The following is a 72,089-nucleotide window of genomic DNA, read 5'->3' as shown; positions in this document are numbered from 1 at the left end:
CTAAAAGTTGATGTAGGTCTTCTCTCATAAAACATTTAATTACCACTTGGTTTCAAAAACTTTCCTGTTTTGTTCTCCATAAGAGCATTTCACCAACACTAGATAGAAGTTCACAGGAGAAGACAAACTGACATCCCACTTCGAGTATTAAGAAAATTACTTGAGACGCTACAATGTCATTTCAAAACAACAATAGTAAGAACAATACAACAACAACCAAGCTTGAATCCCACTGTTGGAGTTGGTTACATGGAACGAACGGCGTCATGATATTTTATCATAAATCATGTTCATTGACAGAATAATAATAATACTAAACTCTTAGAGCTTCTGAAAGATAAAAAAAAAATATCCCAAGGATTGAATGCCAATCCTCCTCCCTAAAAAAATTAAATCCAGTATTAATAAGCAATCTTGTTAATTCCACAAACTGGTCCAAGCATCTAATGAGGCTAAATGCTTCAATTCATCATAAACATAAATCACAAAAGAACAGCAATGTAAGACACACCTCATGGACACAATGTTCAACTGCTAATCGTGATAGCAATTCCTTGGAAGTAGCAGTGGCAGAATCCCAGAGGCCATCATGAGCCGGTAATGCTCCATAATAAGAACCAAGATCCTCAAGCCGTGCAGCAAGAAGAGTGAAGTGTCGCCCTTCATCCTGTGCAACCTTCACAAAATCTGTAAAGAATTCTCTAGGCATTGCCTCTTGCTTACCAAAACGAGCTATTATATCCTGCAAGGATGTATTTTGTACATAAATATTTATAATAAATATTTGTAGCAGCATTATGAACTGGATGAGGAAAACTAATTGTCTTCCAAATACACAATGGCAAATGCATAGCAAGGAAGTCCAAAAAATGAAAAACATGGCACTAAAAGGGAAGTTAAAGCCTATAATTAGCAATCCACATATTGTCTTACAAGCTACAACTCTTAATTTCCATAACATAATTTTACTAGTATTTCATATAATGATGACCTTTCACAATGTAATGAATGTTTCATATCTATTCCACATGATTGTTAGAGGTTCCAAAAAAAACAGTACATGCAAAAGCATGCACATTGAGGACATTCTTCTATGAGAAGATTCTGAACTATTAAAATGGAGTAACTACAGCCACATACAATTCTACTCACATCTACACAGTTTTTACCATTTTCTACAACTGAATGTTTTCACCACTTTACATTTGCCATTATCTCATTTTCTATACATGTTCACTCGGAATCTCTGATCCTGCTACATATGCTTACATAAGTGAGGTGTGTCTAGCTTTTTCATTGAAATAGGTGTAATAGCTTTTTCATTGAAATAGGTGTAATAGCTTTTTCATTGAAAGAGGGATGAATGAATACCCAAGATAAATCAATGGCCCAGCTTTCAGTATGAGCAAGGCTATGCACAATGGCTATCCTGCTCTGCAAGCTTCCTGCTTTCCCCAGCTTCGGCATCAAACCCGGCGCCACCAACTTCACCTGCATGCATTTCACTCATAAAAAAACAAAGAAACAAACTTGTACATGTCACTGAGACATTTCATCAAACACATGGCACCCCAATTGAAAATAAACAAGAATAAACGAATATATACGTTGGAGAGCCTTGCGGGGCGGTCAGGGATGACAAGGTGGTGGTCAGGGTGGTAGGGATGAGTAATGACCCCATTGAGCCACCGAGTTGCGACTGAGTCGCCGAGTCGGGACTTCTCGAACGGATCGGCGGTGTTGAGAACACGGAGCGCTAATTCCACTAAGCTTTCTTCGCTTTCAATTTCATCTGGTCCCATCATTGTCCTTGGATATAAAATTTGGGACTTTGCTAAATTGCTACTTTTACGAGTGAACAAACCATTAGGAGAAATTGAGAGTTTGTTTGCCTGTCACAAATTATATTTATACATATGCCAACCTTACTTATGTCTACACCTGTGGAAACGGTTGCGTCACCGTATCGGGCTGGACCGCTTTGGGTCACAGACTCACATGTCCACTTTAGATCCGTTTCAGGCTTATTCGCCTGCTCTCATAATTTGTTATGTTTGTAATGATTATTATTGGCAATTTAGACCTCTTATTCGTGTTCGTATAATATTTACCTAAAATAATATATATATATATATATATATATATTTTGACATGTCCATTTATGAAAAGAGTGTAAAATATGTATACTGACAATGTAAAAATGTATTTGTTCATTTTACACCCTAATAGAGAGAATGGGTCTCTGGGTTGTCCGTTACACAAATAAAAAAATTAGAAAACAATAACAAGTACATAAATAATGTTATGTATTATTGCTTTAAAATTATACATAATAATAATAATAATAATAATGTGGTATTTCAAACAATTTAACATTATATTTTGTAGAATCTAATATTTATGTATTGAGAGTGTATAAATATACAACACTCGATATATCATACATCATTCATTTGTACTACATTTATTTAATAGTAAATAATGATTAAAAATGAATGATATATGACATGATGACAATATAAAAAACTTTATTATCGATGCATACATCTTTTTATCTTCTTTTTAAATATGATACAAAATCAAAACATAACATTTGATAATTAATATTATAATATACGCGAGTAAGCTGGCCTACTTGTTAGAAAGGCTCATGGGCGAAGTGAACATTTTAGGGTAATGGAAAGGTTTATCATGCTTTGTCTGCCAAATAAATGCAAGGAAACCCAATGACATAGCCCGAATTGCCATTGAAAGTAATAAGTGAGGGTAGAGAGGATCCTAAGTAGGGGCGAAAATAGGTTAAACTACCTATGAGGACCCCTATTACCTAGCTCATAACAGACTAGGTCTTACCGTTATGAATAGGTAAGACTCATACTTTTGAAAAACATATTTAGTTTAATAAGTCAAGTTTAAGTTATCCAAAAGGTCAATTAAGTCTAATAGACCGATCTATTATATTATGTAATAATGTTGATATTATATAATTTTAATATAAATAATGTTATTACATACATAATTTTAATATAAAAATATATACAAAAATATGATTTAATTGTTAGGATTAGAAAAGTCTAGTTAATAGTACACCTATTAGCCTATTTAAATATAGATATGATGTCATATTTCAAGATTATAGAGTATAATAAGTCTCTACACATATTAATATTCCAAATCAGACTTTTAAACAAGCTAAACATAGGTTTTCAATTTTTTTAAACATACTACTAGGCTATGAAGCACGAATTCGCCAAATACCCTCGTGTGTCGGTATCCGACACGGATACGCTTAGATTCGCGAAGGATACGTGTCCATAGAGTATCCAAAAATAAAAAAAATAAAAATAAATATCAAGACACGTATCAGATTCGTTTTCAATAAAATATAGGATATATAGATTCGTTTTCAATAAAATATAAGATATATAGATTCATTTTTATGATAAGATAGATTTGTTTTCAATAAACACTCACTTTCACATCATACCAACTTACCATCACACCACATTGACCCTTGAATAGCTGGTATTTTCCGATCCATAACGTCGCCGACAGGTGCTTAGTGTTACTGCCTCTACCGCCATAGGTATGTTGTGAAGAGCAAACGGAAAAAGGACACTAAGATGTGGGAAATTGCTGGAGATGCGTGTGAAGACTTTAATAGTGCTGGAACTCTTCAAGTGGCCACACTATCTCTAGATGAACCAGAAATAGAAGTTGTCCTCTTTACAGATGATGGTCACGGAGGAGATGAAATTGATACCATTTCTGTCTCTAGGGTTAGACAATAAGCAATTTTATGAATAATTCTACTATATTTTCTAGTTTTTGTACTTTGAATTTTGGAGGACAATGATTTTCAATTTCCATTATATTTTTTACTTTGAATATTTTGATTTACACTTGTAATTTTATCATATTTTTTTATTAATTTATACACGTATATCTGAACGTATCGTATCCTACATTTTATAAAAAATGTGTGTCGATGTATCGGATACGTATCGTATCCAATACACGTATCCGTATCTGTGCTTCATAGCTAATAGGTCAGACCTAAGTTCTTATATGTTATATATGTTCGACATGTTTAAGACAAAATCTAACATATTTTAACTCTTAATATTAGAATCATCTCCAGTATTAGAGACTCCGAACTAGATTTTCTAGTCTTGAAATTTGAAAAGGATCTCAACTCAAAAGAATGACTTATTGATATAAAAAAACTTTTATATCATGAAATAAGTATATTTTTAAAAAAATAAAAAATGATTACTTATATATCATCAATTAAGCACTTAATGAATTATGGTCCTTCAATTTAATCCCACAGTAATAATAAATAAAAAATGATGGGACGAAAGTCTGATTAAGGAAAGGGTTAAGCCGAAGCTGAAGAAAAAGTGACAGTTTGTAGTTTGGTATACACATATTGACGCCAACAGGACGATGAGTCAAACGGGAAGCCTTAAGCAACCTCGTGTCTACGATTTTGCCACGATGGCTCTAATCAATATTTTCTCTCATCCTTACGCCACCGTCTGCGACTTATATTGCGGCGGAGGCACTGATTCCGATAAGTGGTTTGACGCCAAAATAGGTCATTATATCGGAATCGATTCTCATTCCTCTTCTATTCACCAACTCCGGCAAGCCTGGGAGGAGATTCTTCGCAAATCTTACACTGCTGACTTCTTTGACCTTGATCCTTGCATGGTCATATTCCTATTTTTTTTTGTTGAATAGGAGTGATTAGAATTATTGTTTATTGTTTTTTTTCTTCAATTTTTTTGTGTTTTGTTTTTCACAGGAGAATATTGAATTGCATTTGAAGGAGAAGCTTAATACTGCTGATTGTGTTTGTTGCTTGCACCATTTGCAGGTTTCTCTTTCGCTTTTAAATCATGTTTTTTAAGCATTGCATGTTTTTTTGCCTATTTACGTGAAGTTGTAGTTGATGTTTGTTTATTTATTGGAAGATATCTTTTTTTGTCTGACATTTCCTTCAGTTTTGAGACACAATTGAAATTTAAGAAAGGGAATTTGATTGGACATTTTTTATGAAGCAAAAATTCAACGAGTAATTTTTCTTCTTACAACGGTAAGGTTGTTTGCCTTATGAGTCGGAGGTCATGTCGTGGTTTCAAATCCTAAAAACAACCGATATGTTTGAGAGAGTAAGTTTGTGTAAGGCTGCGTACATCTACCCTCCTTAGACCCCACTGGGTGGCCCAGTGTTGGTGGTACACGAGGCTCCCACCTAATGAGGTTTGTAGAGGGTAGATGTATGTAGTCTTATCCTAAGCAAAGAAGCCATTTCTAGGATTTCAATTCATGATCTCCAAGTCACAAGATAAACAACTTTATCATTGTGCCGAGACACCTCTTCTCTGGTCCTATTGATACATACTATTTTGTTCTTGCTATGTTTATAGTTGCTATCTCTTCTAACAGTTATTTTTTTAATTTATCCACTAAGATTTGCCTGCTGATCCTCCTCTGATGCAGCTGTGCTTTGAAACCGAAGAGAAAGCACAAAGGCTGCTACATAATGTGTCATCTCTGCTGAAGCCAGGGGGTTATTTTGTTGGTATTACTCCTGACTCATCTACCATATGGTATGAGGCTTAATTGTCAGATCCCTGTTCTTCATAGATTTTGTTGCATGTGCTCTTATGTTTTTTATTTAGTCCATGGGTCGAATCGTGGAAGAAGATTATGTGTCCAAATTAACTTTGGGGAATTTGATTAAGGTTTACACATTTGATGCAACTTATGTTGAACAAAACTTGCCATTATACAATCAAGTTTGAATGAATCATTTTCATGTTATCATGTAGTTATGCTTCAAAGTTCAAACTAAAAAAACTAAGAAATCTTCCCCAATTTATGTGCTCTGAGATTTACTGCAAGCACAGAATGCTTGTGTTGTTCTGGAAGCAGTCTCTGCGCCATCTAAAAGGTGTACATTTACATTGTCCCTCTTATTCAGTTTCATCTCTTAAACTTGAAATTAAATTGGATAATGATGCATTTGCTACCCATTTTCCACTGGAATTGGGGTAGATGATGCTGTATTAGAACACCTCATTTTACCAGTGACATTTCGTGTAGTCCTTCTTAGGTGTGAGTCACGAGCTACATCTTTTAATTAAACTATGTCCAATAGAAGAGAAAAAAGAAAAGGCAAAGAATTGTCTAGCGGTTTCAGATGAAATCTACATAAAAAGTCCAGGTTTATGTATTGGATGGTCTTATTTTGATTCAATAATTTTGGTGCTTCTGCTTGCAGTTTTTTTCTATCTATTTTCTATATATGGATTTCATCCATCACAATACTTTTGAACTTGGGCTGTTATTAGCTTGTCTTCGTTGCTGTCTTTCTGAGCATCAAATCAACATCTGCATGACAACTTTGTACACAAAGATACAGATTATGTTAAAATTGTAGCCATGTAGGGCCAAGTATCAGAAGAATGTTGAAGCCTATCACAACAAAAGTAGCAGCATGAAGCCAAACATTGTCCCCAACTGCATCCGGACAGAGAATTACATGATTACTTTTGAAGTTGAAGAAGAAAAGTATAGATCTCCACAATTGATCAACTGCATGTTGCTTATTTTTCTCTTTGATTGTTTTAATTACAATTGTTTTTCCATTTGAATCTGTTTGATATTTCCAGGTTTCCATTCTTTGGAAAGAAATACCAGCTGAAGTTTGCTAATGATGCGTCTTCTGAAACCCAATGCTTGGTTCATTTCCCAAGCCTCATCAGGTCTTTTCTTACTTCATAACCCAAGATTGACAACTGTAAGCTGTTGATTTGGTTGGTGGTGCCAATGTGTCATGTTGATTCTGATGATATTGAACAGATCTTATTCCAAAACGAAAAGTGTGGTTGCCAATCTTTAAATCTTCTTTGTTTATGTTCCACACATAAACAAAATCCTGTCATGCTGAAACTGCCTTTGTTCCATGTGGAATGTAAAATTTAAGCTTTGGAAGGAAATGCAATTGCTTTGTAACTTCAATTTAAATTCCACACATGTTAGGTTCATAGCTTAAATTTTGACTTTCAAAGAATCTGATATGACTTATGCTTGATGAAACACAGGTTGGCCAGAGAAGCAGGCCTTGAGTATGTGGAGATTCAAAACTTAACTGATTTTTATGAAGACAACAGGTTAGTTTTGCCTTCTCTGGAGGACAATGATAATGATCCTTTTCCTTCAATTATAATGTTTTGCTTTAGCATTTTGGACTTTGCAAGACTATTTTATTCAATTTGTCTTTTGTGGTTGTTGCTCAAAGATCACAGTTAGCAGGCTTGGTAATGAACTATGCTCCAAATCTTTTGGATCCTAGGGGGAGACTTCTTCCTCGATCATATGATGCGCTAGGTGATGCATTAACCCTTTCCTTTTTACCATGTTATTAATAGCCCATCAGTTTCTTGGTTTCACTTTCACCTATTATTTATAGGGTTACTGGGTCCACCCCAATGCAGGTCTCTATACAACATTTATATTTCAAAAACCTAACCCAGATATCGCACCCCCAATTACAACTCCAAGATACAGGATGATAGATGCAAGTTATAATTATGAAGAGGTAATTATTATAGGCTATTTTTTCTTCATGTATCACTTTTGAAAGAAATTTCCCACTCTAAACTAGTTTAGACAGACAAGGATGTACCAATTATCTTTTTCTTAGGGATTTTAGCTGGGGGTTGACCTCTATCGTAGTATCAGTTAATTGGGGGCTTGGGAAGTGGTGATTTACCTTGTGGTAGATGTCAATGGTTTGAAACTGCTTATCTGTCTTGAGATTATTGATGCAAATAGAAGATTGTTGATATAATTAGAAGATTCTATATCCGATTAGGATTACATATACGATTATTAAATCATATCATGTATTTATCTATCTGATTTTATTATTGTTGGACCAAACTGCGACCGGGGAGCCTCCAACCACCGGGGAGTTCCATTGTTACATGGGTATGGGAAGAGTGAAGAGTCACAAGACACCACGTCTTAACCAAAACCTTAAGGCATTAGTTCCATGGGCCTTTCCTTCTTATAAACTCTTTTATTCCTCCCCGCATATCCAATGTGGGACTTCACACTTGAATAAACCCAACAATCTCCCCCTCAAGTGTGGATACCACACACTTTTCGGTCCGCTCCCCTTGAGTTCACCATGTCCCAGCCGAATCATCGGCCCTGATACCACTTGTTGGACCAGACTGCGACCGGGGAGCCTCCAACCACCGGGGAGTTCCATTGTTACATGGGTACGTCTTGAACCAAAACCTTAAGGCATTAGTTTCATGGGCCTTTCCTTATAAACTCTTTCATTTCTCCCCGCATATCCAATGTGAGACTTCACACTTGAATGAACCCAACAATTATATAGACTCTTCTACTATAATTAGAAAAGGCTTAGTGCATACAAATCACCGAAGCAATTCAGATATTTAATTCATCCCTTTCAAGCTGGTATCAGCGTCAGAGTTGTCATGGGCCAAAAACTGCTATTTATTCTTCTGACAGGCTTTTGTTGATGAGCGTGTTGGGAATTAGGTCTCACATTGCTTACTAAATTCTCTTGGACATGGTTTAAATACTTATTGAGTTACTCCTCTCATTGCCAATTGGTTTTGAGATGGAACCTTAACAATCCTCAACTTGTGAATTTAGTCGATACAAAGCTATATTATAGCACCCAAATTTTCCACTTATTAGTTTGATTTGTTTTATGATTTATCATTCATGGACGTTGATGAGATCCTTCCATCTAGCAGCATCTTCTGATGGCATAGTCTTCAAACTTAAGTTAAGAATGAGTTTCAAACAGGGAAAGGTTTATGGTGGAATCAGCTCCACTTCCTTACATCTTATGATCCCTCCACTTCATCTCATTTGATTTGCTAAAACAATGCTTTTTATTCATTTTATAATAAAAAACATTGTTTTGCACCCTTTTTTAGATCCATGTATTTACTATCTTTGGTATTTCTTTTAACAGGGAATCAGCTGGCAAGATGATGAAATAAACGGATATATAGATCCTCTTTCTCTCGCTGGGCTGGGCAAGATAAGCGAACAAAAAGGGATCTTAGGTCCTGGCCCCGCAGATTTACGTTTTGCTGAGGCCATCTGACTATTCTAGCAAAGTTAGAGGTTCAGCCAATTTGGCTTTTACTAATGCGGTTAGTATTTTATAGGAAAAATGCAGTTAATATTTGCTTCTCTGATAAAAATTAGGTGTTTACTTTGACATGTAGTCATTGTGCAGTGTTTATCCTGTGTAAGAATATTGCACTTGTTAGCTTCTCTGTGTCTTCTGCCTGGTGTCACAAACAGCAGAGTATGCATATATAAGTCACAGTAGGAATAACAATGGGTATTATTCGTTTTCCTTCTAATAAGAAATGAAATGAATAGTGCAATTTTGGTTTGGATTTCACTAGAGCAGAATCCTGAAACCACCTTTTCCTCTTAAACCATAAAACCAATGTGAATCAATTCAATAAAGTGGTTCTTTCCTATTGTTCATAAAATGACCAGAGAAGGCGCAAAGCCATTTTAGTTCACTCGACAACCTGAAGAGTTCGGATTACATGTCTCGATCTCCAAAAATGATTGGAACTACCTTAACAATATACATTTTATGTGTTGTTCCATTGTTGTCGCATGCAACAGAAACTGCAAAAATGAAAGCTACTAAGTTGCTCAATTTGTTCTAGCTGGCTGAAGTTGTTCTAACTCACTTAGGTACCAGAGTTGCTGAGTAGTGACTCACACATATTATCGCTTCATCCCCATTTGTAAGGCATGATACACATGTTCCCTTGTAGAGGTCACTCTTGGGGCATAAGGCTTCATCCCTTCGCCCTAGCTGACCTGAATGTTGCAAGAAACATGTTAAATAATGTTTCAAGATTAAATATCTACCCAAAGGAGCTCCATCTATACTACCCGAGAAACCTCCCATCTCCCACCACTCCAATCTCACCAACACCTCCTCATCCAACCTTGCCACCACGGTGGCACCACTCGTTACAATCATCTACTGCTGCTACCTGAGCCACCAAACATATCTTCACCATGGTCACATTTGTGCACGTTACCATTGTTGTACACTTCTGACTCCTCAGTCCTCACCAAAAAGGGGGATCAAGCAACACCAAAGAGGAACTCCACAATAACTTTGATCTTTTTCCACCTCCAACTTTGACTATTGTTTTGGTGACACAACTTCCACTCCCTCTTATTAAGTGTTTTCACTTCACCAGATTCTTTAAAGCAAATATGCAGTGTTTGGTTGATGGCAAGGGTAATTTTTTGAAAAAAATTATTATCTATCTTATACAAGGTCATATAAAAAAACTGTATGGTATCTTATTCAATCAAACTGGTCCTAAGAGTTCAAAACTACGATTTTTAATGTATTGTTTTTGTTTTCCTTAACTAGTGTGTCGAGGGCCATTTTTAGCGTGATCCTTCATATGGGGAATGCTAACTAATACTCTAGGAGTATTAGTTAAAGAACTCAAGGTAGAAATCTTACATTACAAAATGGTATATTCAAATACATTACAAGTTTGATAGTGGTGATTTCCAATGTATTGTTTTTTATTTGTTGATTTTTTAACCACGTGCCTTTAGGGCACCAATTAGCATGATACTTTCCATATTTCCAGGATACAAAACAATTTTTTTAGAGATTGAAAGCAAAATCCACCTAAGAAATAGATGGATAATGCATTTTCTGTTTGGATTTTACAAGAGAAAAACCCATAGTCTTCAACAGTGTACAATTTCCAAGGTTCTCCCTGGAACAATCAAAATCAACATGAACCAAAATTCAGCAAAATAACTATTTCTCATTGTTCATAAAATGATTAGAGAAGGTGCAAAGTTTGATTGTTCACTCAACCAACAGAATTCAGATTACATGTCTCAATCATCAAAATGATTGTAGCTACATTGTTAATATATATACCTCTCATGTGTTGTTGTTATATTATTACTATTACATGCAACTGAAGCTGTTAAAATGAAAGGTACAAAATTAATCTTATTATGCATGCAACCTTGAAAATTATGCAAAGTCTATTCTTCAAGCTCTATAATCTTGACAACTGAGGAGTCACCAACTTTCTGGCAAACAACAACTCTGTCATGTGACTTTATGATACCAAAAGCCTTGCCATGGTCTAAAGCAACCTTCAAAATTGATTCATTTGTTGCACTTGTAGACTCAGCCTGCACCCATGAAACAAACTTACTAGTTAACAACAAGGTACAACAGCATAAAGGATTATTATTCAAACTGTTTTACTTGAATAAGAGTCCTACATCAGAATAATCCTAGGAGCTTTTGTGATAAAAATATAATGCCAAAGGCAGGAAGAATGGTAGCTTAAAACATAATGAACTGAGATATAATGCAAAAGGAAATTGATTTCATATCATGTTTCAATTTCGGAATTAGGAGTTTTAATGTTAATTGAAATTTATTGTGTAGTATTAGTAATTTGGAAATTTAAAAAAGTCTAGTTTTGTGGACCATGGAATATTATTTTAGTTGGATTACTATTTTACTCCGGAGAGGTCATGAGTTCAAATCTTGGAAATAATCTCTCTGTTTGCGAGGAGTAACACTGCATACTTTTACTCTCCCGGACCCCACTAGGTGGGAGTCTCATATACCATGTTGTCTCCCTTTTTGTATTTTATTTCCTAGTTTGAACCTGTATTTCTTGAGTCATGAGTTAAGCTTCCTAGTAGGAGGTTTTACTTGATTTCCATTATATAAGATACATTATGTTTTAATATTTTAGACATTGAATATGTGCATTATAATTTCATGGTTTTGAGATCATTCATTGGTTCTCATTCCCTAATTTACATTCTTATATCAAATGACATAAAAAGAGAATCTTACTGGATGTCTTGGATCAGCCAGATTAGGGAAAAGACCTCTCACTATAAGTGATTGCCTTGCCTGCCAAAGGGATTATAGAAGGAAACAGAAAGAACTGATTAGTTTCTTTGCTTAATTTTATAATGCAAAGTTAAGACAAGAGTACAGACAAACATTCAATTTAAACCTCTAGTATTCATTAAATACCTCAAAAGCACCGGTGAATGTCCATCGGAGTTGATTTGTCTTCAGTTGAGGAATGACAACAGATATCACTGGCATGGTCGGTCGGTACTTTGCAATCAACCTGCACATGATTTGTTAGCAAGATAGCAAAGTTGCAACACAATGGCATGCAAATTGTCAATAAGTTAACTCAACAAGAATTGCCAAAGTATCCACATGGTAATTAATCTAATATTAATAAACAAGAAATGCATAAGCATTTGCATCCATGACCTGAAACTGAGAAAAATCTTTTAATAAAGGAAAGTGATAAGAAAGGGATGGAATTCAAACCTTGCAGCCCTTCCAGATGAAGTGAAGCAAATAATGACAGAGGCCTTAACCTTGACAGCTGCTCGAACCTGCATGTTTCAACACATTTATTTCCAGTTATATTCTTTTCTTGACACATTCCTTTAAGAATTTGAATTGAAGGTGAAAAAACAATGCTAAAAATGAGTAGTGCGAAAGAGAATCGTACAGCAGAGGAAGCTATTGATTCCAAATGACTCATTGGCTCTCCCGCATATTTAACAGCCTTCTTGAAATACAGATCTTGATTATAAACTTTCTCAGCCTACAAAGAGAAACTGATTAAGAGTTAGAATTGTGATAGGAATGTCGTTTATAACTAAGGCACAAACCTACCTCAGCACAAATTTTCCCAACAATGGAAATAGTCTCAACGGGGTATAATCCTCGCAGGGTCTCTGCCCCGAGAACAATTGCATCACTGCCTAAACCAAGGAAAAGGAGAAAACATTTAGATATGAAGAGTTTCACCAGAGAAAATAAAACAATACCTGCCAAATACAATAAAACAGAACGTAAGTCAGGAACTAAAAGTTACCATCCAGCACTGCATTGGCGACATCAGTTGCTTCAGCACGAGTGGGTCTTAGATTGTCGGTCATAGTGTCCACAACACGTGTAACAACAGCTGGCTTTCCAGCCATGTTACACTTGTAAATAGCAGCTTTTTGGAATAAAAACACCTGTCAAATCCATACGGGCATATGAAAGATTCTTGTGATTTTTATATTATAGATTAAAAACTGCTACAAAAGCCATATGCAGGCACACAAACCATGATGCTAAAAATACAACTAAACAGACGGAAACATATCATAACAACTACGAGATAGGAATATGTCACATTTGATATTTTGTTTAGTAAGTAAAGCTAACCTTCTCTGGTGGAAGATCTATCCCCAAATTTCCACGAGATAGGATGATACCGTCAGCTTCTCTCAATATCTCATCAAAATGTGTCAACCCCTATGAAAATTTGCAAAATGTATTTCAAAATCACAATCAAGAAATACATTAAAGGATGTTGAACTACTGTTTTTGATTGTTATAGGCACGGAAAGTATAGAATTTGAAGGATCTTGAAGCTTCTCACCTCTGTATTTTCAATCTTTGCAAAAATCTGTGTCTGTTTGAGGTCGCCTAACTTAGAGAGAAACTCGCGGGCCTGCAAAAATAAAAATGCTGGCATTTTTCTAATTGATATGACGAAAAATACGATAAAGAAAATGTTTCATTTAATCTAGAGTCTTTAGAACTAAGGAAATGTAGTAGTGAAATCAGAAAGGGGAAATACATCTAACAGAAACAAAATAAGTAAAGAATAAATAAGCAATAAGATAAAACACGTCAGGAATATCCCTTACATGACGAACATCTTCAGCGTGCCGGGTGTAGGATAGTGAAAGGAAGTCTATATTGTTTTGAACACCCCATGTGCTTATCACCTGAATTAGTCAGTGAAATATCAAAAGGTTAACACAACTACAAGAAACCAAGATACTTTAGTCTTACGACCGATGCAGATAAAATAATTTACCACATCTGTTGTGTATAGACTATAGAGTTTATACACATCAAATCTTTTGGATTGCCAAATAAATAACCATGTTCGCATAACAATGTAAATATAAGTCATTTTTAGGATAAAAACATGTAATAAGTTTAAAGTTTACCAAAATATAATTTGATTCCACCACCATAACCTCTGCATGAATATAAATAAAAATTGACACACACATTCACAAGCAGCAAAAGTAGAATGGAAATTTGTGATCACATGATGTGATTCTCGCTAATTTATGCATACAAATTTCTCAGGTACCTCTTTATCCTTATCAGTGAGGGTGGGAAGATCAATATGAATCTGAGACACATTTAAAGTATACAATGATCCAGGAAGTGTAGCAGAATTTTTTATGACACAAGTGACATCCTCACCATCCACCTCATCGACCTGCATTGTGAAATAAAACCAATTCAGTGACAGTAATACATAGACGAACTTGATAATGTGTATCAGAAGCTAACTGCAAAAGGCCGTGGGCATGTGGCAACTATTATCGGATACCAAACAGATCTTGTCCTGTACAGCATGATTATCTAAGTAACGTTTGTTCATGCAATACCTACTAGAAATGATGAATCATGCAAAACTGGAACCTGAATATATCAATTTCAATATCATGTACATGTAACATCTCAGTAACTTTTGATATTTCAAGAACAAAATACTGAATGCTACCTCAGAAAATGGATGTAGTTCATTCTTAAATTTTGTGCCTAAAGAAAATATTTTCTCATTGATATGCACCATGTGGTCATTTACCAAAAATGTAAGGACTGCATAACAACAATATATACTTCAAAAAATAAGAATAATTCATTTAGATAAACATTTCTGTTTATCAGGAAAAATATGCAATGGAAATGGTTAAAATAGTCAATCTAAACCATTCCCTCAAGAATTGAAGATTGAACCACTCCACCCTCTATTGCATTACCTCTAGCCATACAGAAGTTGTTTCACTTCCTGTAAACAGGTATTGACCAATAAAAATAGTATCACCCTTCTTCACAGCCTACAAAATTAAATTACACCTTATTAGGAATAAACCACATGATATACACAATTGAAGTACAATATGAGGAATAAAAAAAGGTAACTTTCAAACCCACAAACTTACATAACAAACCTGTATGAAGAACAAAAGACAGAAAATGAATAACATTTGTAGAGGAATAAAAATTCTTATAGGTCTAACAATCTTATACAGACAAAGTTAGAGCTAATGTTAATGTGAGAATCCCTTAATTACTATATTATAGAAAATTATGATTAGTGTATTTTAAAAGCAAAACTGGTTGTCAGTATGTCTCTTTCTAATGCCGAAAATACTACAAATTAATTCATTAGCTATGCTTATCTGTGAGTTGAAAGAAATCTGACGTCCATAAATTATGATGAAAATTTATTAATTTTTGAACTATTATCTTCTACAAAGAATGGAGAACAAGATTTTACTTATTCTCCTTGCTAGAAATGTAATAAAGCCACTCACGAGCCTTCACCTAACATCTTAAACTTGCCGAAAGTTGGTCCTTGATATCATATCAGAGCTTCTATGGCGATGTGATCATGCCTGTGATCCTTGCCATTCCCGTTCTTCAACACATGCTAAAAATGGGTCTGTACATGTCCACAACTCAAGCCTACACCCATTGGCTTAAGCTTTTAGGAGACAGGGAGAGTTTGCCCATGACAATCTTTTTCAAAATTAAGGGTATATACAGAAATCAAAAATAACAATTGGTACAGAAAGAAATTTTAAACGAAGGCATTGCAAATTTAGAAATTCGAGGTCATGAACTACTCAAAGGAATGAAAAATATGGAATTATCAATAAAAGAATGTCATTGCAAAATTTCATCAATCCGGGAAAAATCATCTATCAATTCCAATATTCCTCACAACTTCTACATTGACATTTTAATGAGTATGATGAACTTTTGAAGACTGCCACACGCCACAACACAACAGTCAGATTCATAAGTGTCAAAAAACTAAACATGCCAGTGATATTTAACTTAGACTCAAAAAAACAGTGGCCAAGTGCACAACACTCCCACCTAGTGGAATCTGGGGAGGGTTACAGTTAAGTTGGCAAACCTCTAAAGACGCATTCGGCATAATATATTACAAACCCCCAAAAAATGAGTTAAAAACAAAAGGTATACTGACCTTTGATAGTCCACTAAAATTTACTGGTAAGAGATTTGATGTAGCTTCTTTGTTTTGATCAGGAGTTAAGACGACCAATGTGTCAGCTTCAAGTGAAATTGGGTGCTCAGTTTTGTTGACAACTTGTAGTTCTGGACCAACAGTGTCTAGCATAACCTGGAGTTGGACAAAAAAGAAGCATATTCGTTTTTACATTAATTAACCTTCATATGATTATTTTCACATATGAATGAAGCTAAACTATTAAAATCAGTTACTTTTGACGATATGCTACGATTCGTTATATCATATGCATGTCTGTAAGGAGTAAGAGTCACTACAAGGCTTGAGATTCAATACGACAAGTCAACTGAAGTAGTATCAGTTGATGACAATTAAAAGTAGAAAAGAGTACTCATTTAAGCAGAACACACACATAGGTCGACGCAAATTATGACAAGAGTACTACTCATTTGATAAATCTCAATTAACTTCATATGTTTGATCATGCATTGAACTGAAATAGAATGCTAGCTAAGATAAAAACAAGACAGATAGAAATTATGACAAGAGTATTTATTCATTTGAAAGATCTCCATTAATTTGATATGTTTGAATTTAGATCATGAATTGAACAGAAATAGGATGCTAGCTAAAATAGGCTAAAGTCGAAAACAAATAAATAGTCACAAAAAACAAGAGAAGTTTACCGCGCAGAGTTTCTTGGTACTTTTGATAGCAGCCCTTAAATTCTCCAATGTCTCTTGGTGATATTCTGGATCACCCCATGAGAAATCAAACCTTGCCACTAATAAATGGTAAGAACAAAGAATAAGATCATCAATAGATAACTCAAACTAACAAAAAACTGAAGTAAAAGAATAAAAACAGAAATTGTTCATGATATGTACTTGGCCTTCTAATTCTGTCTTGAACAAATAGTTGATTCTAATAAACTGAGCTATTCTAGTTTAGTAACAACCTATCAATAAGGAAACAAAAACAACCAAATGGTCCCCATCTAAGTGATCTTTGCTAAAAATGGAGAAATAGTGAGGTTAATGTGACAAAAAAAACAAAACTGCAATGAATTGTTAAGCATGAATACCAGACATTCCAGCTTCGAGACAACGGGAAATGACTTCAACTGATCGTGACTTTGGACCAAGCGTGCCAACAATCTTTGTCATAGCTGGAAAGAAACTCTGCAGGGTGCATTTTAACCACTTCAATCAAAATCCAAATTAACAAAATCTTCAAATAAAAAAGACCCATGAATTCTCTAGAAAAGGCTAATGTTTTCATTTTTCCACATACACAACAATAAAGGCGAAAACAATTAAACAAAGAGAAAACAAAAAACAGTTATTCACTTTGTGAAGTTTTCAGCAAACTCTCCTCAAATACTTGAAGAATTAGCAGCATAAAAGAAAGGTCATAAGTCAAATTATCGACAAGGCACGGTTGAAAGAGCTTGAAATCACATTGACAAGGAAATTCGAACCCAACCCAGATCATCAAGGACATCAAAAACACCATTTTACAGTTTAAGAATGGAAAGAAAAAAAAGAAATCTCATTACATTCAAAATCAGTGTTCTAAATCTTATCCACGACCACTATAGACGCGGATATGTTAAGATTTTGAGAGAAGTCTCACTATCACAATTGCGGTCCGATGCATCAGTTTGTTAGCAAACAAAAGCAGCATGAATGAATAAACAAGGCACAGATATAGTAATCGGATTATATATCATAAAAATGAAAGAGCTTGAAAGTACTACAAGTAAAAAAACAAACATTAGTTATAAAAAGAGAGAAAAAATAAGGTGTGGACTTAACAGGCTTTGATGGCTCAAGGATGGAGGACATCCTAATGGGTTCTTCAAGAAGTAAAGGACTTGACTGCATTTTTTGAATCAAAAACTAAACTTGTGAGATTGGTTGAAAAGTTATAGAGAGGAGAATATGAAGATGATGAAGAAGTAGAAAGGAAGAAAAGGAATATGGTGTGAGTAAGACTAAGAAGGAAAGAGAATCAAGTGAAAAAAATGCGCATTTGTATGCAGAAAGTGGAGTCCACGTGCCATGTTCTTTTTCACTTTCCCTTTTTAACTCTATGAACATTGTTTTCACTTAAAGTCTGTGGGCATGGTTAAGGATAATGTCCTAACAGTATCAAAAGAGTTTCCTTGGATTATATAGAAGTTGTTAGTCTAGTGGTTTAGTCACACTCAATTTCCACAAACACTACAATATTAAAGATGTTTAATTTCTAGAGTGATATGCAGAGATGGCAAATGGATCGTCCAAAAAGTTAAGCGGGTATGGGTATACCATATTTGTTTAATGGACAAAATTCAATATTTTGTCCGCGGAAATTGTTGAGTAATTAAAAAAATAAAAATCATATAATAAATAAAATAAAGTAGTTGAAGATAAAAAGTTAACAAATTTTTTGATATTTTGTATGAAATTTAACAAATCACAATTTTTTCAGAGATTAAAAATTACATTATATCATAACTTATTTAAAATTTTCTTACATTTTTTCTTAAATTATGTTTATGGACCGCCCGCATTGCCCAATGGATATACCCATGAATTTGACGGACAAAACGGGCAAATAGTCAAAATTTGTATGTCATGCTCGCAAAAAATGCAAGCTATGCGTGCGCGCCCACAGACAATACTTGTTTTGCCATCTATAGTGATATGGACAATCACACCCTAAAATAATTCATTCTTTAACTATATGATGAGAATACTCTTTGTTAAGAGTAATCGTATCTCTTCACATGTTTTGCATATGGTCTTTCGTGTCACTCATAAATGAGCATTTGACAAAATTTAGTATGATATTTAATACTTTAATTGTTATGTGATGCATTTGTGTGTATAAAAAGTTTGAGATAAGCTGGTTGAAATGGTTGGTAGAATTATAAGCAAACAAATACATACAATCCAAATAAAAACAAGTTATTGTAAGGACAACAAGCAAAATAATAATAATAATGTTACATTGCATAGGATGAACGTAGAATACTCTACGAGTATAAGAGAAAATAAGATAAAAGTTTAAAGTGTTTTTAAAAATGACAAGTTAAAATATTAAAAAAAAATTGAGGTATTGATCTCATTGAAAGTAAGAGTTGCTATAATAATTTAAAACAACCGACAAATTCAGACATGTTTGCACACTCCTAATCATATTCCAAATATTTTATATTTCTTTTGTTTTATTCCAATGTCGGTGTCGCATATTGTGTATATAATTTTTTGGTTACAAGAGACATGAAATAAGTATTCAAATTTAACCACTCAAAAGCTTGTTCTAACCATTTTTCATTATCTTATCCTCCTCCCCTTGTAAGTCATTTTTATGCACTGAAAATTTGTGAATAATTGTGATACCCAAAACCAAAGAGATATAAGTGATGAAGATCAAGACTTTTATAGTTTTGTTTAGTTTGTGAACAATTGTGATACCATTACATAATTTTTCATATTCCAAAATTATTAGTATGCAACTCTTCCATTAATAACCATTATAAACTTCCAAATATTATTTTTCACAATATATCATTATTCTTCTACATGATTTCAAATTTATATTTTTTTCTTCATTTCTATATTTGATTAATCTTCTTACATCTTTGTTTTTATTGAGTTTTTATGTAACATTTCTTATACTAAATTATTTTTCTTTAATGAATATAACACGAAAATGATACATATAAAAAAACAAAAATACAAGTTGATAATCACGAAGTATCAATCGATAAGAATAAAATATATATTTAATGGTTTTTTAAAGTGGTATTGGGGGATGCCCATAGAGATTAGAGAGTGGGGGAGCAGCTCCCCAACAAATTAAGAAATTTTTTAATGAGAAAAAATGTTTGCACTAACAGTGTAAGAATTATATATATTGTCAGTTTACTACCTGTAATTCATTTTCAATTATCATTAACTCTTCAGGAAAATAATACAAATGAATGATAAATAATATATTGATCGTATATATATCTTTAAACTAACACACTCATGTAAGATTTGTTTATGCATCTCAAAAGTCAAAACTGTGTTCTGATTATCAATAGTGTTTGATAGGACTGGAAATGCACAAAGGCTCGTTCGGTCTAAGCAAAGACCCTTATGGCTATCTGATTATGTGGTGAGAAAGTAATGGTGCAATATCTATTTTAATTCATATCGGGCCTTATGTTGTTAGCCCATATCTAATAGTGGAAACCCTAAAGTCTCTAGCTCATGTATTTAATCTTACTCCAGCTGATACATGGAGGCTATGAATGTTATGAATTATCTTTTTCTGCACTTCATTTTCTTATTATTCCTTATCTTAGCTCACTGTTTTCTTCTTCCCTAATCAAGACCCTATCATTTGGTGAGTTCATTCTTGTACTATGCCTCCTAAAACTACTACCAAGGATATTAATGAGTCATTGTTACAACTCTTTGCTGATAAACTTCATGAACAACAAGAACAGCAAGATTCCAGACATGCAACTATTACAGAAGCTCTTCACACCATCACTGAAAAACTGGCCAATATTTCTACCTTACCACCTCAACCACCAGATCCACCACAACTATCCTCAAACCAGCCCTTATACCCCCCATTCCACCTCAACAGCCATCACCTACCCATTTTCCCAACTATACACAATCTCCTGTTTCCCCGTTTTTCACTCATAATAACCCTTACATTCGCCCCAACTTTCCCTATATGCCCCCACCCACAACCCAACCAAGACCCCCCAAACTACAACTTACTCCTTTTGACGGATCAGAACCCCTAGACTGGCTATTCCAAGCTGAGCAATTTTTTCAACTTTACCAAGTCCCTCCAGATCATCGTCTCCATATCATTTCATTTTATATGAAAGGAGAAGCTTTAAGTTGGTTCAAGTGAGCTTTCCATAACTCTACTTTTACTGATTGGGAGAGTTTCACTAGATGCTTGGAGACAAGGTTTGGCCCCACTTGCTATGAAAATCATCAAGCAGAACTCTTCAAGCTGCGCCAAATGGGCACAGTAGTTGAATATCAACGACAGTTTGAAACACTCTGCAACAGAATTTGGGGTCTGTCCCCAGAGGTAATTCTAAACTGTTTTATTTCTGGGCTTACGACAGAGATTAGGCGTGAGCTGGCTGTTCTCCGCCCCTCAAATATTGTTGAAGCTTTGGGCCTTGCTAAACTTATTGAATCAAAAATCAAAGACTCAAAACCCACACCACACAAACCTTTTCGTTACCCAACTGCCCCAAACCAACCTCACCACTTCATCACACCCCGACCCAATACACTGCCTAACCCCCCTCCAACTACACAATCAACTTCACCATCTTTTCCTATACGTCTTCTCACTATGGCCCAAATGCAAGAAAGACGTGCCCAAGGTCTTTGTTATAACTGCGATGAAAAGTTTCACAACGGGCACAAATGTCAACACAGACGTGTTTTGTTGCTGCTGGATGATGACTTCCAGCCAACAGATGACACTCACATTTCCTCTCTCAAACCTGCAGAGGAGGATCTAGTAGCAATAAATGACCTTATACACTTTCAATTATCTGAACAAGCTCTTGAGGGACAACCCTCTCCTAAGACATTGCGATTTCAAGGATCCATCGCAGGCCATCCAGTCATAATTTTGGTGGACACCGGAAGTTCTCACAATGTCATTCAGCCTCGATTGGCAAGCTATCTGCAATTGGAGATTGACCCAACTCCAACATTTCCAGTTATGGTGGGAAATAGTGCTCACATTTATTGTACAGGCGTGTGTTCTAATACACCGGTCAGGATGCAAAACCAGTTGTTTCACATACCACTCTATCTACTGCCAATTAAAGGAGCCGATGTTGTTCTCGACATTGAATGGTTGCGCACTCTAGGTCCAGTCACTTCGGACTTTGCAATTCCATCCATGACTTTTAAAGTGGGGAATGACACCATAACCCTCCAAGGAGACAATGCCAGCCCCATTTTGCCTTCATCACTTCATCAACTCACCTACTTCCTAAGCACAGATTCTATCGCTTCTCTTCACACAATAACCTTCCTACCCATACTACCCACCCCACACTTACCACAACAAACACACCACAAAATTAACCCACAAATACAAACTCTTCTTCACAAATATGAGGACATTTTTCAAACCCCACATAGCCTACCCCCAGACCGCCCTCATAACCACTCAATTCCATTACTACCGAATTCTGCCCCCATTTCCATTAAACCTTACTGTTATCCTCATTCCCAGAAAGACACTATGACCTCTATGATTCCTGAAATGCTCAAAGATGGCATTATCACACCCAACAATAGTCCATTTTCATCCCCAGTTTTACTGGTCAAAAAGAAGGACGGGACTTGGCGTTTTTGCATCGATTATCGAGCTTTAAATGCAATCACAATCCGTGATCGCTTTCCCATTCCAACTATTGAGGAATTGTTGGATGAATTAGGTGGAACTACCATTTTTTCCAAGATTGATCTCCGTTCTGGTTATCATCAAATTAAAGTGCAAGAACATGATACGCACAAAACTGCATTCAGAACTTTTGATGGTCATTACGAGTTTCTGGTTATACCGTTTGGGCTAACCAATGCTCCTGCCACTTTTCAAGCAGCAATGAACGACCTATTGAGACCTCATTTGCGAAGGTTTGTTTTGGTGTTCTTTGATGATATTCTAATTTACAGTTCTAATTTGACTGATCATTTAGTGCATCTGAGAATCATTTTGGACCTATTAGTTACTCACCAGTTTTATGCCAAGTTATCCAAATGTCAATTTGGGGTTTCTACAGTTGGTTACCTAGGTCACATCATTTCAACCGGGGTTGTTACCCCTGATCCGGATAAAATTCAAGCAATGCTGGAATGGTCAAGGCCACGTTCACTCACGATACTCAAGGGATTTTTGGGCCTCACCGGATTCTATCGGAAGTTTGTTAAGCACTACGCCACACTCGCCGCTCCCCTCACCGAGTTGTTAAAATTACAGACATTTACATGGACAAATGAGGCACAGGTCACCTTCACAGAATTAAAAACAGCTATGGCTACCACCCCGGTCCTACAACTACCCAACTTTTCCAAGCCTTTTGTTGTGGAAACGGACGCTTCCGCCGTTGCGATTAGGGCTGTTCTCTCCCAGGAAGGACATCCAATCGCGTTTTTCAGCAAGAAAATGATTTCTCGGATGCAGCACTCTTCCACGTATGTCCGTGAGATGTTTGCGGTTACCGAATCTGTAAAAAAAATGGCGTCAATACCTCATCGGTAGAAAATTTCATATTTATACAGATCAACAAAGCTTGAAACACTTAATGACCCAAGGTCTACACACACCAAAACAGCAAAAGTGGGCAACAAAACTCATAGGATTTGACTATGAAATTAAATACAGGACCGGTACCTTTAATAGAGTCGTTGACGCCTTGTCCAGATGCCACAATGAAGATTCAGCCACATGCCACTCCATGTCATCATCTTTTCCACAGATACTGGATCGGGTCCGCTCATATTACAATATCTCGGTGGGTCAACAATTTATCACCAAATTAGAATCAGAAACACCAGGCAGATCAAAATTTCATATATCACAAGGACTGGTTTTTTTTCAAAACCGTATCTTCATACCTGGTACAATGGACCTGCGAACGATTTTGTTGAAGGAATTCCACGAAACACCAATTGGGGGCCACTCTGGATGGAAACCGACTTTGGCTCGTCTTACAGCTTCATGCTACTGGTCGGGCATCACCAAAGATGTTAAGTTGTTTGTTCAACAGTGTGCTATATGTCAATATAACAAGTACCTACCACAAAAATATCAAGGATTATTACAACCATTAACAGTTCCCGACAGGGTATGGGAAGAAATATCTATGGACTTTATAACACATTTACCTTCTTCTCAGGGCCATACGATCATCTGGGTTATCGTGGACCGGCTCACCAAGTACACCCATTACACTGCTCTACCGACTCGGTTCTCCGCTGAAACCCTTGCTCGACGTTTTCTGAATGACATTTGCAGGTTACATGGTGTTCCAAAAAGCATCGTTTCTGATCGTGACCCTTTGTTTCTCAGTGGGTTCTGGAAAGAGCTCTTTAAGCTCCTTGGTACTTCCTTATGCTACAGCACCGCCTACCACCCTCAATCCAACGGTCAAACAGAAGTTGTGAACCATGGTCTACAGACTTACCTTCGGTGCTTCACAGGGTCTCAACCGAACCGGTTGTTTGCTCACCTCCCTCTTGTCGAGTATTGGTACAGCACCAACCATCATTCGACTATTAAAATGACTCCTTTTGAAGCTCTTTATGGAAGAACCCCACCAACAATTCGGGACTACCTTCCTGGATTGGGTTCTCCTCCGTCTTCAAGCATATCGGTAACAAACAGTAGCTCAACGCCGCTCCCAAAAATTGTCCCGGCGTTTCTTTGGACCATACCAAGTTGTTAAGAGGGTGGGGACGATGGCTTATGAACTGGAACTTCCACCGGCGTCTCGAATCCACCCCGTGTTCCACGTCTCTCTCCTAAGACGTTTCCACGGTGACCCTCACGTGCACGGAAGAGATACATCCCTAATCGGATTCCGGCGAGACTCCATAGACCAACCAACCGTGGCACCACCAGACCAACCACGGCGCTCCAGCGGTGTTCAAAACACCTCCCTGTTGGAACCTTCGGTGGACGATCAGGGTGTGAGCCATATAGCTCAGAGAGAGACGGCAGTGAAGAAGGCCCACGGTGGGGTTGGAGATGAGGAAGGGAACCCTTTGGGAGAACCAACACAGAAAAAAAGTGATAAAATGGTTTTGAATGAGGTGATAAATGAAGGAGAGATTCAAGGTGAAATTGTTTTTGAAAAGGTAAAGGGCATTAAAGGGGGTGTTAAAAATCTGAACACTCTTTTTGAAAGTGCACCTCGTGCACATCACCCAGTTCAAAATGCACCGTTGGATGAGGGAGTTAATTCTCCCCCGTTAGATGCCCTACACAATTCTGCCCCCTTTTCAGATTTTCCCACGTCTCGAGGAGAAATTAAGGGAAATTCACAATCCCCAATGCCAACTCACATCTTCCCATCAATTCCAACCAGCTGTTTCCCATTTCCACCGAATTATGGCCGTTGTTCTTCATCTTCAAGTGGTCCCCACGCGGTTGACTCTATTTCACACCTTGAGGACAAGGTGTCTCTCCATGGGTTGGGCAATGATAGGACTGGAAATGCACAAAGGCCCATTCGGTCTAAGCAAAGGCCCTTATGGCTATCTGATTATGTGGTGGTAAAGTAATGGTGCAATATCTATTTTAATTCATATAGGGCCTTATGTTGTTAGCCCATATCTAGTAGTGGAAACCCTAAAGTCTCTAGCTCATGTATTTAATCTTGCTCCAGCTGATACATGGAGACTATGAATGTTATGAATTATCTTTTTCTGCACTTAATTTTCTTATTATTCCTTATCTTAGCTCACCGTTTTCTTCTTCCCTAATCAAGACCCTATCAGTGTTCTCCTTCATAACTTACTCACTAGGCTGAACTTCAAACAATCTTTACCTCTTCAAATGTTTTGGTTCAAGTATATGTTCCTTTTACTCAATGTCTTAAATTATTAACGTTCATGCCTCGTAGTCATGAAATATATATATATATATATATATATATATACCAATAATATAACAGTTTTTAATATCATGTATTATTTATTATTTACTAATATATTGACTGTGTAAAAAATTTTATACTATGAGTATAACGAAAGTTATTTGCATCATAATATATTATATATTATTTACTCTATTGGTTTTTATGTATATTAGTGTTTTGTACATTGTGAGCAAATCATCTACCATTGACTCTCAAACAAAAGTAATACAAATCAATGATGTATGATATGCTGACAGTATGAAAATTTTACATTGTCGGTTCATAGATTTTAAACTCTTTATGTATAGTATATATTTAGACCGATCAAATAATTTTGTTACATTATAACATGAGAAAATGATGTATACAATAGGTAATTACATATAAGTTTTACACACTATTAATATATCATTTATTATTCATATTTAATCATATTAATTATTCAAAAATAGTGTAAAATATGTACATCGACAGTGTAAAGATTTATACACATGCACAATATCATCCACCCTTCATTTGGATTACTTTTTTTGAAAAGTCAACGATAATTAAACATCAATGATAGATAACTCAATGATAATATATAAATCTTATATATTGTCAGTGTATACATCTTTTTCTCATTAAAAAACGACCTACATATTATCTTATATCATTCACTTAGAATAATTTCATTCATTACTCACAACGTCACAATCAATATGTTCAAACCATATTTTTTTTATAAACAAAATGCTTACATTTGTCTTCCTCATGCAGCCTAGTACACAAAAATGTATACGAAATTGCCACGACTTTTACATATCCACCATTTCACATGCAATTTTTATTTTTCCAATGAAAAAAATAAGCATTGACAATATGTTTTTTATATAAAGACATTATCATCCATCATTTATATTTTATTATTATTAATTTTTAAAAAAATTAATATAAATCTTGACACTTATCATGCATGTATATTATATTTTTTCATAGGGCTCCATTTTCAACTTTAGTATTTTCAAATGGGCTTGTCCCACAATAATATCCAGTAACATTGTTTTGTGTTAAACGCATAACTGAAATTCCAGTTAACACGTTAATTCATTTGCCCACATAATTAGAAAATTCCAAAACACCAGTTTCTGTCGTGATCTTTTGATTTTAATCGGTGAAATGTTTCACGTATCTTTATTGAAAAGCAACATCAGATAGAGACATCACCAAAGTTTTGCTCATTTTTTCCCTATCCTCTAATTTTGTGGAAGTTTTCATTTCCCTTGAAATACTATATCTAATTCATTTATCTCATAATCTTCAGTTTACTCAATTAATTGACCTTTGCATATTGTGACAACTTAACCAATGAATTTGAAATTTCCAACATAAAATCATTATCTGGTTTTTAACAAAGGAGGAGGATATCATAGCAATGAACAATTCCTAATGGTCATGGTTGTTGAGGAAAATAATTTCATCCAACAGCTTTCTGAAGGGAGAGTCAAGGGAACATTGTAAAGAAATATATAGTACTTAGGATTTAGTATTCATAAGAATAAATTGGACTCATATGTTTTAATAAAATTACACAAATCACCTCTCCATTTTTTTAATATATACAATTTACCCTCAATTATATATATACTGACTACCCATGTAAGATAAATATAATTTCTTAAACAGAAAATTATGATAAGTATAATCAAGTCAAACAAAATACGATATATTATGAAGACAAATCTAAATAAGATAAGAGTCAATGTTTATTCATTATTTTTTGTTCACTACAAATTGTTTGAATAATTCTAACGAGGTGTTTAAATCACTCTTATACTATATTGTAACTAATCAAAATAATGAATATATATTGACTCTTATATTATTTATATTTGTGTTCACAATATATCATATTTGGTTTAACTTAATTACATTTGTTATTTTTGTTTAAAAAATTACATTTATCTCTCCTACAATAACAGTTAGTGTTATATATATAATTATGAGTGATTTGTGTAAGTTTAAAAAAGATAGATGATTTATATAATTTCACTAAAATTGAGGGGTGTTAGTGTAATTTACTTTATTCATAATTATCCCAATCACCAAGGTCTCATAATTAAAGAATCCAACATGATTAGTGGGATGTAGGGGTGAGCAGAACCCGACCCTACCCGTTCACTAAGTTTGGCTTGATCATAATCGGACCAAATATGGTCAGGTCTCGTCGAGTCTAGGGCCGAGTTTGAGTTTAAAATTTAGACTCAATCAATATTTAGGGTCAGGTAAGGGGCAAATATAACTTCATCTCGACCTGACCCATGTTGTGACAACGTAACCAATGAATTTCTACGTGTCTCTATTCAATTATGTATAGAGTAATGACATATTTTTTGTCGAAGATTATCTAATTTTTTCATCATATACATGATTAACAATATATATACACATATCATTTCATATGTCAAATTACATATACATACACTACGCCAGAATTGGTATTTAACAACGCTCATTCAACAACGCTTATGTGTTGAACGTTGTTAAATGTAAGGCAGAAGAGAATTAACAACGCTTATTTAAGCAAATGTTGTTAAAGGTTTTATCTTTAACAACACTTATTGAAGAAAGTGATGTTAAAGACTATACTTTATATATTTAACATCATTTCTTCAATAAGCGTTGTTAAATGTGTTATCTTTAACAATGCTTATTGAAGAAAACGTTGTTAAAAGTGTTTTCTTTAATAGATAACCAACATCAATGCAGTAATTCTGCAATGATTCTCCAACAAATCCTCCGCATATTCTGTAGCCATTCAAGTTGTCACAGGCAGTTAGGATTGCTTGATTTCAGCATTGATTGATCGACATCTACTCCTAGTTTGCAGGATTAAATTAGTTACTCAAAAGATCTTGTAATTCTATATATACTCATGCATCTCTAGCTGATAACTTCAAGGAAATATATAAACATTTCATGGTATCAAGAGCTACTTGAGCATAATTGCAATATTTTTTTCTGATCCTCTTATTGTTTCCGCTTCCACATCATGAGTTCTACTTCTGAAACTAATCTCATTTCAAACAATTCTTTCACTACCTCCATTGATAAGCTTATTGCTCTCAATGTTGGGTCTCAATTATATATCAAACTAGATGGTGCCAGTTATCCAACTTGGCGCCTTCAGTTCTTATCCATGTTAACAGGTTATGACCTTATAGGTTATATTGATGACAACTTCCCATATCCCTCCAAAATGTTGGAGCCCAATGGTACTGCCCTTAATCCTGCCTTCACTCACTAGGTTCGTTAGGACCAACTCATCTTACATGGCATTATCTCATCAGTGACTGCAACCATGATCACACACCTTGGCACTGTCCAAACTGCACAACAAGCTTGGAATACTCTTAAAAACATGTATGCCAGTAGATTTAGAGTTCGCATCATGGCCCTAAAGCAGCGTATCACCATATTCACCAAGGGTAATTAGACTATGGCTACCTATCTTCAAGGAATTAAGGTTATAGCAGATGAAATCTCCATCATTGATCACCCCCTTGACAATATTGATCTGGTTATTCACATTTTAAATGGCTTAAGTAGTGAATACAAAGACATCTCTACTGCTATTTGTAGTAGAGAAACCCCGGTAACTTATGCTGATCTCCATGAAAAACTCATGGATTTTGAGACACTTTTGTTTTGTGAACAAAGCAATATAGCTCATCCTTTGCTTGCTACTGCCAATATAGTCAATCGCCACAGAGGTCCGCAAAGACAAAAACCACAATTGTCAGGACGAAATTTTGTCTCCAACTATTCATCAGATAATCAAGTTGTATGTCAGTACTGTGAAAAACCTGGACATATTGCCAAGAAATGCTACAGGATTAATGGTTATCCTAAAAAGAATGGATCTCGACCTTCTGTCAATATGGCTCAATATTCATCCCCTATCCAACACTCTAGTTGGGTTATGGACACTGGAGCATCTCATCATGTCATTCAGGACCTACAACAATTGACCTTGGCTCATCCATATCCAGGCACTGATCAAGTCACTATTGGTGATGGAACAGGTTTGCAAATTACTCATATTGGTCATTCCTCTATCCCTAAAAAACAAAATCACTCACTCTCAATCAAGTATTATGTGTTCCAGCTATTCAATCCAACCTTGTGTCTATCTCTCAATTGTGCCGATCTAACCATTGTTCTGTTGAATTTTTTTCCTGATTGTTTTATTGTGAAGGACTTGAAATCAGGCCAAACTCTGCTCCAAGGGCCCCTTAAGCAAGATCTCTATCAACTACCATCCCTCACCACCTTCTCTACTCCTCCTCAAGTCTTCACCACTAGTCTTCAATCTCTCTCAAAATGACATCATAAACTAGGTCATCCATCATCAAAAATACTTAAACACATGGCTGCTCATCATAACCTACCAATAAAGCTCTCTGCATCACATGAATGTAGCTCCTGTTATTGTGCTAAAAGTCACAAGTTGCCTTTCTCAAGTCATCACCTTACTAGTAGTAGACCTTTAGAGCTCATTTATTCTGATGTTTGGGGGCCATCACCTGTTAGATCAATAGATGGTTACCTCTATTACTTAGCATTTGTTGATCATTTTTCAAAGTATATATGGCTTTGCCCTATGAAAAATAAATTTGATGTCTTCTCCATATTTGTTCAATTCAAGTCCATAGTTGAAAATTTTTTCAATCTTCAAATAGTTTCTTTCTTTTCGGATAATGGTGGTGAATTTGTCAAACTTAAAAATTTTCTAGCTACAAATGGTATCTCTCATTTAACCACTCCTCCTCACACACCTGAAGTAAATGGCACTGCTGAAAGAAGGCACAGACATATAGTTGAAACAGGTCGTGCCTTATTGCACCATGTCACATTACCAGCCAAGTTCTGGTCCTATGCATTTAAAACTGCAGTATACTTGATTAATAGGATGCCTACACCAACCATAAACATGCAAACTCCTTTTACAACTCTGTTCAACAAAGCACCTGACTACAATAAGCTTCATTATTTTGGTTGTTTATGTTTTCCCTGGCTACGACCTTATGCCATCAATAAACTTCAGCCTATGTCAGTTTCGTGCATCTTCATGGGATATTCTACCTCTCGACATGCTTACCTATGCCTTGAACCAGTATCCAACCAGGTGTATACTTCTAGACATGTCAAATTCATTGAAGACTCCTATCCTTATATGACTCTCACTATAACCTCTACATCACCTACTCCTTTTAGTACAAATCATCCTATTCTGCTATCTCTTATTCATGTCCTCTCTAGCTCAACTACACCATCTTCCAACCCACCATTCCTTAGTTCTACTTCATCCCTTGACCCTTTGGTGACTAACTCAATCTCCCCTCGGCCATCCATACCTCCACCAACTATTCCTGACCTCACAATAGGCCCTACTTCTTCCTCTAACTACACCTCAACTCAAGACAATCAATCTTCTCCATCGCATGCCACCCAACCTCCCCCTGCTAGAAGTCATTCCATGACAATCGGGTCTCAAAATAAAATTTTCAAACCAAAGACAATTTTGACAACCTCTAAACACACTCTCCATGATAACCTTGAACCTACTACAGTGATCCAAACACTAAAAATTCCTCATTAGAGGTTGGCATGCTCTGCTGAGTTTGATGCCCTGTTGAAAAATGGTACTTGGAAATTGGTTCCCAGGGATGAAGCCAAAAATGTTGTTGGTTGTAAATGGCTTTTTTGGATCAAGAGACACCTAGATGGTAGCATTGACAAATATAAGGCGCGGTTGGTTGCAAAAAGATTTACTCAAACACCTGGACTTGACTTCAAAGAAACATTCTCCCCCGTAGTCACACCACAAACAATCAAAGTTGTTCTTACCATTGCTTTAAGCCATGGTTGGTCTATGCATCAATTGGATGTTAATAATGCCTTCGTACAAGGTGCTTTGGTTGAAGATGTGTACATGCAACAAACTCCAGGTTTTGTCCACAATGACATGTCCACCCATGTTTGTAAGTTACAGAAAGCAATCTATGGCTTGAGACAGGCACCCCGTGCATGACATGATTCACTCAAGAAGTTTGTCCTCACCTCTAGTTTCACCACAAGCCTCAGTAACACCTCCTTATTTATCTACAACAAAGATGGTGTCCAAGCGTTTCTTCTGGTGTATGTTGATGATCTCCTATTGACAAGCAACAACTCTCAATTCATGAAAGAATTCATGACCAACTTATCCACTACTTTTTCTCTCAAATATCTCATATTTCCTCACTATTTTTTGGGCATTGAACTTATCCAAGTTGCAGATGATTTGCTCCTCACTCAACATGGTTACATTCATGACATTTTGGACAGGTACAATATGGCTGGAGCCAAGCCTACAAGCACCCTGTTATGCACGACAACTCCTCTCAAACTACTTGACAGATCAGCGCTTGCCAATGCAAAAATGTTCCGTGCCATTATAGGAGCACTACAGTACTTGACCCTTACCCGTCCTGATCTATCATTTTCCATCAACAAGTTGTCTCAATTCATGCATCAACCCACTCAAATCCATTTTCAGCAACTGAAACGTATCCTTAGATATATAAAGCTTACGTTCAACTTTGGCTTACAGCTCAAGAAACCACCTCATTTGCATTTACATGCTTTCAGTGATGCGGATTGGGGTAGCAATTTGGATGACATGACTTCCACGTCTGCATTTGTTATTTATTTTGGTGGGAATCCAGTGTCTTGCCTATCAAAGATACAAAAGATAGTAGCTCGATCCTCTACTAAAGCTGAATATCGATCTGTTGCCAATACTTCAGCAGAGGTCATGTGGTTGTGCACTTACTTGGGGAACTTGGTATCTCAACTCCAACACCTACAGTGTTTTGTGACAACATTGATGCTACATACCAGAGTGTCAATCCAGTGTTTCACTCACGCATGAAACATATTGCATTGGACTACCACTTTGTTCGTTAGTTGGTGCAACTCGGCAAAATCCGAGTATCCCACATTTCAACTAAGGATCAACTTGCTGATATACTCACAAAGCCACTATCTCGAGCTCGGTTTGTTCCTCTTCGTGTCAAGCTAGTTGTCACTGATGGTGAACCATCTTGAGGGAGCATAATAGATAACCAACGTCAATGCAGTAATTCTGCAATGATTCTCCAACAAATCCTCCGCATATTCTGTAGCCATTCAAGTTGTCGCATGCGGTTAAGATTGCTTGATTTCAGCATTGATTGATTGGCATCTACTCCTAGTTTGTAGGATTAAATTAGTTACTCGAAGGATCTTGTAATTCTATATGTACTCATGTATCTCTAGCTGATAACTTCAAGGAAATATATAAACATTTCAATCTTTAACAGTGCTTATTGAAGCAAGCGTTGTTAAAAGTCATCCTTCATATATTTAACAACATTTCTTCGATAAGCATTGTTAAATGTGTTATCTTTAACAGAACTTCTTCAATAAGTGCAGTTAAAGCTTCGTATATTTAATAGCACTTCTTTAATAAGCGTTGTTAAACGTTTGTTTTAGTGGGCGGAAATCTTTTCAAATTCAAAAACAAAACCTCACACAATAATACATATCACACAATTTATTATTTCTCTTACCTTTCTTCTTCTCCATAAGTTACATTTTTTCTCTTTTGTTTTTAGTTTCTCTCTTCAAACAAGTTATCGATTTTAGGTTATTCTCTTCTTCAAACATAAGGTAAATCACCATCTTATTTTTAACTCATTTATTTTTCTCTTTACTAATAGTGTGATCTTTATTTGTTGTGAAGTTATGCAGCTATTGTGAAGTTATCAATTTTTGGTTTCTCTATTCAAACATAAGGTAAATCGTTATCTTATTTTAGCTCATTTATTTCTCTCTTCACTAATAGTGTGATTTTTATTTGTTGTGAAGTTATGCAACTATGGTGTTCTAGGTTTTTGACTATGGTGAGCATTGGAGGAGAAAGAATGAACAATTTGCGTAAGATCTCATTACTCATATGTTATTTTATAATATTGGAATTTGTTAAGGTTGAATGTAGTTGAACATGCTTGTCATGTGTTTGATAGAATGTCTGGGAAATATATTGTCTTATTTAGAAAATAGACATTTAACAGATTGTTTCAATGAGTGATGTTAAATGTCTACTTTCTACAGCGCTACAAAAAACGTTTAATATAACTTTATATACTACTGCGCTCACATAAAAAGCACCACAAAAGCGTTGTTAAATGACAATTTTAAGCGTTGTTGTTTTGCTATTCTGGCGTAGTGATAATACTAAATAATATGGAGAAGACTTTATTTAAAAAAATTATACATTATATTTAATCGGGTCTAGTGTTGTAGTATGAGTCATAGGCTAATTTGATCGACATTTAGGATTAGATTAGCTTCGGGTTTAGAGTCAAGTCCAAACTTTAAAAAAATGATAAAACAATATTTAAGATTGGTTAAGGAACAAACCTTACCTGATCTATGCTCACCACTAATGGAGTGCACAAAAGAGGAACAACCTCATCCACTTTCACTATACCTTATATATATTTTTTTATCTTATATTTATGTCATTTTTTCCTTTTATCCCAATTCCCACCGAATAATAGGGTTAAAGGTAGTTTTGGAACTTAAATAGAAAGAGATTGATATTGCCTCGGAAGAGGTCAGGAAATTAAAGAAAAAAGTAAATAGGGAAAGGCCTCCATGGTGTTTAAGAGACCTTACACTACTAAACTAATAATGTTTTGTTGGTCGGTGGTATTCATTTTAATGTGATAAGAAATATAAAAATTTAATGTACTTTTGTAGTTGGTTTTTCTATACAATAACCTATATAATATATTGATATCATTCTTTTTCTTTGCTTGTAATAACTTTTTCCAAAAAAATTGTACTTAAATATTGTCAGTTTATAATTCAAAATATAAACATCAATATTTTATTTGATAAAACAGCAATAATATACTCTAAATTTTTTTTATAAACCTCAAATACAAAAGGTAACACATATCATCATTAATATATAAGGTATTATCTAATGATCATTTAATCTTTTTATATGTGTACTAGCAAGTTACTCATGCGAATACATGAGATGATATTTTTTACCCATGGTTAAAAACATATATATTATATCTATATTGTTTCTTTAAAAATAAGGAACAACTTTAAATTTTGTTATTTTGAAATTGATATATTTTCAAAATTCAATGTCACTCATTGTTCAACCTTACAAATATTAAATATCATAGTCCTAAAAAACTTGATCTTATGATCCAAAAGACCAAATTTTTTAAATGCATTTATAAATTGATGAGTTAATAGGTTGAATTTTGGACCTCATTAGTATTACACATATCAATAGAATCAGAATTATTGTATTCATTTTCATCACTTAATATTATTAAGTTTAAAAATATTTGCTTCAACTTAATAACTGATTGAATTGAATTATAAATATTTTTACTTTGAATTAAACTAAAAAAGAGTCATTTATTTGTTCAATAATTTCAATAGTTGATGCAAGTATTGTATTTGATTATAAAAATCCTTCATTTTTTAGCAATATTGTAAATTTGGATAAGTACTTTGAACTATGACATCTATTGGGTTATTAAAATTAACAAATGTATATGTCATTAGGTAGGGAATGACGTAGTTATGAAAATTGTAAATAAAAAATAAATAATATAGTTTAACTAATACAGACCAATGTTATTATATTTTGTGTGCTAGAAATTATGAACAATTACAATAGTTTATTATAATATTTTAAAATTGTATCATTGTCTTGATTATATGTCTTCATCCATACAATTTTTGAACAGGAATATTTTAATGATATGCAAGGAATGTTAGATGACACATAAAATGATTAAATGATATTAGTTAAGAATGTTTTAAGATCTATTTAAACGTGTAATTACTACATATTTCATTTACTATATTTAAAATATGTTCTCAAAGTTTTCTAACAACTTTAATACATAATTTTAAAGTATAAACTAAATCATCACAATTAAGAGGAGGGATTCACTTATTCACATTCTAGCCATCAATTATAAGGAAATCCAATGATTTGAATTAGTGAGTAGATCTAAACTATTAGTTATCCATTAGTTGTCTTTGGTTATAAAAACTCTTCAATATGTTAAACTAATATATATTCAAAAACTGTTATGATTTTTAATCTTCTTAATAAAATATCTTGAATATTCTATTTATGTTATAAATTCTATTATTATTATCTTGATATTGTAAAAGTAACATTGCAATAGTAGAGAAAAACACCAAACCCTGAACAAAGTATATTTATAATAAGCATTGCCTAAAATTAAAGAATAAAAAAATAATTTAAACAAAATATAAATCAATACGTATTATAATGCACACAACTTTGTATATTTTATTATTGCTTTTAATAAAATAGAGGTAGAAGAATTAATTACATGATCACAATAAAATCAAATCAATGACATATTTTTTCAGTAATTTTAATAAAAATAAGACTATTATTATATTAATTTGATATTGTGGCTCATTATTTTCCCATGATTTGTTACATGAAATGGTCTTAATGAAAGAAGAGTAAGTATTTCTTTCAATCATGATGTCATTAATGTCATATTTCCAATTCTGACGAGAATTGATAATAGAATTATTATGAGAATTAAAATTATTGTTGTTAATGCTAATAATACATTCTTTAGTAATTTCAAAATATGAAATAGCCTTAATGAAATTTGTTACTTGAATAGCCTTGATGAAAAAAGAGTGATTATTTCCTTCGATCATCGTGTCATTAATGACATGTTCCTGCTCCCACGAGAATTGATAATATAATTATTATAAGAATTGTAGTTATTGTTATTAATGCTAGAAATATCCTCATTTGTAACATGTTTTTGGTTGCCTAGATTTTTAATTTTGTAGGTCGCCTTAAAATTAGGCATTAAAGTTGAAATCGAATTATTCTCTTCGTCGTTGGCCAAGGAGGAAAACGAATTAACATCTCTCAATTTAATTTTATTAATATTGACATATTGTTTCTTAGAAATCTTCTCCTTCTTTCTAGTAATAGTCAACCAATTTTCATAAACCTACAATTACTTTTGAACAAAATACTTGTCATTTTTTGCTCACCCATTGAATTCACATTTACTGTTCCAATTGTAACAGACGTAATAGTTTCCACTTTTCCACCAGATTCGTCGGCCATTATTAATATAATATAAGAATATACTTATAATTGATTTCTTATTTTAAATATGATTTCTTTGTATATTTAAATAATACACTGATATTAAGTCATATATATTCAAAAAATATGGATCTCATCTGTTATATTATTTAAGGATGAATTCATTAGTGTCATTTAATAGGTAATAAATTATTCTAATAACTAATATATATTCAAAACTGTTATAATGGTTGATTATATTATTTCTTCATTAGTTATAAATAGAATCAACAATTATTAGTTATAATTCTGCATATTTATCTCATAATGAAATTGCATAAAATTGGAAAATCGCAAATAATTTATACGAATTATAAATACAAAAAAATATGACATTATTCTTGTCCATATATGGAAATGCCAAAAATCCAGAACAATTTTATATTAAAAATGAATTACAATAAACCCATAATAAAAATAAAGACATTATTTTTCTACACTCATATAGTAATTGGTAATCTCTAATCATTATATTCTAGGATATGGGTTTTTCTTCTATAAATGCTGACATAAATAACACAACCAACCCATAATTATTGTACACTCACATAGTAATTACAATGTCTAATATATCTATCAATAAAGACAATAATTAAAAGAATAGAAAATCATACATGTGATTGAGTTTGAGAGTAGAATATGATAAATTTGTTAAATAAAGTATGTGAAATTTATATGATGAAGAAATTATATCTACCACAAATGAAGAAAAAATTGAAAGAGTATAAAAATAAAATCATACATGTGAGTTGATTTTAAGAGTTGAAGATGATAAATTTGTTGATCACAATTTGAGAAATAATATAAAGTATATCTACAGACTATCAACAAAAACATAAATTAAAAGAATAAGAAACTATACATATGAAATGAAAAACTGAAATAGTATAAAGTATATCTACCAACAAAGACAGTAATTAAAAGAATATAAAATTATACTTGTCAGTAAGTTTGAGAGTCGAAGATAATATATTTGTTGAATAAAATATATGAAATTTATATGATAAAGAAATTATATCTACCACAAATGAAAAAAATTGAAAGAATATAAAAATAAAATCATACATCTGAGTTGGTTTGAGAGTTGAAGATCATAAATTTGTTGAACACAATTTGAGAAATAGTATAAAGTATAGAATATAAAATCATACATGTGAGAAAAATAAAAAATCATAGTTGTAAGTGAGATCATAAATTTGTTCAACACAATTTGAGAAATAATATAAAGTATATCTATCAACAAAGACAAAAATTTAAAGAACAGAAAATCATACATGTGAGAAGAATATAAAATCATAGTTGTAAGTGAGTTTGAGAGTTGAAGATGGTAGATGTGTTGAGAAAGGAAGAGACATCCTAAGGAAACTACAACCGAAACAATTGTGAGAAAAAATACAGAACATTTTGTCTCTCCTTTATTATTGATTTAGTGAGTCATTATGTTCAGATTTTTTAACAAATAGTAAATGGTAGTTTTGATGTTGTATCATGTATGTAAGGTTGTATAGTAAAAAATAAAGAGCTTTTGGAGGGAAAATTTTGCATAAGGGATTGACATGTGTCCCTTAGAGGAAAACTTTGCATAAGGTGTTTAATATGTGTCCCTATGAGTTTTTTTTTGTTATATATAGTAAATAGATAGAAGAGAATTTATAATGAAATTTATAAAATTATATATATATATATATATATATATATCAATGAAAATAATTCAGTTATCTCATTACAAATGTAGTCAAAACTAATCAAACAGCTGTATGCTAATCATTGCCAACACTAATTATAAGCAAAAACTGATATTAATAAATGAGTAATGTGTTATATAATATTAATGCTACTATTTAAATATCATATACATTAAACATGAGGTATAATAAATATTAAGGAGGTGGAAGAGGTGAGACACCCCAATCACTTTATCCAGCTCCCAATTGTTTTTGTGACCCCAAAAAATGATAATACTAAATTAAGTAATTAACCCAAACGAGTAATCAAATATAAAAACTAAAAAAATGTAATGAGATCCTGTCCAGTGATGAATTGATAAGCATATAAAAAACACTGAGGAAAATAATAATATTAATTTAATAATTTTTTGTTTAGAAAATAATAATATTAATTTAATAATTTTTTGTTTAGAAAATAATGATATTATATTTTTATCCATATGGATAAATATAAAAATGATAACTTTGTCTTTGTTACGGAAAAGATCATTTACAGCAAAATATGCAGCAAAGAAAGGAGGGGTATATTGGTAAAAGATGCAATTCCGCGTTGTAGCCATTAATGATTGTGACGGGGTTCTCGCCGTTGTTTGTTGTGGAGCGAAACTTCAGTCCTTCAAATTTATGTTATTTGCATTCTGACCCTCTTTTTTTATAACTTCTTCTAATGAACGAATTCTTTCAACCAAGTTTTTTTCCTCCAAAGGTGTTTATTTTATTTGTTTAATTATGATAGTTTTTTAATGGTATAAATTAAAAATAGATAGCATATACCTAAAAAATATAGATCATATATGTTAGGACATTTTCTTTTCCTACAATAAATTTTGGGATGTAAAATCAAGCCTATAATATTAATGAGGTAAATGAGTATGTATTAATAGTGTAATATTGTTTAAATGGTTGATGCGTCATACATTATTATTATTATTATTATTATTATTATTATTATTATTATTATTATTATTATTATTATTATTATTATTATTATTATTATTATTATTATTATTATTATTATTATTATTATTATTATTATTATTATTATTATTATTATTATTATTATTATTATTATTATTATTATTATTATTATTATTATTATTATTATTATTATTATTATTATTATTATTATTTATAGTTAAATGGCTTCAAGGGATAAAAATGTTTTTTTACTCCATATCCTTATAATTGTTTTTAGAAAATTAGGGAAATTGTACCCAATGTGACGATGACAAACACATTTTAAAATAAATAATTTGGACCCCTATATAATAATTTTAATTTCTACGTGTATATTAAGTATTTAAATTATTTGTGTTGTTTAAACACGAAATGAAATTTCATTATTTGAACTCTCAAATATCAAGTCACACTTCTTTTATATTCATATATATAAGATATTTCAGCATCAAAAAAATGATTTAGTACTCATCCATCAACTACAACGTGTAAATTTAAGGATTTAAATCGAATGCATAATTAGTCTATAATTTTCTATATATTAGTCATGTGTTATCATATGATATTAAAAAACATTATCCTTTTCTCTATTCATCATTATCAAGAATTTGACTTAGTCCTACTTTTTTTTACTAATCAATAAGTCTGTCTGCTTTATGCTACTTTCTATTTAAATCTACAAAATTCTTCATCATTCATAACTGCTCTTTATTTCTCCCATTGAAATATCAATACTTTACACTATAAACTTGAAAACTTCAATATTTTTTGGATGTACGTACACCTATCAAGATTGTATAAAATATATATCCCTCGTAATAATGACTATCTCAAATTCTCAATGTGCTATATGCGCATCATATGATTGATTGAAAGTTTTGAAGCTAAACTCTAAACTTAATGTGAATCCAAAATATACTTTATTTATTAATGACTAATAATAAATAAGTATAATATCTATGTATTAACGGTATAAAAATTTATATATAATTAGTGTATCATTAAAAACTCTTACATTATAAATGTGTACATCTTCTTCTACTAACAAATATCATTACTTGTCTAAAATAGAAAAATCACGAAATTGAAATTTGAGAGCAGTAAATGAAACACAAAAAGGGGCAATTTGAAAAGAAAAAACAAGTAATAAATTAGCATGATATCCTTACGGCAAATATTATGGTGTAATTAGTGTTTTTCATTCTCTCATTTTTATTTTTTGATTTTTATTATTTTTCTTATTAAATAAGAATACTTTTTGTTATTTTTAACCAACAGAAAGGGATGAGAGAAGTAGATGTTATGAAAAAAATGTAGATGCTATAAGACTCAAATAAGAATTATGTTTGTGATTGTGAAAAAAAAATATTATTCTTATTTTATAGGGTGTTACAATAAAATTATAGAAGGATGTATGAGATTAAATAAAAAAGAAAATATTATATGTGAGTGTAGGGGCTCTAAGTTATTTTTGTATGTGTCACTCACTAGTCACTACTACCTTTGTCTCTGTTTCTTTTCTGTTTATTTTTTTCTTTCCTTTCTATTCTCACTCCCATGTGCACTTTATTTCCTCTCACTTCAACTGCACTTTCCAATCTACTTCCCTCTCTCTCTCTCTTCTTTCTCTCTCCTTCACTTCAACCATTCTTATCATGCTTCTGCTTCTTCTGATCGGTGAGCTTCTGCTCTTTCATTCTGCTTCATCATGTTTCTTCTCTGATTCTATTGCATCCCTTTTTCTGTGCTTTTTTCTTTACAAAATCACTTTTTTTTATGTTATGAAGTAAGATTTGAGTTTTGAATTGTAAACTTTTTTTTGCCCATTTAAGCAAACAAGTTAGTAAAGTGATATAAAGTATGTTCTTTACCATAAAAGTATGTAAAGTTGAGATTTTTTTTTATTTTTTCCTAAAAAGAATAAGGGTTTTGGAATCTGGGTTTGATGCTAGGATTTGGATTTAGTTATGGGGTTTTAGATTCATGTCATTTTCCTTTCTAATTGCAGTGTGAAATTCTCAATTGACATGGAACTATTTACCTACAAAAATGTAGTTCAGTTCAACTTTGAACTTCAGTTAATTATTGATTTAAAGGATGAAATAAACAGAGAAGAGGATCTAGATTTAGGTTTATGGCATGCACCTTCTTTTATGAAGTATATATTCTACAGCAATATTTGCCAGACATGGAAATTTATATTCCTTGTTGCTTCTCATTTAAGCATTTCCATCTATCAAAAATAGTAACAAGGTAGAATATAAGCTAGTTTTGCTTGTACTGAATATATGTAAGGTTTTTCAAAGGCATCAGAGCCAGTTTATACTGGTTTTTTTATGATTTGATGCAAGGAATTAATACATCCACAAGAATTATCTGCTTAAAAAAGGTTGCAACACAAATTTTTATTTAATTTATAGAATTTAACTTTCTCAAATGTATTTTGTGGTCTATGAAAGTTTTCCAACTAGAATTGTAGTCAAAATTGAGAACTTTAGGGCATAATATCTCCATTTAATTCCGTCTTAATTCCCCCTCTTCACAATTTTTTTGTAAAATGTGGATTTCAAACTTCTAGTATTTTGTTTCTACTGTATTTTTTTAAAATAACCCAAAACTTAGGCAAATTAAGAACTAAATCAGTAATATTTAAGATGCTGCAGTAGTTAATCTAAGTCCCATTTATCCTTCATTTTAAAATGCTTAATATGGGGAATAATTTGTACCACAAAAAAAGAGAACAAAGGTAGACTGGTTTGAATGGAAATCCGGTGCTTCTAATTTCCAAAATCATCTATATTTGTTCTTGAAACATGAGAAATTTTCAACACTATGGATGATGGTATAGTATAACTTCAAAGGGAGATGTCAAGACAGAATAGGACCGAAAAGATACAATACATATGTTGTTTGATGCTAGTGACATTATAAACTATTTTGTTTCCCTTTCACACATCTTCAGAAAATTAGTACTGTGTACGAGCTTATTTAGTCTTAAGTTCTTGAGATATTTACTGTGTAAGAGCTTATTTAGTCTTAAGTTCTTGAGATATTTACGTTGAGCATCTGAAGATTTGACACAGGTTGAAATATTCCGGTAACTGTATTAGATATTTAACATCCTTTTAACAATCTTATTTTGTGTTTTATTTTCTGTGTACTACAGAGCCATGACTGAGGACTTGTCTTAAAGAGAATAGTATTTTATTAGTGCCATTCTTAGGTAAGCGATGGTTGCAGAATCATGGTTTCGAAGTTTATGGAAGCCTCCTCGAAAGCATGATGCCAATTCTGAGAAGGTGTTGATTAGAGTATTAGCATTTGAAGTGGCAAGCTTGATGTCCAAGCTGGTTAGTTTATGGCAGTCTTTAAGTGATAAACAAATTGCTAAGTTGAAAGAGGAGATCACAAGTTCAGAAGGCATAAGAAAGCTTGTTTCAGATGATGAGCATTTCATTGAACGTTTGATCTGTGTTGAGATACTTGAGAATATGGCACATGTGGCTGAATCTGTGGCTAGGCTTGGGAAGAAATGCAGCAATCCGTGTTTCAAAGGTTTTGAGAATGCCTTTTATGAGTTCATCACAACAGGTGTTGATGCGTATGGGTGGGAATTCAATTACAAGAAGATGGAAGGAAAGATTAAAAAGATGGAAAAGTTTATATCAAGTAATGCAAGCTTGTATCAAGAGATGGAAGTGCTTGCTGATCTTGAGCAAAATTTTACAAGAATGAGGGCTAATGGTGAGTCAGCCGGTGTAAATTTACTCGAGCACCACAAGAAGGTTGCATGGAAGAGGCAGGAGGTGAAGAACTTGAAAGATATTTCTCTTTGGAACAGGACATATGATTACATTGTACTTCTTTTAGCAAGATCCTTATTCACAATATTCTGTAAGATCAATCAATTATTCGGAGTTCAGGAGATCGTAGATGTTGGTGGAACCAACAACTCAAGTGCCTTGGGTTCGGATTTTATTTATAGAAGTCGATCTGTTTCTGCAATATTGCAACCTTCAGTCCACCAGTCACAGAATAATATTGGTAGATATTCTTCAGGACCCCTTAATGCTGTTATTGATAGATCAGGTCCAATTGGTAGAACAACTAAGACCAGCATTTCTCATTCAGGTCCTCTTGGTGATTCATCCACTAAGTCGGGTCCAATTTCAGGAAAGAATACAACTGTAAATTTTTACTCAGGGCCTCTTGGAAGGGCTTCAAAACAATCAGTCCCAGTCACTGGAACAAATAAAAAGAGCAAGTTTTGGAAGTTTTATGGACACTCTGCAGCCCCAAATGGTAAGGGATCTCACACAAGGCACAGCCGGCCGACTCAAGTAGGACCTTTCAAAGGATGTATTGCTATGGACAGTTCTTCTGTTATTCACTGCCACTCAAACATAAATGGTGTTCATTTAGGAATTCAGAAACTCAGAGATGCTAATTCAAATCCTTGTCCTGGAAAAGTAGTTCGTCACCATACTCAATCGGTCTTCAAATCTCTGTGCAGGCTATTAAATCCTCCACCTGAAACCCTTGGAGGTTCTGCTTTAGCACTGCACTATGCAAATGTTATCATTGTGATTGAGAAGCTAGCAACTTCTCCACACTTGATTGGCCTTGATGCAAAAGATGACTTGTACAACATGTTACCGAGACGTGTGAGAGCCACCCTTAGGGTAAAGTTAAAGCCATATACCAAGACATCAGTCTACGACACAAGTCTAGCGGAAGAATGGACTCAAGCAATGTCAACTATATTGGAATGGTTGGCACCACTTGCTCATAACATGATAAGATGGCAATCTGAGAGAAGCTTTGAGCAGCATAGCTTTGTTTCGCGGACAAATGTGCTGCTGGTACAAACCCTTTACTTCGCAAATCAAGAAAAGATAGAAGAAACAATCACTGAGCTTCTTGTGGGTCTAAATTATGTTTGGAGATATAGTAGAGATCTCAATGAAAAAGCTCTGGCAGAGTGTAGCAGTTTTAGGGTAGACAATGAATATCCTAATCTGAAGTGATGAACAATTTTTATCAAGGTTGTGGCCAGTTTCCAACATGAGGATTTGCAGAAACACCAGCTATCACTCTTCTTAAATCAACCAACGTGAATCAAATGCTAGCTCTAAGTATGAGACGAAAAAAATATGCTCGCGATTACGGAAATTTAGTATCAGAATGTGTTCCAGGCGAGGATTTTAAAAAAATATTTATTGGTCATATTCTTTGATGAGTTTCAAGCTGCTAGAACTTGATGGATGGTGTCATCTTTTGCTAAGTTGGCCTTTTTTTCATCTTCTCTTTGATGAGTTCTTACATGATGTTCAGGGTGTGCATATTTATGAGCAGTTACATATTAAATTGTATAGTACTATCACACAATGATGAATGATTGTTTCTCTATAATATCTTATAAATTGTGAGGCATGAAAATTGTCATATACTATTGATAGTAAGTACCATATTAATTTGTATTTTGTACTTAAATTGCTCAAATGCAAACTTTGTTCATCTCACTAAGTATGAAAAAAGATAGAAGCTCTTACAGATCCAATTTATACTGATAAACCAGCCAACCTAATTTGTTTAACTCTCATGGACAATCTAAGTTGTTGATTTGAAGAGATTCTCATCATTGAGTTAATGATGATGAAATTTGTAATAAATTGGTCTAAGACATGTTAAAATTGTGGCATACATTGTGTAGGGTTGCTTGAAATTAAAGGCCGCTTGAAATTTAAGGCAAAGAAAATAATTTAATGCTGATTTTAGAAAACATAAACTTAAGGAAAATGAAACAAGAAGAACGACAAGTTTCCTAGAAAGTGAGGCTTCTGATATTGTGTGGATATGTTTGTAGGAGCATTCTTCTCCACATGTTCCACACATAGATGCTGCTTGACTTTAAAGTCTAGCAGAAACGTATTCATATATCTCTTGACACAAACATATGGTTACTTGCATTGTGGCATGGGGTGGTAATGAGGTCAAATTCAGCTCTTTATCTTCTCTGGACTTCACTTGGTGGAAACCTCAAGCTACGTAGTTCATTGACTTGGTCAAGTATCACGATATTATGAGGAAACTTCCCCGTTATCTAAAAGTCTGAACAAGGATCACATGTCCTAAACAACTTTTGCTCTCATGTTCAAAACCAATCACATTGCATCAAGTAATATAAAAAAAATATTTTTGTTTTTATGATTTTTCTTTTTGATCAGGTGACACTCTTTAAATGAATTGGGACACCATTGGAACACAAAAATGGAACATGTGATCTCTATTCTTAAATGTCCTTTAAACAAAAACAAGGTTTTGGTTGTTAAGATAAGCCATTGCTTCATTTGTCTATAACTACCACACAATCAAAAGGTGCCAAGCCAATAGCCATAGAGTTAAGACCATGAGTACTATATTGCTAATAATCTCTTGTTCAATTGGGTTGTTTTGCATGCTTTGTTTTAATCTACACCTTGCACTAGGCTTTGATATTTGTCCAGTTTTATCATGTGGAAATAAGGATATCAAATTCCCTTTCAAAATCAAAGGGAAGAACACTCCACAATACTGTGGCTATCCTGGGTTTGATTTAGTTTGTACTGCAAATAATGAAACTGTGATTGAACTACCTTCCTCAGTGAAGCTCAGTGTTAACAATATTGACTACAAAAGGCAAAGAATTGTGTTACATGATACACATGAGTGCCTTATAAGTCAACTCCATAATCTCACTTTATTTTCTTCCAATTTTCAGTTCAATAAGAAGATTCTGAAAGACTATAACTTTTTTAATTGTTCATTAGCTGATAGAGATTTATATTCCAACTATATGGTTCCTTGCCTAACCACACCAAATTCCAAAGTTTATGCTATTCCATCTTATACTATGATAGAGAGCCTGCCACTGTCACTTTGCACCAAAATGTTTAATATTTCATCATTTCCTTCAGACTTTCTTGGTAAGGACAATATTCTTGAATTGTTATGGTCTGAGCCAAATTGTAAAGATTGTGAAAGGCATCGGAACCGATGCGGGTGGAAGAATTATGGTGACAACAATGAGACTCGATGCTTTGTCAATCACAAAGGTAAACCTTTTTTATTCTGTTGCATGACTACTAATCTACTGCTACTAGTTGTTTTCCTCCGACCTCATGGTTAAGCATTGAGCTTCCTATCTTGGAGATTCCATGCTCAATTCATATACATGATATCTTGAATGTTAGAAAGCTAGTTGAATTAGGTCTAAGAAGAGGTTAAACTCTAGGTTACTATGTTTCTTGTCATCCAGAGACCCTCACTGGATCTAATCCGACACGATAAGTAAAAAAAGAAATCAGCTTTCAATCGATTGAAGGTTGAAAATGAGGTAGCTCCCTTGGAAAAACTGGGATTTGATACATAAGCTTCCGTTTAAAAAGAAATCCATTAGGAAGTGTTGTGACTAAGGATAGGACACGATATAAAGGACTCTCGATTCGTCTGAGCCTGAGTAAATGACTTCAGATCCTGCATCTGCTTCAGCTAATTAGGTGAAAATGTGCCTTAAAAGGTTTTTGATGCTAATCATGTCTAATCATCATCCACATTCAAAAATAACAATTGACTGCATTAATAAAATTCACATAGCATCCACTTAAAAAATCTTCATACAACTAATGAATTATCAGAATGATCACATAAACTGAGTTTTATTAGTTGGTTTGCAGGTTCAACACCAGTTCTAGTAACCACAGGTCAGATTTTAAGTCTAGTTGTGCTTTTTGGTTACAAACCTGCCGTAACACGATGGTTTTCTCAAAATATGGTTTTGATTGTTGCAGGATCAGTTCTAGGATCTTTGTTTGCTGTCTTCTTGGTTTGTGCAGTCTATCATTTCTACGATTCTTACACACTCAGAAAAGAAAAGCAAGCAATTTTTGATAAGTTTCTAGAAGACTATAGAGCTCTCAAGCCTACTAGATACTCACATACCGAGCTTAAGAGAATCACCAACAATTTTACAGACAAGTTAGGTGAGGGAGCTTATGGAGTTGTGTTCAAAGGAAGCATTTCGAAAGAGTTTATTGTTGCTGTGAAAATGCTGAATAACTCTCAAGGAAATGGAGAAGAGTTCATTAATGAAGTTAATACAATGGGTAGAATCCACCATGTTAACATCGTTCGTATGGTTGGTTTCTGTGCTGATGGTTTTAAAAGAGCTCTTATTTATGAGTTCATGCCTAATGGTTCACTACAAAACTTCAAGAATTCACCAAACAACAAGAAAAGCTTCCTTGGTTGGCAGAAGTTGTATGAAATTACATTAGGCATAGCTAAAGGAATCGAGTATCTTCACCAAGGTTGCGATCAACGCATTGTCCATTTTGATATCAAGCCTCAAAATGTTTTATTAGATGGCAACTTTAGTCCAAAAATTTGTGATTTTGGTCTATCCAAATTGTGTTCCAAGGAACAAAGCTTGGTATCTATGACAACAGCGAGGGGAACATTGGGCTATATTGCACCCGAAGTTTTCTCAAGAAACTTCGGAAATGTATCTTACAAGTCAGATGTCTATAGCTATGGAATGATGATGCTCGAAACAATAGGGGGGAGGAAGATCACAGAGGACATTGAGGAGAACACTAGCCATGTTTACTACCCGGAATGGATTCATAATCTTTTAGAAGAAGGGGATGAAATGAGAGTTCATATTGATGATGAAGGGGATGCAAAAATTGCAAGGAAACTTGCAATTGTTGGACTTTGTTGCATCCAGTGGCACGCTGCACATCGACCATCAATGCAAATGGTGATTCAAATGTTGGAAGGAACTGAAGACAGATTACAAGTACCCCCTAATCCTTTTGCTTCTGCAGGTACAAAAAGAAAATTTGGTAGTGCAGGTATTGCTGCTATGCAATTAAACCAAGGTTTAGAAGTAATTCAAGAGTTAGAGTGACTTACATATATCTATATATATATGTACCATGGTTATTTTTATGCAAAATTTTAATTTAGTTGTTAGATAGGTTTGAGGCTTTCAGTATTGTATTTCATAGTTGTAAACTTAGGGGATTCCTATTATTGGGAATAGCAATATAGAACATTTGAGTTTTACAGTATACATGTTTTTACCATTCATAAATATCAAACCAGAATTATATGAGTTCAACATAATATCCACATTAGGAGGAAAGTAAAAGCAAAGTTTAACTGGTTTGATCATGTCCTTAGTCCTTACTCTTTACAGAAGTAGAAACATTATTGTTTGGAATGAAACATTTTAGAAGCCAGCTCCAATCTTTCAGTCCATTACTCAATACCATTAGTCAATAGTAATATGAACCATATTCTTCACATATTTAAACTTATCATTTTTATACCTAAATCAAGTAGACATGTAAAGTATCAAGGAATTGAAATATATATATATATATAAATAAAAGCATGTTCATCACCATCTTTAACTCTAATATTACTATGATGCTAAACTTTGGCCGAGTTGGTCATGTACAAATTTGGAAGCAAAGTTAGGGAGATAAAAAGCACTAATATTAGTATATTATGGTCATGATGGATCAGTGGTTATAGTAACATCTAGGGAGAAGTAAGTTGAATTGGGCATGATGCATTTAGTAAAAGCAATTCATGTATGCATTGTATATAAGGATGAAAAATACCAGACTTTGCCTTACATAAGTTAAGTATATAGGAATGTGAGTTTGATTTGTTTTAAAAAAATAAAGTTTATGTTTGACTTATTAAAAATTTGTCTATTTAAAGGTCTATTTATATTATAAGGCTGCTAACAAACTTACTTTTAATTAGGTTCATTTAAATTATATTTTTTGTATATACTTTTATATTAAAATTTGATATGTAATAATGTTATTTATATTAAAATAGTATAATATAATTAAATAGATTTGTCTATTAAATTTACTATATTTTTTAGCTGACTTAAAACTTCTTATTAAACTAAATAGGTTTTTTAAAATGCTTAAATGTGATCTTCTTACTAAAAAATATTATCTAACCTACCCTGTTACAGACCCTACTAGGCAGTATGAGATGTTTTCACCATTGCTTACGCATAAAAGCAATATCTAGGTATGTGTTTCACTGTATCTTTGGGTCAGCAATCACACAAGCATATTGGGCATGTCTCATCATCGGGCTTTGCAAGCCTCCACTTTCAGCTACAACAATTTTTGTGAAGGATTCAACTGTGGGTCTATCAAGGCCTGAGGTGGTGGGCCATGGGCTAATAAGGGGTTCCAAATCTGCTGCAACCTCATAGCTCCAAGCCCAACCATGTCCCAATATGCAACACAATATTGCAATGAAGGACAATAATGCAGGTACCCTAATGCATATACCAATGATGTAACATGTGATACACTGTCACAAAAAATTGATATTCAAAACTCTTGTACCTGTATGAGAGGTGCTCAAAGTTGAAGTTGCAGTTAAAGAAGGTGAATTTTTTGTAGTAAACAGAATCAAATGAGGAACTAGAGAGAGACAATTATTGGGGTCATTCAACTATATTTGTTGTGTGACATAGTTTGCTCCTTTGATGATAAATTCTCTTCCTGAGTTAGGAAGTTTGGGAATTGTTTGGCCTTCTTCACTTCATCTAACACTCGCATTCTCTGCTAGTGCTAACTCGTATATTCCCATATGCACTTTCTATCTCTATAAATAGAGATGTAGTAAGTGTCAAGTGTCCAAAGACCAAATTCTGCCAAGTGCTAACTGCAACTACCATGAAGCAGATGAGAAACTACTTTGTTTCCTTTTCATTAAGGAAAACAAAAATATAACATTAAAAAAAATACTACTCATTCAAAGCTGTGAATCAAATATTAATGATCAAACTATACAGTTCATTTCAAACTATGACAAGATTTTCATGCCAAAAAGCCACCAAACTGGGCAAGATAAACCTAGCTTTGCTTACACTAAAACATCTTTAATTTATTATTTTTTTTCCTTATTTTACTCCACTGCCAACAAATAAATGGCCTATGGAAACCCTAAATTCCATCAAAACCTGGAATATTGGGACCATCTATTGTTATTCTGTCTGGTACTGTATTAAAGGAATAATCACACAAGACTTCTAAGTTGCCACTGTGTGTTTGCCCTGCTGCCTCTTAGTGAGCTCCTGCTGCCTCTTGATACTGTCGCTTCCCAGAAACATTGTGATCTGAGTCTTCTTTTACAAGGTAACTGTCAACTTGTGCAGCAGCTTGTCGTCCCTCTGAAATTGCCCATACCACCAGGGACTGTCCTCGGCGACAATCCCCTGCTGCAAACACACCTTTGACAGTGGTTGAGAAGCGACCATAATCAGCTTTGAAATTTGACCTATTGTCTCGCTCCATGCCCAGTTTCTCTGCTATTGTCTAGAAAAAAAGAAGAAGAAACATAAGTAATTACCAACTCAGTCACAGATGAATATCATTTGTGGGAAGGCATCTATCAATGGATGAAGTAAAAGCACCAAAATGTCAGCACATGAATTATAATCAAACTTATCATTATAACTTACTTCATTTTACAGTGATCACCACCAAATATGAAGTTCAGTCAACTAACTTCTTAAAGCATGAGAAATAAAGCTATTATGAAATACTTACAGGCTCAGGGCCAAGGAATCCCATGGCCAGTAAAACTAGGTCAGCCTCAATAATCTCTTCAGATCCCTCAATTTCCTTAAACTGAAACTTTCCAGTTTCATCCTTCTCCCAGCGAACATGTATCACTTCAAGCCCCTTCATGGCTCCATTTTCATCTCCTATAAACCGCTTAGTCAATACCTCATAAGATCTTGGATCTTTGCCAAATTTAGCTGTAGCTTCTTGGTGCCCGTAATCTACACGGAATACGCGAGGCCACTGCATTCCAGAAATATTCAGAAGTTAAACAAAAGTCATGTGCAACTAACATGAAATAAATAAATAAAAGCATCTTTAGCAATTCCCTTCCAAGTTTGAACTGAAAAAGGTAAACTAATTACAGGTGGGCATTTGGAATCACTGCTAGCACTTTTAACTGATCTCATGCCAATATAGAAGAGTCCAAGAATCAGTTAATGTACATGGAAAGCTGCAAGAGAACCATTAGCCATAATTGACTTCTAAAAGGCTAATACTAGTGTATAATCCTAGTAAAAGCAAGTGAAAGGTCATACATATTACACAAGCTGTCTACAATCTCTAATATGGACTGCAAAGAAGAAACATAACTGATACTTCGAATTTTGAAAACCAAAGGATCTGACCTGTGGCCAAGGGTTGCCTGGGGCTCTAGTTTGTGGTGGCTGAGGGAGAAGTTCCAGATTTACAATGCTACTACACCCATGACGGATGGATGTCCCAATGCAATCTGTGCCCGTGTCACCCCCGCCAATGACCACAACTTTCTTGCCCTTGGCGGATATATAGTTACCATCCTGGAGATTGCTATCAAGCAAGCTTTTAGTGTTCGCATGAAGGAGTTCCATGGCAAAATGAATTCCTGACAGCTCCCTCCCAGGCACTGGAAGATCCCTGCATTAAAAAATAAATCTTCCTATGAATCATCTTTCAAGAACTATTCCATTTTTCCAAAATACTTCTATTCCTAGCAAAATTAAACAAAATGCAAACAATAATATATAGGACTCCTGCACTAGGTCTCACCTTGGTTTTGTGGCTCCTACAGCCAAGATAATAGCATCATTTTCCGCTCTGAGCCGATCAAGAGAGTATAAAGGATCATGCCCAACATTGGCATTCACTACAAAATTAACTCCTTCCGCTGCCATAAGATTGACTCGCCGCTGAACTGTATCCACTTTGTCAGCTTTCATGTTGGGAACCCCATACATCATAAGCCCTCCAATCCTATCAGCTCTTTCATACACAGATACTATATGGCCGATTTTATTTAGTTGATCAGCAGCTGCAAGACCAGCCGGTCCACTTCCAACAATGGCAACTTTTTTCCTGTGTCAGTAAACATATTAATTTAAAAAAATGTTTATCTTACAGGTAATTTCAAGAAAAGTCAACAGTTTACTGATATGGCCCAATGTAGCACTACTCATATCTGCAACTAATCTGTGCAGGTTAAAAACAGAAAAGCACTACACACCAACTCGAGGACTATACCTATTCAGTTGAAACAGCAGAAATAACAAAATGAAACTGAAGACATGTTGAAAGGGGGGAATTTTCATACCCTGTTCTCTTGGCTGGAGGTCGTGGCACCATCCAACCCTCCTCAAAAGCCTTGTCTATGATAGCACATTCAATGTTTTTAATAGATACTGGATTCTCAATAATACCAAGGACACAAGAACCTTCACAAGGAGCTGGACACACCCGACCAGTAAACTCTGGGAAGTTATTGGTCTCGAGAAGCCTATCTAATGCCTCACGCCACCGATTTTGGTATACTAACTCGTTAAATTCTGGAATTTTATTTCCAAGAGGACATCCAGAATTTTCCTGCAAGTTTATTTATGCATCTTTAGTTTAAACATGAAACAAAGTTATGAAGAAATTGGAAAATGAAAATATAAGAAGTACTTCAAAGAAAACTTCTTGAAGTTGGCAATGCACACCTGATGACAGAAAGGAGTACCACAATCCATGCAACGGGCTGACTGGGTTTTCAAAAGTGGACCTGGCTTTGTCTCCTCCATCACTTCATTCCAATCAGCCATTCGAACATTAGCATCCCTATACTGAACACCTTCACGCTCATAAGCAACAAAACCTCTATGTTTAACAGCATCAATGACTTGACTAGGCCTCTTAGATGACTCAGCCTGTATTTCCAGAACACATTCAAAGATATCAGCCGAACATAAAACAACAAGAATAATCTACATACTAATATCTTGCAACGAAGTCGGTTTTCTTAGTTAAGAAGTTAACTATACCACTCTTCTGTCCTAGCAAGAGAGGAAGTCTATTTTCTGCTAATTCAGCAGAGTATTCAAAAGGTTGTTTTTAAAATCATTTAACATGTATAAGAACTAAAGTTAGGAGGATGCGAACAAGACCTTCCTAAGCAGGTATGATAATAGTGAACTAACAACTGACAACAGGGATGGACCCAAAAAAATTAGGTTGTGGGGCAATACTAACATAAATTTATAGTGGAAAAATTGAATATATTTTTTATAAATATATAAATTACTAATGTGTATTAATTAAGGACTACCCAACCTTTAAAAAATATAAATTACATATAAAAATCTTTTGATAGTAGCATTTGTGTATTCATAATAATGAATGACTAAGAACTGTAAAAGTATTGCCTTGTACTGTGACTTTGGAAATGACAGAATAAAATAAAGAGTTCATAATTTCTAAATTTTGAACATCTTTTACAAGTAATTTATTCATACAATAGTCGGTAAAAAATCTAAAATACATGTATAATATAGAGTTATAGACAAATATTAAGAGTTTGTGGAGGCAAGTGCCCCATTGTTGTGAATCACAATAGTGGCATTGTTACACAATGGAAGATACTGTGATTAAAGTAAAACCTCTAGGCAACCCACCCTATAATTAATGAAGATAATCAATTCATGCCAATTACACAAATTACCTTTCTTCATAAACATCAAATTTTCCAATAACATAAACATCAAATTTTCCAATAACTTAAGAAAGAGGTCCCACTAAAGAAACATTAGTGTGAATCCAAATGCAACAATAAGACCATAAAGTCAATCGCAAAACTAAGGAGTGCAAACTTCACAAAATATACAATTATACATGTCTATAGTTGGGTAGTGGTGAAGCTCACAATTACCTGACTCGGTTTCCCATTCAAAGATGAACCAGCCAGTTTCTTAAGCTCTTCAAATGCATCTTTCCCCACCAGTTCTGCTTCATCTTTAGCAGCAGGCTCCACTGCGTCATTAGAGGCTTCCTTTAACTTCATACTAGCCAAAACATGTTTATACTCCCTGGGGATGACCTTTATAAATTTTGGAACAAGATTGTTAAAGTCATCAAGCACTTCTTTCGCAAACAAACTATTTGTGTGACGCTGATGTTGTTGTAATAACACTTTGAGAGTAACAACGTCCTCCTCCTCCTCAACCTTATCCAGATCTACAAGCTCATGGTTGCACCGAGAATGGAATTTCCCATCTATGTCAAGAACATAGGCAACTCCACCACTCATCCCTGCAGCAAAATTTCTACCAGTGATTCCGAGCACAACAACTGTCCCACCAGTCATGTACTCACATCCATGATCACCAACACCTTCCACTACTGCCTTAGCCCCAGAATTACGCACAGAAAACCTTTCTGCTGCCATCCCATTGAAATATGCCTCCCCTTTTGTGGCCCCATACAAGGCAACATTACCAATTACAATATTATTCTTAGGGTCAAAAGTACTTCCCTTTGGAGGATATACTACAATCTTGCCACCTGACAGTCCTTTACCAACATAGTCATTGCCATCACCTTCAAGTTCCAAGGTGATGCCTGGACAGAGGAATGAACCAAAGCTCTGGCCTGCACTGCCAGTAAATCTGACATGAATCGTGTCAGTAGGAAGACCATTCAAGTGGTACTTTTTAGTCACTTCGTGACTAAGCATAGTTCCCACAGATCGGTCTACATTACGGATTGGACTTTCAATGTATACTGGAAGACCCTTTTCCAAAGCAGCATTGGACAAACTTATAAGCTTATTATCCAAGCGCATGTCCAAACCATGGTCTTGTTTTTGTACACAGTATTGAGCAGCTTCTGGCCGCAATTCAGCTGCAGGTTTAAGCAGAAGAGAGAGGTTGATGTTCTCTAGTTTCTCATTGCTCTTAATGACTTCTCTATCAAGTTCAAGCATATCTGAACGACCAACCATCTCATTGACAGTCCGAAAACCAAGCTGGGACATGATTTCTCGCATCTCTTCAGCCACCATGAAAAAGAAGTTAATGACATGTTCAGGTTCTCCAGCAAACTTCTCTCTAAGTACTGGATCTTGGGTAGCAATGCCAACGGGACATGTATTTTTGTGGCACTTCCGCATCATGATACAACCAAGAGTCATTAGCGGAGCTGTACTGAAACCATACTCTTCTGCACCAAGAAGAGCAGCTATGGCCACATCTCTTCCAGTTTTGAGTTGCCCATCAGTTTGGAGTACTGTCCGCCCACGGAGGTCATTAGCAACCAAAGTCTGGTGGGTCTCTGCCAAGCCAAGTTCCCAAGGGAGCCCAGCACTCTTTATGCCAGTCCATCTGGATGCCCCTGTACCCCCATCGTGGCCTGAGATCAAGACATGGTCGGCGTGCCCTTTAACAACTCCACTAGCTATTACACCAACTCCAGCTTCAGATACCAACTTCACACTAATTCGAGCAGCAGGGTTGGCACTCTAAGAATTAACAAAATGATTAACAAGGAAGAAGGCATAACAGAATAAAATCCAACAAAAGCACCCATTGTTAAATAGTAGGAGCTAGATATGAACATACCTTAAGATCATGAATTAATTGGGCAAGATCTTCAATGGAATAAATATCATGATGAGGTGGTGGACTGATAAGACCAACCCCAGGGGTTGAATTCCTGGTGACAGCAATGTCTCCGATAACCTTGTGACCAGGAAGTTCACCTCCCTCACCAGGTTTTGCTCCCTGAGGAAAACATCAAAAGTTAAAATGGTATCAATCTAACATTCCACATTTTAGTGAAAAACTACTATTATCAACGATACGAAAGGTCAAATGTAGCTATCAATTAAAGATGCAAGAGCATCTGGAGGTCTCTTACACAACATCACATCCCACAAATAAAATTCATAAACAAAACCTTAAATCCAGCAGTAAAACAGGCTATATACCATTTTTTTATTTATTGAAATTTTATTTATTTATATAATCATATAAGTAACTTTTTGTAAGATTTCTTATAAGGATGGGAACCATAACCTCGAATTTCAAAAGTGCAAATTTTGAAAATTACCTGGGCCATCTTTATTTGCAGTTCATCTGCATTTGTAAGATAGTAACTCGAAACTCCAAACCTTCCACTAGCAATCTGCTTGATGGCACTCCTTTTCGGGTTCCTTGAACCATCCGGAAGAGGTTCCATACGAGATGGTTGCTCACCTCCCTCACCTACGGTAAAATTTCCCATAAAATAAATAATAATTAATGTAGACACTAACCTTGAATAATTAAACTCCTATAGACTATAGAAAAGGAATCCCCAAAAGACATTATCAACTTGGAAACAAACTTGACATCTTTTCCAAAAAATAAGATTTGGCCATGAAGTTTTACAAACCTGTGTTGGATTTCCCTCCAAGTTTATTCATAGCAGTTGCCAATGTTGTGTGTGCCTCAAGAGATATTGACCCATAACTCATGGCCCCAGTACAAAACCGTTTAACTATCTCACTAGCTGACTCTACTTCATCAAGGGGAATCTCCACTGATGCCTTTTTAAATTTCAGAAGTCCCCGCAAATTGCAAGCCTTATTTAACTCATGAATGAGCTTGGAGAACTGTTTATATGCATCTATGCTATTGGTTCTGGCAGCCTCTTGAAGCTTTGATATGGCAAGTGGATCATTCAGGTGAACTTCACCACCTTTTCTCCAATGATAATCCCCAGGATTTGGCAATGCTACAGCTTCAGCACTTCCAGGAGAGAAAACCCGAGAAGGAAATGCCAATTCGTGCAATTGAAGAGCATCACGAGCAAGCATCTCAAAGGTTGCACCCTCTACTCGACTTGGGGTTCCAGCAAAACACTTTTCAATTACTTCTGATGAAAGACCCAGAGCTTCAAAAATCTGAGCACCTTTGTAAGAGGCCAAAGTAGATATTCCCATTTTTGCGAGCACCTTCATCATTCCATAGTTGCTTGCCTGAAAGTACTGCTTCACCAGCTCATCTTTTGAACATAATTCACCACCTGCTTTTTGTGGGATCTTTCCATCGACCTGCAGTCGCAAAATTGCCTCTACAGCCAAATATGGGCAGACAGCATCTGCACCAAAACCCACAAGTGTGGAGAAATGGTGCACCTCACGTGCCTCTGCAGATTCAACCATTAAGGCAACTCTTGTGCGCTCAAGTTTTTTAACTAGATGTTGATGGACAGCACCAACAGCCAGGAGAGAGCTCACAGCAACACGTTTCCTTGAGAAGGCTATAAGATTCAATGCCAGATACACATTAGATTGAAAAGTACTATACATGTTATATTTGAGTATTATGCTATACAAGTATAAATATAAATACCTCTATCAGACAGCACAAGGATTTTATAACCGTCATTGATTGCATCATGTGCTTCTGCACTTATCCTGTCCAAGGCTTCCTCCAATCCTTTCTTACCACAGTCCTTTGAGTATGTTATGTCAATAACTTTGCTCTGCCATCCCCTATAATTCATCTTTTTAATGGCTTCCATTTCTTCAATGGATAAAAGGGGGCCTTCTAGTGAGAGGCGATGGCATTGTTCCTCGGTGGTTTCTGTCAGGTCACCTTCTGGACCAACCATACATTGCATGGAAGTGACTATTTTCTCTCGGATAGGATCAATTGGTGGGTTTGTCACTTGGGCAAACATTTGTTTGAAGTACTCAAAAGTGAGTTTTTCTCTATTAGACATGACAGCCAATGGAGTGTCATTTCCCATTGACCCAAGGGCTTCCGTTGCATCTTTTGCCATGGGAAGCAATAACATCTCCAAGGATTCAACTGTATAGCTGCATGAGAATAGCAGAATATAAAAACACATCCTTTGTAAATACATTTACAATTAATAAAATGAAAAAATGATCAGGATGGATGTTGCATACCCAAAAGCTTTCAAAGGAGCAAGTAAGCCATGAACTCCCATGTTTTCCATATCCACATCATCACTAGACGCCTATAACTGAAATAGTAAGTAATGTACGAGAAAATCATGACAGGTTCAAGTGGGTTTTTATATTATACTTACTGGAACAACTCCTGCTATGCTTGGTGGCACTCTTTCAGATTCATGAACAGAGTCAACTATATCTTTGAGTTCAATCTTCTGCTTTCTGAGCCACTCCCCATAGGGCCTTGCCAAAGAGTACTGTTCCTTCAGGGCATCATCATTTACAACAATATGCTTCTCAAAATCCACAAGAAGCATCATGCCAGGATTTAATCTTCCTTTCCTTGACACATCTTCAGGAGGTATGTCTACAACCCCAACTTCACTCGCCATTATTACTCGTCCACTGTGGGTGACATAAAAGCGGCCTGGACGCAGTCCATTCCTATCCAATGTTGCTCCAAGATAGTGACCATCAGTAACTGCAATAATGTTAGGTCAGTGAACCGAATCTTGAAACCAAAAGGACAAAATATAGAAGGTAATAATCTGGAATCCAAGAAATTCACATGATATAAGAGCTGGCCCGTCCCATGGCTCCATGAGAGCTGAGAAGTATTCATAAAATGCTTTACGCTGAGGATCCATGTTTTTGTCATTTTGCCAAGCTTCAGGAATCATCATCATGACAGCTTCAGGAAGGCTTTTTCCAGACTGAATCAAAAACTCAAGGACAGCATCAAATGCTCCTGGAGTAGAAAAATCATCAGCATACGAATATATTCTGGCAAACGAAATAAGTTAGATAATTTTTCACCTGAATCAGATGAGTTTGCATTCACAATGGGCAAAAGCTTCTTTAAATCATTTTCTGATAGACCAAGCTCATTGCACTTCAGGAGGCCCTCACGTGCCTTCGTCCTACAAATGCAACACATTAGCTGACATGCTCTACTTCACTCAAAATGCAGTGAGTACCATACAGCACAAAATTCAACGCTATTACAAGTTTACAACTATATAAAATCTGCAGCATGGCAGCCGCAAAAAACAAAACAAAGCAGGAAATAAATCATGAATTAAGTTAAGTCTATCAACAATATTTACTCATTGATTCATCCATTTCAGCTGCATCAGCTTACTGAAACATCCATTTAAATTAGAAGTGCAATATAGTTTTCCTTCTTTTTTATTCTTAAGCTATGTACAATAATGCTTATGCAAGACATACCAGTTAACATTGCCCCGAAGAGTGTTGATTTCTCCATTATGGCCCAGTACGCGCATAGGTTGAGCACGATCCCAGCTAGGAAAAGTGTTTGTAGAAAACCGTGAATGTACCTGCACATTTCATGTACATAACAAATTATCAGTATTTATGCTTACTTCTTATTGCATAATTTAAAAAACTGCATAAATGAAATTTTCCTCCAAGTGCGTCAACATAAACATATGCTCAAGTGCCAGTAAAATTTCTGAAAATCCTACTCCATATTCACCAAAATGATTTTTTACTCCACCAACAAGATGAAATTGTCCTTCAGACCAACTGACCACAGAAAGCATCAGCAGATATTTCTGCATACATGATTATCTTGATAATGTACTGTCATACCAACTCACCCATTGCATCCAATCCGCATCCAAATTCAAAAAGTAATCAAGGGAGTGGAAGAACTTAAGAGATCATTCAAACCTCAATACCTCAGAAGTCATTCCCCAACCTTGCATCCCTTCAGTTACTGGTTGTTCCTATGCTGTTTGTTAGAGTATATAGAGTTAGTGGAGAAAGAAGAGAAGTTAAAGGATAAAATATTTACCAGGGCCATGTAGCTCGTAAACCTTTCATTGCCAAGGTCTGCAAAATAGTAATCCTTCAACTGAGCTGGTGTTAACTGACCTTTGTAAACAACCGTCCTGTACAAATTGTAAAACCATGTGAAATCAAAGTCTGAGTAGATTGGCAGTAAAAAAAATTCAGTCCTCTTAAATAACAATGTTCCTTCTTGACAGCACACCTTGATGAAAGTGAACAGATATAGAAATCTGTAATGCTGTCATTATGGAGGTTTAATGCAGATGTAATAGCAACCATGGAAAGTTTCCTTAATATATACATCTGCAAGAAAGTAGCGAAATATCTATTTAGCTTGACTGAATGATATTTCAAATATATTGAACCAAATCATTTGGGACTTCATTTCTTTCAAAAGAACTTATATTGAATCATATGTAGATTTATTTCAATCTAAAACTAACACCAGCCTTGTTATGTAGAGAAAGTACCTGTCTTTCCAAATCTACTTTTGCTTGAGTACTTGGAGTAAGAAACACCTGTTCGATCACTGGTTCAGTCTGCACAGCTGATTTGCCCAATCCTGAGTTATCAGTGGGCACAGAACGCCAACCAAGAATAGAGTGCCCCAGAGATTTAGCAACCTTAAAAACAAAAGTATGGCAGATTTAAAATCAATATATCACTATGATTTAATATCAAAATACAAACAGCATAAAATAGTGAAATAAATTTGTCAATGATAACTTAAGCAGCAACAACTATGTCATGGAATCAAATTAAACACAAAAGCCACCAAAATAAATTTTTAAATAATAACTTCATAATTTAGTTCACCTTTTCAAAGGCTTTTTTGCTCTCTTCCCTACGACTGCTGGATGTAGGCAAGAAAAGCATGCCAACTGCATATTTTCCTGGGGGCGGAAGCTCAAAATCCACAACCTGCAATTAGTCAAACCCATTACATTGATCAACCTTCATATACAAAATGAAGAACACAGACAACTCTAAATAAATGAAAACTTATCCATATTTCCATGCATCAAGCTCCATTATGAAGTTAGAGTAAGGAAAGTTGAAAGTTTAAACCTCCGGATTTAAGTGTTATTTAAAGTTTGTTTCCACTTAACAGGGTAGTTCTTCTGCTCATTAACTTTACTCACAAATAAAAACTTCCTAAAAAAGTGCTTATGAAATCTAGTTAGAAAGGAATAGAGAGAAAAGGACAAGTCGATTTCTCCGCCTACTTCATCGAAGAAACTCAAGAAAGAGTGAGACTTGCGCATTAACTCCACTGAGTTTTATGATATTATCGTGAAGACCATATATATATTTGAGTAAATTTATATATAACCAAACAAAAAATTGGTAATTTATATTCATAGATATTAACTTCAAGATGAATGGAAATTTCAAATGAATCCAATTCGTGGTAAAAGGTACGGAACAAAAAAATATATAGGTTGTGTCATAGGCTTTATGGATTACATAAATAAAGGATGAGGTAAGAGTCCACAATGGTTATGTTTAATATTGTTATTAATGAAATAAGAATATTCTTATATATTATGCATCGTATTATTTTTATTTTCTGATTTTATAAATAAGAATATGTTCTTAGAGTGAGAAGAAATATAGATATTATAATAAAAAAATATAGATATTATATAATACAAATAACAATAAAAATTATAAAATAATATATGGGATGAAATAAGAATAAAGATTTTATTTGTTGGAGTAGGAGATGCTAAGAATTAAATGGGGTGACATTTTGATTCTGCAAGAGGATGAAATTAAATGGCACTTGTTAGAACATCACTTTGTCACGTTCTCGGCAGTCCATGCCAACGCACCACTTTATCGGCCTGTGAGGGTCCACAGCAAGTGTGCACCACACGACCCATAATTAATGGGAACCTAAATTCTTTTAGATGTTCAACCAATTTTACCTCTATATAACAAGTCTTTTATAGTTCTTTTTTCTTTTTTTAAATTTGCCTGTTGTCAACTATTATCACTCCTATCTATAATTAATACTTTATTGATTGTGATACTAATTATTTTATATTTATATAATTCATATATAATTGAAACAAATATCTAACATGTAATGAGAAAAGTATGAAACCATTTGTAATTGTTATTAAGAATATGATCCATAAAAATATGTGAAGTTTTTATAATTTGTATGAAACTTTTTTTTTAATTTATTTTAAAAACATTTACATAATTAAACTATTTGATATACATATTTTTATTTTGTCATCACAATTTATATTAAGTTATCAATTTTATTCTAACTTTGATAGTCAAGTTTCAAATAGTTAAATTAGGTACCCACATTTTTTCTCCCATTAGGCCTCCAAAATGTTACGACGATCAGGGCAATTATGTGTATATGCTAATGACAATAGTCGTACAGAACAAAATATTTTCACAATATATAATGTTTATGAAGTCAAATTCGAATAGTACATGAATCAAATTCTTTACTTTTTATTTGTTATGAAATGTATCAATAATTCTAAAGAAATATCGTTTAAATATAAAAAATAAGAGTAATTTCATTATCAAATTCTATACGCAAATTTATCAATGATCAATTTTCTCTATCTAATTTGTGAATAATTAATTAAGAGTAAATTACATTATCTACATTAAAATGGTCAAAATGAATTCATGTATTTGAATCCTAATGAATGGGTAGTTAGAAATCTATCATTTTATATAAATTTATTTAAATCATATTTTAAATTATTCAATCTATTCATTTTCATACTTAATAGATAGATTTCAATTCACTCGTGAATCCATTTTTAGGAATTACATGGATAAATATTCAATCTATTTGATTTTCTATTGAAGCTAAAAATCATTTTAAAGGGTTTTTAAGGAAACAATTTTATTTTAAATATTTTTTCCTATATTCTACAAACATGGACATGTGGATTTACTACAATTTATTGCTATTATCATCATTATTCTTAAAATTAGCATTTTGTGTTGATCCATTGACTAAATTATACTTACAGTGTGATTTAACTTAATTATATTCACTACCATCGTGATAACATTATCTTAATTTTCTTTCCCTTAATTATATTTTAAAAAAAATGGAAATTATGTGCAATTCTACAAAAACTCACTTATTCAATATAATTTATTCTAATATATTTACTACCTTAATTATATATATATATATATATTAATATTAATATTGGTATAAATACAAATAATACATATTAAAATTTAAAAAATATAATATATAAACTTCATTGTTGCTTATTGTAATAGGTTAATTTTAGAGATACACTAAAAATCACAAATAGATCGAAAATACAATTTTTTAATACAGATAAAATAGGAGACGACAAAATTAGCTTTTAATTCCTGTTATATATTATAAAATCAGAGCAGGTAGAGAAATTCAAACACAAAAGGCGGAATTAAAAAAACTGTAAAAAGGTTGATAAAAAGTTGGGAAAGACAGCTAAACTCCCGTCAGTTGACCGTTGAATCTTAAAACGCATTACAGTAAACGACATAAAATTAATAAATAAATTACGGTAAACGACATAATTAGTAAAAATATTATGAATTTGGCAATTAATTTATTAAAAAATTAAAGAGAATCAAATATCTATGTCAGACAAAAATAAATTATGTATCATAAAAATATAAAAAATGAACCAAAGTGTAGGTTTAGTTGAAAGGATTATTTATGTAGTTTAGATGAGGATAAACTTGATATTACCAAAAATAAAATATAAAAAATGAATGAATTAAAAAAAAAAAAAGATACCTGATTGTAAAAGTTGTGAGGCAGAGCGACAAGAATCCCTGCTCCATCGCCCGTGTTGGCTTCGCACCCACACCCTCCTCTATGCGTCATTCGCACCAACATTTCCAATGCATCCGTTACCTAAACCAAAACGACATCACAACCAATCAAAACGCACATTCATAATAACACATCTCATTCATTCATATATATTCACACGGTGAAATCATGGGTACCGTTTTGCGGTTACTTTCGCCTGAGAGTTCAGCTACAAACCCAACACCGCATGAGTCCTTATCCATGGCGGGATCGTAAAGTCCGAGACTCTTCTTCGGCACCGCCGTCATTGACGACCGAACCACCACCCTCAGCTTCGGTGACCTACCAGGCCCCTCCGATTGCCACATGTGAAGCCTCTCCGATCCAGGAGGCTTCATTGAACGCAATCGTGTTCCGTAAAATTTCTTCGCAACGTTAACGCGAGAAATCGCATTGAGGTGCGGTTTCTTGTTTGTGGTGGTGGATGGTAGTGTACACCCTCCTATCAATGACGAACAAGTCAGAATCGAACGAGAAAACGACATCGTTTCGAATCAGATTTCAGAGATAAAGGAAGAATCTGTGAATCTGTGTTTTTGTTTTTTGGTGTTTGGATTTTCACGTTCCGTTTAAATATAACGGATCTAAAACGGTGGCGTATTGTGGGATTTGAGAAGGAGAGGAAGTTCGTGTGGCTGGTTAAAAAGACACGAAGAAGTTAACAGTTTCAGATTCAAAACAGTGAGACAGAGAAAAGCGCCGCCCACAGTTATGGTTTCTCACTTTCTCGTTTGAGATTCATTTTTAGCGTTGTATTTATAGGAAGAATATGGAGTGTGGTTCTTTTTTCGATTTTCAGCGACAAGGAAAAACATTGAAATTATCGGAAAAATGACATAATTTTAATCTTCTCCCTTTAAACTATAAGTAATTAATTTTACATTTTTAATTCAATTTTAAATTTAGAATATTATAGTTAGAATTATATTAAATTTTAGATGAAATTATATCAACAACTCTGAATTTTAATGAAATTATTATCATCTCATAGAGAAAATGATAGTAATATTTTAAACAAAAAATATGATAAGTATAATAAAATAAAATAAAATATGATATATAATAAAGATATGTTTACTTTTTTTTATTATTTTTGATTTTTTACAAAATAAATTAATAATTCTAATAATATATTATTTAAATCACTTTATATATCAAAATAATAAGGAGACTTTGACACTTAAGGTGTTAATTTCTCTAGCTGACATATACCAGAATAATGTATGCATATAAATTATGGATGTTCATGTATATATAAAATTACTAAAATTTAGGTTTGAGTCTAACTTACTCCAAATTTCATTTTAGGTTTCAGTTTAACTTGCTCTAAAATTCATTTTATATCTAACTAGCGCATCGACATATATTTCTTACTTGTTGACCTACATTTTTACTTTTTGGTATCAAATATTTAAGTTTTATATATTTTATTTTGGTAAATTAAAATATATTTTAAAATTAAATATATTTTATATTGTAATTTTTATTGGATGTATTTTATATTATATATGTTGTCTTTATTTTAATGATCAAATTAAGGTAAGAGAGTAGTTAATATATGATTATATGATTTTTTTGTAGAAATTAAAAATCGTTAATGACAATATAGTAAAATTATATCATGATGGTAGTTACATTATATTTTTTCTTTATATATAGATATATAGAATAGAAGTATAGATATTGATAGAATAGATAATCTAATAATAGTTTAATATATATATATATATGTAACATAAAATATATTTACACGGTCGTGCACAATTTATGTCTTACCAATAAAATTGATAAAGAAGTTTAAATTAGTTTAATATTTGTACTTTTTTTTAATTATATATAACTGTGAATATAAATAAATAGTGGAACAAGTAAATGAATAATAATTAATTACCGTGTGAATTAATGTGCAATTAGAGGAGTCCACACCTTTGTTAACGAGATAATTAAACAGATTCATGAGCACTACAGAGAATGGGCCACGTGTGAGATGGTATCTCAGTCTATATGCGGAATACCACAACCGTTACTTTTGGGTCCCACCGCCGTCATTTTTTCTGGTTAGGGTTTCCTCTCAAGCAGGCTCGGCCACCCCACAAGATACCATACCAAATAATAGTATTTTACAAAATTTATGGATTATAATATATTAATATATTTTTAAAATATTTCCCAAAAAGGTCAAATAATTAATTTTAATGTATCACTGTCTATGTATGATTTTATATTATTATAATAAGTAAATACGATATTATATTATTTAGAGTGAACTATACTGACATCCCATGAGTTTTAGTGAAATTATACAAATCACTCATTCACTTTTACACCTACAAGAAACCCCTTATTTTATACATACATTACACTCATACATGAGAAATAAGTGTGATTTTTTAAACAAAAAATATGATAAGTATAATTAAGTTAAACAAAATATGATACATTGTTGAGACAAATCTAAATAGTATACGAGTTAATATATTTTCATTACAAGATTCATCAATAATTATAAAGATATATTTAAATCACTCTTATATTATATTGTAATGAACAAAAGATAATGAAAATGTATTGACTCGTATATCATTTGTACTTGTTTCCACAATATATCGTATTTTGCTCGACTTAATTACACTTATCACCATTTTTTGTTAAAAAAATCACACATGTTTCTATAGAGGGTTAGTTGATGTAATGTATGTATAAAAATTAAGGGTTTTGATAGGTGTAAAAAATGAAGGGGTGATTTGTGTAATTTCACTAAAATTCAGAGTGTAATTTACTCTATTATTTATTATATATCTATTATACTAATTTAGTATCAATATCTGAATGATTTCTTTTTATAAATATTTTTTTATTTTTTATATTAATTTTAAATTTTATTTTCTAATTATGGACTGTTGAAACAAATTCATATAATATAATTTTGTCACTAAGGTTAATTTTCAAATATTACTATTTTGTGACTATTATTTCTAATAATTATTTATGAGTGGGGATCCACTTACTCCATTAATAAGTTTTGTTAATTTACTCTTCATCTTAACCATCAATTTTATGGACATTTAATAGTTTAGATTCACTCACTAATTTAAATCATTGAATTTCCCTAGATATGATAAAATTGATGACTAGAATGAGGAATAAGTTTAAAAAATTTACTCTTAGAATAAGTGAATCCCTCTTCTTTACTTATATATATCTTGGACATAGTTTGTATAATATTTTCGCCCGGATAATTATATTTGCAACTTATATTTCATTATCTCTTTAAAATTAATTTTATTATATTACTCATAATAAATTTAATATCTTTACATTTTATTTTTAGTGACATATAAATTTTATTTATCATATGATTAATTTATAATATTAAATTTGATTATGACTAAGTGACAATCCTATCTGAGTGGTATATGACTACTAGCACAGTATGATATATTTTGTTAAAAAAATAATCAATAATTCCAATTCAAGTTCATATGTCCCATTATACATGTTATTTATGAATGGAGATTCACTTACTCTAAAAGTAAGTTTTTTAAAACTTACTCCTCATCTTCACTATCAATTCTATATTTCTATGGACATCTAATTGTTTAGATTTATTCACTAATTTAAATCATTGTATTTCCCTAAAATTGATGACTAGAATGAGAAGTAAGTTTAAATTTTTTACTATAAGTGAATCCCTCCTCTTTATTTATATATCACCTGGACATAGTTTGTATAATATTTTCTCTCAGATAATTATACTTTCAACTTACATTTCATTATCTCTTTAAAATTAATTTTATTATATTACTCATAATAAATTTAATATCTACATTTTATTTTTAGTAACATATAAATTTTATTTATCATATGATTAATTTATAATATTAAATTTGATTATTACTAAGTGACAATCATATTTGAGTGGTATATGACTACTAGCACAGTCGGATATATTTTGTTAAAAAAAATAATCAATAATTCAAATTCAAATTCATGTGCCCCACTACATATGTTATTTTTTGTATAAGGGTGTAATTTCAAGATTTTGGTATACAAAATCTAGATAAGTTGGGTCTCCCATGAAAGAGGATAGATTTCATATTTTTACGAGCACTTCCAAAATACTTGTAAATTACTCACCAATAAAATCATCATATCAATATTATCTTATGAACTTTAAGTCAATTTCTTACTAATCAACTAATATTTGTTGACAATTATTAATCTCTAATTCATATTTTTCCTTCTTCATTTTTTATATAGAAAGGTTGATATTCTTTTAGTTTCTCATATCCCTTATTTTTTAAAATCTAAATTCATATTTTTTATTTATATATGGATGTTGTTTTTTATAATCATAAGATAGAATATCATACAATTTTTAGATATAGGATTACACCAATAGTTAATATTGAGTTCCTCATGGTAACGTGCCTCTACCTAGAAAGTGTATGAATTAAGAAATATGTGTCCCTATACATAAATGGATAACGTGAAAGAAATAGGGTAATAAAAAAATGATGCGATGTAAAATGTATAGTTAGAAAAAAGTTGTACATATAAAGATAATATACAAATATAAGGTTTTACTATATCACTTTATAAACATACATTGGTTTTGCATATTTAAGAATTAGTGTCAGTATTGTCCTACTAAGAGTCTCGGAAGAATATTTAAATAGAAAGTAAGAAATGTGGAAACAAACTTTATAAGTTAGTATAAGTAAAACTAAGATGGGATATATTGAGTGTGAGTTTAACAAAAGGTGGACAAACTCATTAGATTTAAGTATATCATGTCAATCGTACGAGATTTTGGACAACTTGATTGAGATGTCAACCCTATGATTCAAGTGGATTATATGAAATGGTGGAGTATTTCATGTGTCTTATGTGATAAAAATGTATTACTTAAACTTAAAAGAAAATTTTATCATACGACTATAATACTTGTAATATTATATAGGAGTAAATGTTGGGCGATGGAATGTAAAAAAAAAGTAGTTTTCATGTAGTATAGATGATATATTACGTTGGATGAGTGGACACATAATATAACATATTGTTATAAATAGATATTAGGGAGAAAGTTAGAGTAATCCTTACCGTATAAAATATGGTATGATTGTGCATTATGTGTTTTGAACATGTGTGGTGTAGAGGAGACTAGTAAAACCTCAGTAAAGAAAGTAGATCAAATAAGGAGACATGGTTTGGATATAAGACTAGACCTGACAAATGGGTCGGGTATAGCGGGCAAACCCGCCACAACCCGAAAAAGTCTAGGGTCTAGTATTAAATTTCGAGTAACTTGCTAAAACTGAGCTTTTTAGTCATGTCTAATTAAGCCACACAAAAATTCAGGTTGGGCTTACCCGTTCAAGTCAACATACAACTTTTGGTCTTATCGCTTTTATGGATAAGAGGATATCATGTTAGGTTGTTCTCATTGGCGAGTCATATTTTTCCCATCCCATTTTGCTTTCAATTTCTCCACCCCTTCTACACAGTAAAGAGAGAAAGACAAGCACAACATACACCACACAAGTCACCACTTAGCGTCTCAGCCACCTTGTCTCACTGCTCAGGTGCTCACAATCGTTATTGTGCGACGTTGCACCGGCCTCTATATGATAGCCTTCGTGTCTCGGCAATGCCTCAAGGAAATAGGCAAGCAATGAGAAGTCTATGCCTTTGGTTGGAGTATTTTTTTTGGTTTCCCACATGTATCCTTACACTGGAGGCAATCCTGTACGAGGCGGGAACATCCACAGTTAAGTGGGGCTAACTCTACCAATGGACATTTTTTCCATCCACAAGACTCGAATCCGGGTTCTTACTTAAGGGGAATCAAACATGTACCATTTGGTTGAGTATGTGTCAAGTCTGAGGTGTTTTTGTTAGTGATTTGTCTTTTACTATAACCACATTCTCTATTAATGTTTATTGAATTCAATTATTCTGTTCACTTTGCCTTATATCTTTATGTTTTTCTGTCCATTTTGTTGTTGTATTTCATTATTTTATCCATTGTTCTTTTTTGCATGCATTACAATGTATGGTATCTTAGTATAGAATGTGAAAGAGATGATACTTTACATGTTTTTGTGTAAAGAGGAGATAATACTTTTACATTAATGTTGAAGGTTGGTCATTTTCCCCCACTTTTGGCAATCAAAGAAATTAAATTTTATTAGTAAGTACATCATTACTCGAAGTGAAATACAACGGCATATAAACTAATTAAAGTTAGAATACATCAATAAGACAATATGTTTGCATTTATTTACAAATATCTATTAGAAATCAATGATTATTTGAGAATGTCATAAAATGAGCATGAACTAAAATGAAGCAACTAAAAGTTACCTTCCTAACATAATAGATCAGAACCAAAAGAATTATATGGATTAGGATAAATATTATGAGAAAGTAATATGTATTGTGCTAAAGCTAAACGCCTATGCTGTGGTATAAATAGTTTTACATATTGACAATTATCAAGTAAGAAGGCAAGTTTGTTTGTATAAGTAAGATTGAAAGAGAAAAAATAGGAGAGGTGCAGTACATCATGTATATTTCATCTTAAAATTTCTACAATATCCACTTAATTTCTTGAGTGTCATAATCCTTTTGATTTTTTTTTTTTTTGGAACCAAAGAAATCATATACTATATTTTGCATGAACCTGTGTTTTTTAACAACTGAAAGTGGCCTTATTTAGTACACATTAATGGTAAGTATGTTGGTTGAGTTGGAAAATATAGAGATGACAACTGGTTTAGGGCTAGTGTGATTAGTATTTTTCCCATTTCTAAACTCGCATTATATGTTAGTACCTATACAATTAGCGGTTACCCAATGAAATTTTAATTTTAACTATATATTTATATATTTTATAATAATTAATATATAAAAATAATTATTACATTAATAATAAGATGTTTATATAATAAATTTATGATTATAGTCAAATCATTGGTAATATATAATCTTAAAATAATAAAAAATATAACATATATAAAAATTTAACTACAAATAAATTTATAAATATATAAATATCATGGGGCGGATATCATAAAACTCATTCTCACCCATAAGTTATTATTATGGATATTCATTGGGGATATTTTACCTGTACTCATATATTGAGTTTTTTTGTTATCCCTAAAAAATAGTTGTCAATGTTGCTTTAGTATGTTGGAAAGTGTAGGTTCTGTTCCTAAAGAAACTTGATAATATAGACCATGAAGTATCTTTATATAATACTTATTAAAAGGAGAAATTGCTAGTTATTTCGTAATTTGATTGTTTGAGGTTTAATTTTGAACTAACCGGACACAATAATAACTTGCTAGATTATAGAGGATTATTTGTAGTGAAAAGGCACAATGAAGTTCTATGTCATATTTTTAAAGCTATGGTTGTAAAGCTAAAATATGTATATTTTTAATGATGCATAATTTATTAATCTAAATATACATAAAATCATAGTTATTGGTATAATGTAAAAGTTATAATTATTTACTTTATTATAATTTTTTTTGCATAAATATGTTGTAAAATGTGATTTAAGTTATTTAACATTTTAATAGAAAGCTCTTTTGGTCGGTCTTCATAGCATGCATTTTGTTTTGAGCGGATTTGCGTTACAATGATAAATGTATAGGGAGTGATTCAAGTGTGAACAATTGTTATATAAAAATTGTGACAAAAATAAACATGAGTCTTA

General features: G+C 33.4%; 7 protein-coding genes across 11 annotated transcripts in view; 4 read left to right on the top strand and 3 right to left on the bottom strand.

Moving 5' to 3' along the window:
• The window catches only part of LOC109328633 (uncharacterized protein HI_0077), a 2,778-nt gene extending 894 nt beyond the window's left edge, over positions 1-1,884 (bottom strand). Inside the window, exons 1-3 of the mRNA XM_019562190.1 lie at positions 1,608-1,884; positions 1,372-1,491; positions 512-742 (exon numbers count right to left, since the gene is read on the bottom strand). Of these exons, the coding sequence (XP_019417735.1) occupies positions 512-742; positions 1,372-1,491; positions 1,608-1,805 (549 nt within the window). The 5' untranslated portion in view covers positions 1,806-1,884. The remainder of the gene's footprint in view (positions 1-511; positions 743-1,371; positions 1,492-1,607) is intronic.
• Positions 4,342-9,693, top strand: LOC109328308 (mRNA cap guanine-N7 methyltransferase 2). Of its 4 annotated transcripts, XR_002105420.1 has the most exons (11): positions 4,342-4,716; positions 4,811-4,882; positions 5,509-5,618; positions 6,460-6,582; positions 6,684-6,776; positions 7,116-7,184; positions 7,313-7,401; positions 7,509-7,612; positions 9,035-9,218; positions 9,305-9,390; positions 9,545-9,693. XR_002105420.1 is itself a non-coding variant. In XM_019561719.1 (10 exons), exons 1-9 carry the CDS (start codon positions 4,450-4,452, stop codon positions 9,167-9,169), a joined length of 1,062 nt encoding a protein of 353 aa, XP_019417264.1. In that variant the 5' UTR covers positions 4,342-4,449; the 3' UTR covers positions 9,170-9,218; positions 9,305-9,439. The 4 variants fall into 4 exon arrangements, 2 of the variants coding, with proteins under 2 accessions (XP_019417264.1, XP_019417263.1); XM_019561719.1 differs by lacking the exon at positions 9,545-9,693 and having other exon boundaries at positions 9,305-9,439; XR_002105419.1 differs by having other exon boundaries at positions 4,343-4,716; positions 9,035-9,390; positions 9,545-9,564.
• On the bottom strand, positions 10,876-18,227 carry LOC109328307 (pyruvate kinase 1, cytosolic-like). Its single transcript, XM_019561717.1, has 16 exons — positions 18,035-18,227; positions 17,302-17,398; positions 16,904-17,001; positions 16,215-16,370; positions 14,977-15,054; positions 14,298-14,429; positions 13,840-13,920; positions 13,569-13,640; positions 13,352-13,441; positions 13,014-13,158; positions 12,812-12,900; positions 12,645-12,740; positions 12,458-12,525; positions 12,146-12,245; positions 11,960-12,019; positions 10,876-11,277 (listed from the first exon to the last, which is right to left on the bottom strand). The coding sequence occupies exons 1-16, from the start codon at positions 18,101-18,103 to the stop codon at positions 11,125-11,127; spliced, it is 1,584 nt and encodes a 527-aa protein (XP_019417262.1). The 5' UTR covers positions 18,104-18,227; the 3' UTR covers positions 10,876-11,124.
• On the top strand, positions 32,273-33,027 carry LOC109327732 (uncharacterized mitochondrial protein AtMg00810-like). The gene is made up of 2 exons (XM_019560892.1): positions 32,273-32,764; positions 32,887-33,027. The coding sequence occupies exons 1-2, from the start codon at positions 32,273-32,275 to the stop codon at positions 33,025-33,027; spliced, it is 633 nt and encodes a 210-aa protein (XP_019416437.1).
• Positions 41,350-45,317, top strand: LOC109328423. Its single transcript, XM_019561885.1, has 2 exons — positions 41,350-41,517; positions 43,007-45,317. The coding sequence occupies exon 2, from the start codon at positions 43,071-43,073 to the stop codon at positions 44,865-44,867; it is 1,797 nt and encodes a 598-aa protein (XP_019417430.1). The 5' UTR covers positions 41,350-41,517; positions 43,007-43,070; the 3' UTR covers positions 44,868-45,317.
• LOC109328752 (rust resistance kinase Lr10-like) lies at positions 46,115-48,955 on the top strand. 2 transcript variants are annotated; one of them, XM_019562356.1, is made up of 3 exons: positions 46,116-46,934; positions 47,556-47,582; positions 47,670-48,955. In XM_019562356.1, exons 1-3 carry the CDS (start codon positions 46,250-46,252, stop codon positions 48,788-48,790), a joined length of 1,833 nt encoding a protein of 610 aa, XP_019417901.1. In that variant the 5' UTR covers positions 46,116-46,249; the 3' UTR covers positions 48,791-48,955. The 2 variants fall into 2 exon arrangements, with proteins under 2 accessions (XP_019417900.1, XP_019417901.1); XM_019562355.1 differs by having other exon boundaries at positions 46,115-46,934; positions 47,556-48,955.
• Positions 50,676-65,090, bottom strand: LOC109328068 (glutamate synthase [NADH], amyloplastic-like). The gene is given in 23 exon segments (XM_019561320.1): positions 50,676-51,017; positions 51,019-51,242; positions 51,477-51,734; positions 52,121-52,388; positions 52,521-52,826; positions 53,062-53,330; positions 53,447-53,653; positions 54,652-56,238; positions 56,339-56,500; positions 56,829-56,983; positions 57,153-58,022; positions 58,115-58,584; positions 58,678-58,748; positions 58,821-59,164; positions 59,252-59,431; positions 59,500-59,603; positions 59,914-60,023; positions 60,503-60,599; positions 60,701-60,801; positions 60,969-61,121; positions 61,315-61,419; positions 64,283-64,402; positions 64,498-65,090. Coding segments are annotated over 23 exon segments (6,570 nt in total). The 5' UTR covers positions 64,846-65,090; the 3' UTR covers positions 50,676-50,956.

This window comes from Lupinus angustifolius, chromosome LG15 (genome assembly GCF_001865875.1).
Source record: "Lupinus angustifolius cultivar Tanjil chromosome LG15, LupAngTanjil_v1.0, whole genome shotgun sequence".
Taxonomy (NCBI): domain Eukaryota; kingdom Viridiplantae; phylum Streptophyta; class Magnoliopsida; order Fabales; family Fabaceae; genus Lupinus; species Lupinus angustifolius.
This window is presented reverse-complemented; position numbering and strand designations above follow the sequence as displayed.

Bases quoted from the DNA above. Each gene is read 5' to 3' on its own strand.
- LOC109328308 (XM_019561718.1), top strand. From the start codon at position 4,450: ATGAGTCAAACGGGAAGCCTTAAGCAACCTCGTGTCTACGATTTTGCC. The intron at 6,777-7,115 runs GTCTTTTCTTAC...GATGAAACACAG, and splicing joins CATTTCCCAAGCCTCATCAG to GTTGGCCAGAGAAGCAGGCC. The intron at 7,613-9,034 runs GTAATTATTATA...TTCTTTTAACAG, and splicing joins CAAGTTATAATTATGAAGAG to GGAATCAGCTGGCAAGATGA.
- LOC109328307 (XM_019561717.1), bottom strand. From the start codon at position 18,103: ATGCAGTCAAGTCCTTTACTTCTTGAAGAACCCATTAGGATGTCCTCC. The intron at 17,399-18,034 runs GTTAAGTCCACA...TGCACCCTGCAG, and splicing joins TCCTTGAGCCATCAAAGCCT to AGTTTCTTTCCAGCTATGAC. The intron at 12,020-12,145 runs GTATTTAATGAA...TCCCTTTGGCAG, and splicing joins CATTCACCGGTGCTTTTGAG to GCAAGGCAATCACTTATAGT.
- LOC109328752 (XM_019562355.1), top strand. From the start codon at position 46,250: ATGAGTACTATATTGCTAATAATCTCTTGTTCAATTGGGTTGTTTTGC. The intron at 46,935-47,555 runs GTAAACCTTTTT...GTTGGTTTGCAG, and splicing joins ATGCTTTGTCAATCACAAAG to GTTCAACACCAGTTCTAGTA.
- LOC109328423 (XM_019561885.1), top strand. From the start codon at position 43,071: ATGGTTGCAGAATCATGGTTTCGAAGTTTATGGAAGCCTCCTCGAAAG.
- LOC109327732 (XM_019560892.1), top strand. From the start codon at position 32,273: ATGGCTGGAGCCAAGCCTACAAGCACCCTGTTATGCACGACAACTCCT. The intron at 32,765-32,886 runs GTATCTCAACTC...TTTGTTCGTTAG, and splicing joins GCACTTACTTGGGGAACTTG to TTGGTGCAACTCGGCAAAAT.